Source organism: Aplidium turbinatum, chromosome 18 (genome assembly GCF_918807975.1).
Source record: "Aplidium turbinatum chromosome 18, kaAplTurb1.1, whole genome shotgun sequence".
Taxonomy (NCBI): Eukaryota; Metazoa; Chordata; class Ascidiacea; order Aplousobranchia; family Polyclinidae; genus Aplidium; species Aplidium turbinatum.
This window is the reverse complement of record NC_137489.1, coordinates 6,236,474-6,289,370: the sequence shown is the minus strand read 5'-3', so window position 1 is coordinate 6,289,370 and position 52,897 is coordinate 6,236,474. Positions and strand designations below refer to the sequence as shown.

General features: G+C 38.3%; 2 protein-coding genes across 2 annotated transcripts; both read left to right on the top strand.

Moving 5' to 3' along the window:
- The first annotated feature begins 8,162 nt into the window (after positions 1–8,162).
- Positions 8,163–15,966, top strand: LOC145787420 (uncharacterized). The gene is made up of 5 exons (XM_082599163.1): positions 8,163–8,307; positions 10,918–10,971; positions 14,445–14,510; positions 15,203–15,348; positions 15,772–15,966. The coding sequence occupies exons 2-5, from the start codon at positions 10,933–10,935 to the stop codon at positions 15,884–15,886; spliced, it is 366 nt and encodes a 121-aa protein (XP_082455289.1). The 5' UTR covers positions 8,163–8,307; positions 10,918–10,932; the 3' UTR covers positions 15,887–15,966.
- Positions 15,967–26,086: 10,120 nt separating this feature from the next.
- Positions 26,087–48,283, top strand: LOC145787419 (beta-1,4-galactosyltransferase 2-like). The gene is made up of 9 exons (XM_082599162.1): positions 26,087–26,290; positions 41,482–41,693; positions 42,334–42,509; positions 42,995–43,204; positions 43,540–43,730; positions 44,118–44,240; positions 45,299–45,403; positions 45,663–45,819; positions 46,580–48,283. The coding sequence occupies exons 1-9, from the start codon at positions 26,142–26,144 to the stop codon at positions 46,667–46,669; spliced, it is 1,413 nt and encodes a 470-aa protein (XP_082455288.1). The 5' UTR covers positions 26,087–26,141; the 3' UTR covers positions 46,670–48,283.
- The last annotated feature ends 4,614 nt before the right edge of the window (positions 48,284–52,897 follow it).

Below are 52,897 nucleotides of genomic sequence, written 5' to 3'. Positions count from 1 at the left end.
TATTGCTCTCATTCCTTAACGAGAAGAATCCGTTAAGTTTTGCTGAGCTGACTGCAGGAAATTGTATCTGCCAGCAGAGCCTCTGAGAGAAATTTTCACTAGAGGTACGAAAAGCTATTCCGGGCCCCCCCTCTCACTCTGGGCCCCCTTTTCATGGGAAAAACGAGTGACGATTGCTTAGGCGTATTGCACACCATACAACATTTTACTGTAGAATTGGATATCAGCGCAAAAGCAGCGCAACAATAGTATCAGGCAGCAATAAAACTATTATTTAGTGTTTTGTGTTGTGCATATCATGTGATCTGTCCCTCGCCAATTCTGTATCCTGCATTGAATTCGTGTGTCAGTATTGTTGTTGATGGTGCTGTGGAGAGGTGTCGCTTGTAGCCTACAGCTTTAATGTAAAATTTTCAAATTCATTTATTTATTTTCCTTAGATGTAACCAGGGCTGGATTTCAGCCGGAACGGTCTGGAACGCCGCTCCGGAAGCTGGATCAAAAAGTTGACTTGTCCGGAACGGCGTTCCGGAAGCTCAAATATTTTATGCTCTTATAATGCTTTGCCCTGTTCAGAGTAGCGTTAAGATGGTGTTTGTAATTTGTATCATTCATTTGATCCGTTAGTGTGCAACCTTGAGGCAGCTTGACTGTCCTAGCGTCACACCCTGACGTTTACACTCCGCTGTTTTATTGAGCCACCTTATTATGTCACAATTAGTTTTTGCTGTATTTTTTTACTTTTATTACTGATTGTTTCCCGCTGTTTTGCACCACTCTTAGTATGTCTTGCCCTATTCAGAGTAGCCTTGTATGTCTGAGCAGTCGTGGTACCAACTGGAAAGAGTAGCAATAAGAACAGTCCAATTCCGCGACCTATTGGTCAAGATCCCCACAAAAGTACACTGTGGAAGTTCAGTGCCGTCAAAGTCTTGAACCTCAAAACAAAGTCTTTGAGCTATGCCCAGTGTCGAAAGTTTACGACTTGGCTTCGGCTTCTTATAAAAATTTCAATGCTGGACGGCTAAGTGTTTATAAAAATAGCAGAGAATTGGGTGAATGTGCAGCGGCTGCAGAAGTGCAGTTGTTGAAAATGGAAAGGGTATTGGACACACGTTGAGTAGCCTCGAGTTTCCGCACAGTTAATGCCGTCTGGAATAATTTCCCAGCACTTTTCAAACATTTCATAAAGGGAACGACACAAGATATTCTCGGGAACGTGCGAAATATCAAGGACTCTTGTCGAAAATAACATTCACGGATTTCTTGTTGGACTTAGCTTTGATGTACGATTCCTTGCAAGAGTTATCCGAAGTAGGCCTCGAACTGAAAAACAGAGCATGCACTATATGGGATGCAGATAATAAAATTAACAATCTTGCAAAATTATTTGAAATACGGAAGAACGAACCCGCATAAGGGCATATTTCTGAATCTCTTCTACGGCACCTAGCGCATTTGGAAAGTAAAAAAGTAACGTTCCGGAAGCTAATCTTCTGGAAATCCACCACTGGATGTATCACTAACCCTATAATTATTCCTGATGAGGACACTGTGTGGTGTCGAAAACGTTGGATTTACTAGTTTTTTTTCTTGTTTTTTTTTGTATGTTTAATAAAAAATGTTAAATCCGTTAATGTTAGTGAGTGTTACATGTATCTGGTACAAGCCAAACTCTCTACCAAGGCTCAAACATGACATCTTGTTAAAACATAATCAAATTAATCATCTGACCAATAACCTTTCTTCATTAACTTTTGCATTCACCACATGCCTAGCGGAGGTGAACGAAGTCACTTTTTTTTACTCCTGCTGCGCTCCTGCTCTAAAAGTAATCACTCCGGCCCCTGCTCCGAAATTCATTTTTAAGTGAAATAAGCGTGAAACTACCTTTTTCGTGTAGTTTTTAAAAAGCATAAAAGCCCAAAAATGTCTGGGCTTAAAACATAGCGGGTTGGGCTGTTTCAATAAAATCAGGGTTTTTTCAACCCTACTTTTGTTACACTATGACCCCCTCCCCCCCGGACAGGAGAATAACCAACTTTCATGATTTAGTTTAGGGTGTTTTAAACAAAACAATTTTGCACGGAAAGCATTAAATCACCACTTTGGGCCCCTAATTTGTGCGCAATGCATTCAATTACTTACCTTTCCGAGCTCTTTTTCTACATTACGTGGCCACCGGGACTAAAGAATAACCACCTTTATGCTTGAATTTAGTTGTGTAGGATGATTTTAACCAAACGTTTTTGCGCGTAAACTATAAAATCACAATTTCGAGCCCCCCAACAATCACAGTCCTTGGCCCTCAAGGGTACGCCGTACCCTCCGTACCCCCCTCTCATAGGCCTTGTCTGCCAGTGTTTGTGCTGAATTGTCTTCTGGTACTTTTGCGCGATTGATGTTTATGTTAAACTGTAGCCTATAGGCCCAGTGGCGCCGGCAGGGGGGGGGCAGGCGGGGCAGCTGCCCCCCCAATGTTTTGGGCATCATCTTTTTAATTTTTTTTCTTTTATTAATACATAGTAATATTATTTTTTTAATATTTGGATCCCAACCTCAAGTAAGTCAACTCAAGTTGCAAGGGGGGGGGGGGGGGGGGGGGTAAAAGCTCTCTCTTTAAAAAAAAGTATGGAAAACCTTGATGACTAAATTGTACAGTAGATAGAAAAATTTTCTACAGAAGCAAAGACATAGACTTTTTAAAGTTTTAACTAACGTCACATTGATGTAGAAAAATAACAACCTATTAAATTTTTGATACCTCACACTCCCATGACTTCTTCCGCGCGCATTTTGGCATTGGTTGCTTGCAGTGATTCTTTCACTTAAACAAAACGTTTTGTTTCAGCAGTTTTGAGTTGTTCAATTCTTAAGTTGTAAAGGAGACTCAATTTCTCCAATATTTATCATTTATTTTTCTTCTTTAATCTCAGCAGAGTATAAAACTTGGAAAAGTTTTTCATCCATACGACGTCATAAATGAAATTATATCTCAAATCGGCGTAATGACGTGACATCATCTAAACATTTTACCGAATAATAAATTAACAAATTCGATCGTCAAAAGTGGTTTGGTGGTGGTAAATATTATGTAATGAAAAAAATGTGATACGGTTAGAAAACATTACGTCATGTAGCCTATTTTCAATACAAATTGAAGTTTAAAATTTATTCTTTTGTTCATAGTAGTAACTCGTAATCCACCTTCAAAGCGGTACTACAAAGAACAATTTTCGATAAGGGGGGCATCAAGAATATGTCGACATGACTTTTAACCCTTAGAAAGTTGGGCTCCTGGAGTCTTGCTCAGTTTGGGAGGGGGGCTGTCGTTTCTTCTTATGTTTTAGGAGTGATATCTCTGTTTTTTGGCACGGTTTCAAAATTTGGGATTTACTTTGTAAAATTATTCACGCTGAGCATATCCGAAAATTAAAACTATGTGAATTTTAGAACTGCTCATATACGTTGTAATGTTGAAGTCACTTATGAGTGTAATTTGTCACGTGAGTTTACACATTATTTTTTGGCAGAGTAATGAAGAACGTGCATTGTAATGTTGTGATTATTTTTTTTTTACATTATTTTACATACAGCCAATGCCCTTCACGCTGTGAAACAGTTAGGATTAACGAGACATGGGCCAAATTAATTACTTTCATCCAGCTGGTGGGAAAATGTTTCACAATAAAATATGAAATATTTCAGAGGATGTGCTGAGAAATGCCTTATATCTTTTAATTTATAACCTTTATTCGCTCAAAATTTCAGCTCAATAGAGGTGAATAAAAGTTAGGAAAAGTCAAAAAATCTCGTAGTCGCAGCCTCAGTGGTTTTAGAGATACAACTGTTGATACAAAAAAAGTTGAATTGACAGTCCCCCCCCAACCTTCAAAGGGTTTGCTTTGAGTCAACAAATCTATGCCTTAAGGTTTACGTCAGCTCCGGAGATCAGTAGAATATAAGGTTGTCATCTTCGGTGCAACAAGACCATTGATTGATTGGTTTAGTGAGGATTCGTAGTCCCATTGCTTTCATTTTGAGTGATCATACTGATTTTCAATTTATTCCTACAAGACGTTACGTAATGAAAAAATATATAACTAAGGTTGGAAGACATTACGTCATGTCTTTTCAATTCAAAATGAAGTTTAAAATTTATTCTTTTGTTCATAGTCGTAACTCGTAATCCTCCTTCAAAGCGGTATTACAAAGTACAATTTTCGATAAGGGGGGCATCAAGAATATGTCGACATGACTTTTAAGGTTTACGTCAGCCCCCGAGATCAGTAAAATATAAGGTTCTCATTATCGTGATTGTAAGCCGCGGGAAATTTTTTCTCTAAAAAACAGATTCCCGGGAAGCTAAACATTTTTTCCAGCCCTGGTAGAAAACAAGAGAAATTAAATAATATACCACTGTCTTGCATGTCTTGCACCAGTGGCGTAGCCAAGGGAGAGAGGTTCGGGGGTTTCAACCTTTCAAATTAAATTTACGGATGTTAATACATTGTTTACAAGAAAAGCTTTAGGCTATGATGTAATTTCTCGTCAAACTGTGCAAGGATGCAAGCCATCTGCAACTGCTGAGATCGCTTGTTCGATCTAGATTAACATCTAAACAGCTATTCGTTATACAAAACTTGAATATATCAGAAATAGCATAAAGTAACTTCATTGTCTCAAAGCTTTTTGTTTGACACTCATCAAGATGTATGACCTCTATGACGTTACATTTTCTAAACTTTGGGTTGACTTCAGAACATAAAAGTTAGTGACTTACCGGAATAAGATCGCTTTTTGAATCAACCAAGGAGAAAATTGATAAATAATAAAACTGAAACAATCTCACAAAAAAAAGCAATCAACCTATGTCTCTAAAACAAAGTTTGCCTAATTATAAACGAAACTGCATTAAAAGAGCGAGTTTTGCCAATACCAAACATTTAAGTATCTCAGTCTGGAATTAGCAGCAAGAAAACATAGAGACTTAGCTTTATTTCCGAAAAATGCCGAAGAAAACATGATCTTATCCTTTTGCTATGCCACCGGACAGCACCATTTTACAGAAATATTTATACCCACAATTTTGTTGAAAATGCTCTCAGAATGCACCAAACTGAAAGGAATTTTTCAAAATTTTCTGGGGGAGGCCCCCCAGACCCCCCGCCGTTAAGTGTCGCCTTTGGCGAACACGCCGTCGGGCTGCGCCCGCCGGCTGTCAACACCCCCCCTTTCAAAATTTTTGACTACGCTACTGTCTTGCACTGTCAATATTTTGCCCCCCCATTGTTGAAGGTCTGGCGGCGCCACTGTATAGGCCTACTATTTTTTGTGTATTTATTAGGTTTGTTAGTTTGAATATGGGCATTCTTGTCTGATGCAAATAAATAATAATGTTAATAAGAATTATAAACAGATATATAACCCAGCAACAACTCTACATTTAACATTCTAAAAACAAAAAACAATAAGCTAACGTTTTCGGCTAGTTATAGGCTACAGCCCTTTTCAAGCCCATAAGAAAAATATTTTTAAAAGAAATACTAAAGAATAATATATTATCACAGCAAAAATATGAACAAATCTAAACATTTGAGAAGCTTGCTTAACTAGCTCACACAAAATGATAACTGAAAAATTACGCAGCACAACGGGTCACGTATTTGAGAGGTGAAATTAATTAACTTAATTGTTCAAAAAAGGACTCATCAGGTTACGCAAGAACGACAGAAGCACAGCACGAGATGGTGGCACAAACAGAGTAAAAATACGAAAAGCACAAGACGTGACAATTCAATCAGAAACTGTTAAAAGATAGGAGGCTCCGCCAGCAAATAGGCTAATTGCCTGTAGAGCCCTGGGATAAAAGATTTGATTAATTATATCAGTGCCTTGTGAATCTTGGTGTCGAACTCGGACAAACACTTACGAACAATTTCGAAGGACTCTTATGAGGGTTTATTGTTTGAACACGATTGAAGTTTCTAATATGATCTTTAATTGCACTGTTTTTATTAAAATTAGCTAAATTCAAATGCTCCCCCCAGTGGCGTAGCTAGGGAATGTGCCGCCCGGGGCGGATTCAGATTTTGCCGCCCCTTCAAGAGAAAGCATGTGAAAATGAAATATTTTTAATTGACTTAAAGTGGAATTATTGTATGTTTTGAACCAGTAGCGTAGCCAGTAGTTTTGAAAGTTTTTTTTTCGCCGGCGTCCTCGCCAAAGACGACACCCAGCGGCGGGGGGTCTGGGGGGCCTCCCCCAAAAAATTTTGAAAAATTACTTTGGATTTGGTGCATTCTGAGAGCATTTTCAACAAAAATGTGGGTATAAATTCCCTAGTATAAATATTCCTGTAAAATGGTGCTGTCCGGTGGCATAGCAAAAGGATAAGATCATGTTTTCTTGGGAATTTTTCGGTACCTTAATAAAGCTAAGTCTCTATGTTTTCTTGTTGCTAATTTCTGGCTGAGATATTTGAATGTTTGGTATTGACAAAACTCGCTCTTTTAATGGAGTTTCGTTTAAAATTAGGCAAACTTTGTTTGAGAGACATAGAGACTGAAAGCATCATTCTCAATATCGTGACGTCACATGCGTGCCAAAGAGGGAGGGTTGTAACCCCCAAATCCTTCCTCCCCCTTGGCTACGCCACTGTTTTGAACGTTGCCATTCTGTTTGCTTTTATTTTCCGTGTACTTTTGCATTATCAACAAAAAAAACAAAACGTCCTGTCTGAAAGTGCCGCCTCCCAGACGTGCCGACCGGGCGGTCCGCCCCCCCCCCCCTAGCTACGCCACTGGCTCTCCCGCTCTTGTCACCAAATGTCGTGTGGTCACTCAGTACCGGTCTTAGAGTATTTCGGGCCCTGTGCGAAATATGCTTTGCGGGCCCCAATGACAATGATCCAATTTAGTAGCGTAGCTAGGTACTTTGAAAGGGGAGGGGCGGTGGTAGCGGCGTGATCGCTGAAGGTGACAACCAGCGGCGGGGGGTCTGGGGGGCGTCCCCCAGAAAATTTTGAAAAATTACTTTGAATTTAGGGCATTCTGAGAGCATTTTCAACAAAAATTTAGGTATAAATATTACTGTAAAATGGTGCTGTCTGGTGGCATAGCAAAAGGATAAGATCATGCTTTCTTTATTGGCATTTTTCGGAAACAAAGCTGTGTCTCTATGTTGAGTCTGGATGCAACCTATTTCGTCTCCTGAAAAATTCGTACCCCGATTTCGTACCGTGAAATCGTATAACAAAATCAAATTTCGACCTATTTCGTCCCCTGAAAAAAATCGAGAAACTTTGAAATGTTTGCGGCAACTCCGATCAGCGACTTCGGCTATGTCGTTTTTTTTCTCGATCTTTTCAGGGTACGAAATGTTCAGGGGACGAAATAGGTTGAATTCGTTGAGTCTCTATGTTTTCTTGTTGCTAATTCTTTTGTTGAATTTTTCCATTGAAAATGACAAAATTACTGCATTTTCTGAGTAAATTGCGGGCCCCCTAATTTGCGGGCCCTGTGCGATCGCACGGTTTGCACACCCCAAAGACGGCATTGGGTCACTGCCCACTGGTCATACCAATGTATATCGAACTCGAACTCGCATCATACAAGCAAGTAAACTTATACACAAGATTATTTTGAACATAAGCGGAAAGGAGTTTTAGACTTCAAATGAAAATAGCAACCAGCTTTAAATGTTTTATAGATGGGAAGCCGCAACAAGGAAAGCTTTCCTTTATGCATCATTACTCAAGAGAAGAACTCGAGAATTAAACCAAGGCTGCAGCTATGTATTTTTCCGTTTTTTTGTTGACAAAGTTGAACGATTTACTAACTAAGCTGCTGAGAATTTTGCTGCTGGTTTGCCTCAGGTGTTATTTAAGTTTAGTAAAGTTTGAGCGGTTTGAGAATATTGATAAAAGTTATTTCAACAAGTTGTAGCCTAATGCCTGAGTTCTAGTTTTTTTGATATATTCATAACGCTTGTTGGAAATTTTTGTTTTATTTTTTTGCATAAATTGTTTTTAGATAAAAGTTTCTTGCGTATTCAGCCTCCCTATAAACAACATCACTTTCATTTTAGATAAAATTAACCGCAGTTTCAGCACCAAAAGCTGGCAACTCTGTTAGAGGTCATTCTATGTTTCACGCAAATACGCATGCGCATAAACTGTCTACTGGACTACTGGTGTGGTGTCATTCAGGTTTTGCATCACAGTCAGAGTGTTACATTCCGCACTTTGATCGCATCGATTACTAGTTCACCGAACGCCTGTATTTGTGTTGTGCAAAGATATTATTTGTGAGTATTGCTATATTTTGATCAATACATCTTGCTTATGATTATGTCTTTATGAAAAAGGTCCTTGAACATAATAATGTGTTTTAACCAAGGGTACGATAGGTCATAACATCATGCATTTCTGAAGCCCTTTATTTGGATAGGCTATGTTGCTTTAAGTTTTACCATTATATATAGGTCTAGTCATTTAACTGTAGGTTGATAAGTTTAAGTTTTATTTGTGGTTTAAAAATGTGTAGCCTAGTTGTACATCAATTGTGAGACTTACGGTGGGCCTACCGGTAACTATGTAACAATAGGTCCTGTCAGTTTTTAACTGCCATAATCTGATGGTTAGCTGCAACATGGTGGGAAGCTTAACCTACAAGACCCAGAAATTTTTTTAATTAGTTATTCACAAAATATTGTAGTGAAGTCTGCTAAGTTAGTTGTTGCCAAACCTTAACAATTACAGATAATGATTATGGTGGTTAAACAACAAGACACCTTAAAAAAAATAAGTGGTCCATGTGTGTATTTGCATTTTGCTACTATTTTTTTCAAGGATCTCTGAAAATCGTATTTTTTACCTTATACAAAATTTACTCTTTTTTTATTAGAAAAATGTTTTATTCTTAAGCGTGTAATAATTTGGTGGTATTGTTGTGTGCATTAAAATTACAATAGCGCATTTTGTGAATGCTGTTTCAATTCCAAAATGCATCTCAACACCCCTGTCATTCTGGCAAAATAATTCTGTGCGATCTGCCTAATACAGCAATCTGTAACGAACATGCAGTAAATAATGCGATAACAGCAAAAACATGTGGACCCCAATAAAAGCATTTCTCGTTGACATACCGTATCTTTTTAAACATTAGCTATTTTTTCCATATATTGTGAAGACTAATAACTATATTTGATTTAACTTCTGAGGTTATATGCACCTGTTCAGTGTTCACTCAAGCATGACATATTTTCCTTGCCTTTTCTTCTCTCAACAACAAAAAAGTTGTGTTATAATATCTAAACTCGACAAATTGTATTGTGAATATCCGTGGATCACAGCAACTGCATTGGTCCCAAATTGCAAAGAGCGTTGGTTCGACACCGCCCAGGAGCGTTTTTTTAAACCTTATTGATAATAGTGCTTGGGTGCAACCTAGTTCGTACCCTGAACAGTTCGGACCCTCAGTTCGTACCCTGAAAAGATCGAGAGAAAAAATTAAAAAAAGCCCAAGTCGCTGATCGCAGTTTAATAGCACAAAGCCCAAGTCGCTGATCGGAGTTTCCGCAAACAAACTCGAGGGCTAGGGTTAGCGGAAACCGCGGAACTGCGGAAAAATATTTGCGGAAACTGCGATCAGCGAGGGTTAGAGCAGAGCATAGATTACTCGATGATTAGAGTTAAGGTTAGCCGAAACTGCGGTTAGCAAAACTGCTGAAAAATGTTTGCGGAAACTGCGATCAGCGAGGGTTAGGGTTAGAGCATAGATTGCTCTATAGTTAGGGTAAAGGTTAGCGGAAACTGCGGAAAAATGTTTGCGGAAACTGCAATCAGCGAGGGTTAGGGTTAGAGCATAGATTGCTCTATAGTTAGGGTTAGGGTAAAGGTTAGCGGAAACTGCGGAAAAATGTTTTCGGAAACTGCGATCAGCGAGGGTTAGGGTTAGAGCATAAATTAATCTATGGTTAGAGTTAGGGTAAAGGTTAGCGGAAACTGCGGTTAGCGGAATCTACGGAAAATGTTTGCGGAAACTGCGATCAGCGAGGGTTAGAGCATAGATTAGCCTATGGTTAAGGTTAGCGGAAACTGCTATCAGCGACTTCGGCTTTGTGCTATCTTTCTCTCGATCTTTTCAAGGGGAAAATTTTAAAATGTTTGCGGAAACTGCGATCAGCGACTTCCGCTTTTTTTAATTTTTTCTTTCGATCTTTTTAGGGTACGAACTGAGGGTCCGAACTGTTCAGGGTACGAACTAGGTTGCATCCATAGTGCTTTTTTGCTGCTTCCAGCTGTAACAGTTTGACTAATCAAGTTTAGGAGTTAGAAATTTTCGTTTGCCACAAGGGGTTGACCCACGTTTGCCAAAGAAACTTTAATCAATGGAGTTTTTCTGAAAACATAATTTAAAACCTGAAAAACAAGTCATATATGTAGCATAAAAAGATATAACTTACACAAGTTGTGATAACGTGATTGAGAAAAAACCGTTAAACTTTTAGCTGCATTGCCAGATAAAGAATTCTGCCCTAATTTAAGAAAAGTTTAAAGCTGTTCAAAACAAAAGCTTGTATTTTGGAAATTTTTTTAGTTCTGAGCTAAGATCAAAACCCTAACCTTATTTCTAAATATAACCCTTTCTAACTTTAATCCTAACTCTGGCAACACCTGATTGTAACCAAGGCAACAAGTGGGTAAAAATAGCCACTTTGTTATTTTTTTCTGTCAAATTATTTTCAATTGCAAAATATTTACAAATTTGTGAAGTGGATACTATTATGTCGATGGTCGCAAACATGCACATGGACCCTATGTTTAAATATACAGTACGACCTATGACATGAGCTATCTGCTAAGATTTACTACATACAGTACTCCAAATAAATTAATGACATTTTTTTCTCTAGAAATAAACCTCAACAATGCATTGCACAAGAATTCTATCAGCCTCTCCTACACTGGTATGGAAACTTGCTTTATATTGACATGATATATTATATATTCACTTGAATAACAATATTTAGATTAATTTCAATGGTAGGCTATCAATATCATATTAATAAAACATTCTTCTTGGAAGCATTTTTGTATTTAAAGTCTTGTTTTTGAAAATCTTGGTTTGTGATTGTTGACTTTGGTGGCACAATGATAGTTGATTTTATTTCTTGGCATTTCTAGCATTTCTTATTATTTCATTTGGTTTTAATGTCACATGACATTCAATTTTATTTGTTACAGTGTTTGGATACCACTGTTTTTAATTTACACAGCTACCAAATCTACAGAACAGAATATAAAATGCTTATCAATCAGCTAGTATAGTTCAGGAAATACTTCTGTTGAATGTTGTTTACCAATGGCAATTACACTGTGTTAGTAATATCTAGAGACAGTGTTCCATAAGTTAACAAGTGCTGCCGAGCTCCTTAAAAAATAGATAAATTGAAATAAAAAATTAGCTATATATATAGAGAGATATATTTAGGAAAAAAGTTAAGTCAACTATGGTACTGCATAGCTTCCTAAAGATACGGCCTGATTTGTCACTTTTTGCAGAAATTTTTAGGTTTTGCTAACTTTTTGCAAATGTTTTATTACATTTTTCTTAAAACTATATTTCTACGCTTTCTGTGCTGTTTACCCTAGATCAGGGGTCACCAACTGGCGGCCCGCCACGCTGTATCGCTGCGCAACTAGAAAAAATCAAAGGAGGTCGGCAACGAGAGAGTAAACTAACAATTATTTGTAGAAGTAGATATATCACAGTTAGATCGTTAGAATATTAGCCTAGTGTAAATTGACAGCGCAATGATTCAATTCTGTGACGTGCGAAGCGAGCTTTTTCGCTTTGTCTGCGCTTGCTACTCACTTTCAAAAAAGTTTCTCGCGCTTTCGAAAGTAGGCAGCAAATTGTTTGCTCTCTAGGCCCACATTTTAAAAAGTAGTCCACACAAGCTTTGGGCCTGGATAGTGGATACACATCAAGTTTGACGAGATTGTAAAGAAAATTTCATTGCCGTCTTTTTGATACCAAAATTATAAAATTGGTTTAAGAATGTGTGAAGTTGCGACCATACGAAGATTACAAATCAGACTAGCCTAAAGCCAGCTGCAGTTTCGTTTTGTGGGTTAATAAGGTTGCATCCTAAGTAGGGATGCCCAAAGTAGAATTTCGAATCCTTAAGATTCGAATCCTTCCAGAATCGAATCTAAAAACCACTTTTTATTGGGTAGCCTAATTGGATTCGGAAATAAGACGGAGAAAGGAAAAAAATTACATATTTTTTTTTAAATGCTCCGCTGTCCACAAAAGCCTGCAAGTCACGTGCGTCGTGCATGCCAATTCGTTTCTGCATGTGATTAACAGAGGCCCCTTACGTGTGCGTTGTTTTGAGAGAACAAAGGCAAGAAGAAAATGATTGAACTTGAGAACTTGTTAAAATGATGGCTTTGTAAAGCTTCTTTTTCATGCCATTGTAAGCGAAAAGCTGAGCCGGTTTCCCCCACTTCAAGTTTTACTACCCTGGAAAGTCAGCCATTTTGTTTTTATGACATCATATTGCGTGAATAAATGACGGTCTGTTGATATTTTGTATTGCGGTTTATGCGACTTGAACATGAAACAAGTTTGGTATGCATAGAACATAGCTTGAACTGACACACGTTAAGTAGTACGTAAGTCTCAGTCTAGTTAGTCGTCCCTCTTCTTGAAGTTGCAAATCTTAAAGGGGGTTGTCGTGCTGATTAGACATCCCCCCTAATTGCGCCCCTGTCGCTGCGGCCCGCGGAAGGTATCAGCGTACAAGTATAACCAAAAATACTTTTCTTGAGGAGTTAAAGAGCACGAAGGCAAAAAATACTTTCCGGAAAGCATAATTTCGCTTTGCATGCGATTCCACCGACCGACCAATCAGATTATAGTTCTAGGTGGGGGTTGCTTAAAGCTATTTCAATGCGATGTCCAGCCACACTGTCCCAGTGGTTGATTAAAACATCTGTTTTCGAATTTCGAAAATGTCTGTAAGCATAGGGTAGCTTATTTTAAGTTTGCAAATGTCATGTAAACACTAGTGTGCGTTTCACCGTTATTGTGTTTCACAAGCAGTGTTCTCTTTATGCAAGTTTTTGTTGGCAAAATAGATCGGTGTGCCAACTCAATTAATAATAAATTGGCAAAATATTATATATAAATTTAAAGACTTTTTCTGATTGTATTATGAAAATATTTAGCTTAGTAGTAGTACTGCAAAAAATCTTCTCTGTATCGTTCCAATTTTAGTATATCTCCTGCCGAAGTTCTGCAAATTGTTGTTGATCAACAAATTCTTGCCACGCTGATAAGCATCACAAGTGACAGTTGTCTATAACAAAAGAAAGACGGTTTTATAGACTCTCACAAAAAGGATGAAAAACCAACTCATTGCTTTTTTAAAGGGATGACTGTTCATGAATTACGATAGAACTACGATTTTTGGGTGATTTCCACAAGCATATGTTTCATGGTGCCTGGTTTCTTTTTCCCTGTTATTGGAGCCTATTTTTCGCTGATATGTTTGCAGGTCACGATTGTTGCCTGTATTGCGATGTGTCAAACATTTCCTTGTTTACTGAAATTGTTAATTGCAAGATATCTTCTGTGAAGCGAAGTGACAACACCACTCTTGCTTGGCGATGAATATTCTGATGAAACCGCTCGCCTCGCTATAAGTGCGCAAAACAAGTGGCCTCGTTTATTAGGAATTGTTAAAAAAAAGTCAAAAGTGGTGTAAAAGGAGCTTGGCCTGGCAGTAGCGTTGTTCGATTAATTTTGTTGCTGCGGTATTCTAACATAAATATGAACAACATGTAACGCTGGATACTGGGTACGAAATGCGTTCTTTTCTAGCATAAGAGTCAACCTACCTAACATTTTATTAGTGCGGCCCGCCACAGCTCTCCTTAGTGCCAAAGTGGCCCGCATGCAAAAAAGGTTGGTGACCTCTTCCCTAGACGACACAATAGGTTGTAACATCCTCAGATGTTGAAAAACAAAGAAAATTTGATTTTGAAGATTTTAGTCAGAATGTTAATTTTTCAATAACAGTCTGATGCAGCGTTTTTCAACTTCTTTTTTCTCATTTTCTACTGCTTCCCCAAGGCAACAAAAAGCTTTTGTATCATTAGGAGACAGCAAAAAGTAAAAAAAATCTCAGAATATGTCAGACAAACACTAGCAGTAGCTGTAATCAAAATCTGCAAAACGTGACAAATTAGGCCGCATCTCTAGGTGGGCATGGGTAGTAGGTACTGCTATTTTGCATTTGTCAAATGCTGGCATTTGCACAGCAATCTAACCTCTTAGCGTAATTTATTAAGAATCTATTTTGCTAGATAGTAATAGCACCTTCAGCTTATTCAAATAGAAATATCAAGTCAAGTAAACATATTTTTGTAGATTCGTACTCTCCTTGCTATGAAACCAGCAGCATGTATGGCATTGCAACAAAACAGCAACTCTAATGTAAGTAAACAGTGATCCTTGCTTTTTTGGAACCAACTCTGAAGGTTTTTCAGTGACTGCTGCAAGGTGTGTGTAGTGTGTACTCTTGACCTGTTGCAGTTCTTCCTTCTGCAATGAAAGTAATGTACGTTTGTGCACAGTGTTGAGAAACCGTCGCTCCAATCCTTGTTGTGTCTGCTGAGTGTGACGCTTAATTCACTGCCTGATACAAATAGTGGTATTTTTTGGATTTAACTTTCTGTAGCTACACTTGCATTTGAAAGTTAGAAATTTACGTCGTATATGTTACAGCGATACACGAGTCTTTGTATACTAAGGTGTTGGCAGGTTTTCAAATGCCGACTATTTAAATGTACGGTACCAACCCTATCAGACTAAGCAAGTTGAAATTCTTCATTCGTTTTGTAAATTATTAGATGCTTTAACGTTAATATTCGCGTTCTGGTAGTGTATCAAAATCTGTTATTGGTTTACTTTCATAAAACTAATTTTGTTTAAAGTATATAATATATACTTTTTACTAAGCACCTACTTATGCGTGTTGATTTTGATTGTAAGTAACGTCAGTTCAGGGATATCTGCGTCAGTTTAGTCTTTAAAGTGTACTATTTTTATACATGCATGATGTTACCCGTTCTTTCACGAAACTTTATTTCTGTGGCTGTTAACCTTCCCTTGTAAATTTGCTTCAGGCTCGCAATTTACAAACTACAGCAGTTCAACGAGACATTGACACCGCCGCAAAATTCATTGGTGCTGGAGCTGCCACTGTAGGTGTTGCTGGATCTGGGGCAGGAATTGGAACAGTGTTCGGAAGTTTAATCATCGGTTATGCAAGGTAGCTTACTTTTTGTGTGCGTGTTTAAGCTGCTCTTATCTATTCGCAATTGCTGTTGCATATTATACTGTTGCCCGCCGTGACTGTTGGTACTACATCATGACGAAGCAATCATTGTTATCAGTTAGTTTGTGATGTAGTTAATACTAGGCTACTGTAGTTAAAGTAGTTATAGCATAACGACTAACGGAAAAGACTGAATAAGCCATGTCTTGGTATGGTTGGCAACCTGGTAAGAAACACTTGTAATTGTGAATACTAGCCGTGTTTGAAATGTGATGCTGATGTTTAATTTTTCAATTAACACCTACATAGTTTACTTTTAAAGTTAGTTTTTGTTGTTCATCTTTCGCATTATTTAATGCAAGTACCATGACTATGCGCTTTGATTTTACAACAGAAAGTAATCATCCTTTTTTTTAGGAATCCATCACTGAAACAACAGCTGTTCTCATACGCTATCCTTGGTTTTGCTTTATCTGAAGCCATGGGACTGTTTTGCCTTATGGTGGCTTTCTTGATCTTGTTCGCATTGTGAGAGTGTCTCAAATTATTACATCGCGCAGTGTGATATGCTTCATGCTGTTCGCTTGAATACAAATGTTTGATTGCTGTACAGATGAATTACTGCTATTTTGCATTCATCAAATGCTGGCATTTGCACAACAATCTAACCTCTTAGTGTAATTTATTAAGTTAAGAATCGATTTCGCTATAGTAATAGCATCTTCAGCTTATTCAAATAGATTGAATAGATGAATTACAAAAGAAATGTGAGCTACTGCATGCTCTCAACAAAGAAATCTCAAAAGATCAGTACAAAACTGAGTAGAGTACTCACGAGCATGGCAAGCGTTCAAACTTTGCCAGCCATACATTGGTTTGGTTTTTGAATCCTTGTCCTCGGACTGACAAAGCCTTTGAAAAGTTATTTCTATCAGTTTTGCATGCTTGTAGAGACTTTAAACCACTTACGCTGGGCCGGTTACCGGGATGCAACTTTACAAAAGATACCATTAAAAAATCCCCTTTGAGCAACAAAAGAAAAAAGTATATAATAGCGAAATTAACTCATCGGTTTGCCACTGCCTGATTTGGCGCAGAGGGTTAGGGCGGTGATGCAGATGGTCATTTCATCGATGTGGGTTTGATTCCCACCAGTGCTATTGCTCTTTTTTCTTCTGCAATTACCAAACAAACTTCGAAGGGGATTTTTTAATGGTACCTTTTGTAAAGTTGCTACCGGGATGGCTGACCCCGCACTCAAGCGCACACCCCGAGATCCGAACCAGCGCCGCTTGATCTTGAGTCGGGCGCTTAACCACTGAGATATTGAAAATGAGAAAAAATACCACTTTCTCAAACGTTAGTCTCCCCATTTATGCTATCGTTTTCGTAACCCCATTCCTTAACGCATAGCCGATGCTTTTTTAATCTATGACCATAAAAGTCAGGTACCGTAGCCTCTTCCTTCGTCTTTGACATATCGTGAAACTGTTCATCACCGAAAAGGGCAAGAACTACCCACGACATTCATGGACCCCTCAGTGGATTATGGATCTGGCCGTTTTATTAGACCGAGCACTAGTCTAAGTCGACTTTGATTTTCAGGAGCGCAAATCGTGTTTGCGTTTGTCAATAAACTACAGCTATTCAAGATAGGCTACACATACAAAATGAAGATTTATCACTCTACTAAAAGCCTGCGAGAAAGTCACTAACATCGTCCTGAATTGCCTGAGTAAAATAGGCATAAGGTATGCAACACTGCATGAAACCCCTGAAAACGCTTTGTGGTCTGCATTAACTTTTCAGATTTTGCACAAATTTAATTATTTCAGACATTAGCCTACATCACATGTTTTAATAAACTTCATGGGCGGAGTTTGTTGAAGCACCGCACAGGTTTAGTTCAGGGATGGTTGCAACTAGGCTACATCTATTTTTTAATATCAAAATTAGTGACTAGTTTACTAAAAACCTTGACAGCCTGTTTCACCTCTAGACAGCGCTGTAGCCTATTCGTCGGGTATACGCAGTATACTCTCTGCTTTTTCGAGCAACAATAGTATACCCTCTGGTTTTCCAAATAGAGTAGGCCTATTTATGCTATCCTTAGGCTTCTGATTCTTGACAACTACTAACTAACTATTTAACCCATTGAGGACCAATGGTATACGGGTGTACCATGAGCCCGTTCTGAGAGTTTTATCATTCATTCAGAGCATTGTCAGCAGAATGCAAATGAGACTTTGTGCTAATACCAACCCTAACAATGGTCAGCTACTGGTTGATATTGCTAACTTTGCAACCTGAAAAAAAGATAGAAGGAAATTTGCGTCATGGAGAAGCAGAGGTGAGAAGAATTTGTAGACGCTTTGACATTGATGAAATACGGTCAATCCAAGGGAGACTTTAGTGAAAAAGTTGAAATTGTGCCCAATAATTTGAAGCCTCTCTTGACAGCTGTTTCAACTTTCCTTGTTCTACAGCAGAATGTGAACGTGGTTTCAGTTTATTGAACGATATTATGGGTCAAGAGCATCTTTGCTTATTGATAATGTGGGCTGTTCGATGTTTACTAAACTTAATTCCAATGGACCACCTGTGCCTCAATTTACTGCTAAAAAATGTGTAAGATCCTGGCTGCCAAACCACCCATCAGCTAAGGATAGCCTACTAAATCCCAAGTTTGTAAAGAGGATAAAGATGTAGATTCCTCTCGGCAGGCTGTTTGAAATGTAGGCCTATTCATAACAAAATTTGTACCTCTCGTCCAATTTTGATGTTGATAATTCATGTTATGGTAGAATAAAGATTAGTATTTTGCAAGTTGTGTATTTATCATTTCATCAAATCTGAGACAGTATACCCTGTGCTTTTCTTGCGAATACAGCACTACCTCTATAGCATCATCAGATGGTTTTTCGTGAACTAGTAGGCTAACTGGTTTTGTTGTAATTCGCTCTGCTTATCTTTTGTAGTAGGCCTATCAATAGTAGGCTATTTGTTGTTTGATTTTTTAATATTGCCTACAGCATTCAAATGTGTCTGTCGATCCAAGTGAACTACCAAGGGCGTTCGATGTCGACGAATCTATTGTGGATTGTAGCTTGACAAGTTACCAGAGAAGACATAACCTGTAGAGATCTAATATATGCAGTGTTGAAAAGTGTTTATCAATCCATGTCGAAAGTGTTTATCGACCTATTTTCAACAAAAAAACCTGTTCCAATTAACATCAGCCAAAACGTTTCAAATAACCCCACATGCTCTTGAAAGTGGAAACGTACTGTCATGTAGTCATTGAAGCATACAACTTTTCTAGTACTATGGCTCTTGCAGTCAATGTAGACCAAAGTGTAACAACCGATTTTTGTAGGGTCAATAACGGACCCTGCACCCAACAGCTGTGCCTTATTTTGCGTCCCGATAGCTCAATTGGTTAGCGCGTCACTTCTGGAACGAAGAAACTTCAAGATCAATAGCGGCGCTGGTTCGACTCTCGGGGTGTGCGCTTGAGCAACGCACGTTAAGGACTGCTCTCCATTCAGTGGCATCTAATGAATGGAAAGATTCCCTGGCAACAACACTTCAACAATCGGAACTTCACTCTGTCAATCTCGGTGACCGGGCCTGCGTCAGTGATTCAAAGCCTCTACAACAGTGGTTCCCAACCTGGGGTTCGCGGACCCCTTGGGGGTCCGTGAGAAAGCATTTGGGGGTCCGTGATTACCTTGATGAATTTTGGAAAAATAATTTGTTCTATATGCACGGATAGAGCACCAGCTATGCTCGGAAACAAATCCAGGTTTGCTGCTTTAGTAAAAAATAAACTCCTCGAGTGGTTGTTACCCATTGCTTCTTGCACAGGTATGCCTTAGTAGCACAAACTTTACCAGCACGTCTCAAAAAAATTCTGACGAATTGCGTGAAAGTTGTTAATTTCATCAAAAACAGAGCTGTAAACCACTTTACTTTTAAAGCGATCTGTCAAGAAGTAGGGTCAAATTACGAAGTACCTTTGTATCATTCTGAGATACGTTGGTTATCAAGAGGAGAAGTTTTAAAACGACTCCAGCAGCTAAAAAATGAGGTATTAACTCTTTTGAAAGCAAAAGGAAGTCCCCTCTCAAAATTGTTTGAGAGTAAAAGTTATCTATAGAGCATGGGTCTGCTACTATTCGGTGAGTCCGATTCGGTGAGTTCCTAACCTCTAACTCCTAACCCTAAAACGGCAATGATAATTAGGCTACGGTACGCGATAATTTCAAAAAAATTAAAAAAAAAAAAACGTTAAGAGATCGGACTCACCGAAACGGGCCATTCCGATACAGCATGGCCTACTTAGCCGATATTTTCGGTCATATTAACAATGTTAATCGTGGCATTCAAGGACCAGGTGTGACAATAATTGATGCAGCTGAAAAACTGAAAGCGTTTTTAGCCAAGTTGCCGGTTTGGAAATGCAGATTGGAAGCAGGTAATTACGCTAACTTTCCAATGTTAGAAGATAATATACAGTATAATAAATAATAATAATGTTAGTTTTTATATAGCGCTGAATGCGTTGCTCCACAGCGCTTTACAGAGCAGACATTGTCAATGCAGCCGTATTGAGGCGCAACTGAGTACATTATTACCCGAATCTACGCCATTGCTCAGTGCCAAGCAGAAATTAGATTCAGTAGCCTACCATTTTTAAAAAGTCTTTGGAATGACCCGAAAAGGTATCGAACCCATGCCTACCGCTTCAGAAGCGGGCGCACTAACCACTAAGCCACTGAACCGGTTTTATCTTGATGGATGAAACTCAAAGAAAATGTACTCTTTTGATCTCTATGAGAGAAAAATTTTGCGCACTCTTGGAAACCCTACAAATCTCATTTCAACGTTATTTCAATTTGGAACACCTGCCGCACGAAGTTGAAACATAAATTCGAAATCATTTTCTTTTTGACTTGAGCAACATTATCGATGACGATCTTAGTAAATATGACCTAATTGATTTGAGATCAAAAGAGTTATTACGCATCGAATTTCATTCAAAAACTGTGGAAGAATTTTTGTGCTCACAACTGCAAACCTACCCATTCTCGGCAAAGCAAGCGATTATTGTTTTGTTACCATTCATAACCACTTACCTTTGCGAGGCAGGATTCTCAGCTCTTGTTACAACATCGAAATCGCCTGAACGTTGAAGATGACATGCGTGTTGCATTGTCAAAAACTCAAGCACAGTTCAGTCGTTTAGTTCAGGAAAGGCAACAATAGCCCTCTCCTTAAATTTGCTTACGTTGAAAAAGTTTTGGCATGGCACTTTGGGTCACCTTAATATTCAAATACTGCTGACATTTCTTGAACAATTTCATTCGTTTTCTTATTTGAGCAACTTACTGTTTAACCTGATATTTGCCGCAGGAGTCATAGCGGCAATACAATATGACACAGTACAGTAGTTGAGTAGCATAATTATTACAATAGTCAATAGTACGTTAATTGAGTTTCAGGCAAAATTTAGATAGGGGTCCGCAGAATTTTGTCTAAAGGGGTCCGTGACAACAAAAAGGTTGGGAACCACCGCTCTACAAGTATGCGAAACTGCCAGGATTAAGCTCTGCAAGAAGCTTTTCCAGTCCGAGGATAAAGAGTCAATCAATCGACAGGAACGGCTACCATTTAGGCCTCAATTCATCACATCTAACTCAAGCTGACCAATGTTAATTCAAGTACACAAAAACACTTACTTGTAATCCACGCACACAAGCCAACCATCATCAGAAAAAAAATATTGAAAAATACACCCGTCCACCGCTCTAGTCGAAACGCAAAAGAAAACTTTTCGATAAATGAAACACGAAGATTCAAGACTCATGCGGCTGGATTTCACTGAAGCATGAACGCAAAACAAGAACATTCAAAATAAGAAAGGGATCGCATAAATCGTTTCTACACAAAGGACTTTCACTTATAGCTCTAAATTATCACGTTGAAAAGATACTCTTCAAGCTCAAATTTGGTTAAAAGCGTAAAAATCAGAAAAATATATAGAATTTTCACACATCTGCTCTGAACCCAATGAAGTTTACATGGCTGATAGATTATTATAGATACCATTGTGATATATCGTTAAGAAGCAGTAAAGATTTATAAATGTGTTCGTGAGTAAAAAAAACAGCAATGTTTCAACTTTCAACTAACCTTTTGTTTCCAACAAGCCTCGGTCTCCCTATAAGCCAAATTCCAAGAGGATTGTTTAAGACAAGAATTGCCAAAAGTCCAAGAAAGTGTAGTGTATTGTAAATCTAAATTGCCCATGTTGCACTTGCTAGTGTTAATTGTAGGCGTATTTTTACACCTGACGAAATAAAAGTTTCCTTTTTTTCTAGGTTTGGTGCCTGTGCATTTTTAAGATACTGTCAAACTTCGATACTATGCCACCCTTCGGGACCAAGAGAAAGTGGCATAGTAGCGAGGGTGGCATAGTAGCGAGAGTTTGTAAAAACAGCCTTGTGACGTGACCATGTAATGCCACGTTGTGTTGTACGATTATAATTGTACGAGGAAATCCAATCTGCGCCGGATGATGTTAATCTGCTCGAAATCTAGGAACCGCTGCCTGCCGAGGAAAAGATGCACGAGAACAAAGAGATCGAGTTGTCTGACTTTCTTGAAGCTGATGAGTAATGAGCGCCTCGAGACTGGTGGATCTTTCACACCGGATGTGATTGCGAAGGAGATGTTGTGCAGCTAAGAGCCGGTTGAAAGCGAAGATGATGAGATAACTGTTGAGGACGAAATCGTTTCTTTCGAGGATGCCCAGCGGGCATGAAGCACTGTCTGGAAGTTCATGCAGCAGCAGAGAAGCGGGAAGCCCAGTGTGATGTGATCGGCTAGCCAGACGACGAGGTGTACGAAATTCATCGAAAGAACATGCGCCAGCTGACGATTCCTCATAGTTTTGGGCTGACCTACAGTATAACTTGAGAGAATACATTACATGCACATTGCACATAGCCTACTACATATACTTTTGCCGTTTTACAACCGTTTAATCGTTTTGTTCGTACCGTTAATTGTTTCGTTAATACAGTAATACTGTACTCTCATGTGGCATAGTAGCGAGGGTAAGGGGTGGCATAGTAAATATATTTTCTATTGAATTTAGCGGGTGACGATCAAAAGTGGTGTAGTACCGAGGGTGGCATAATAGCAAAGTGGCATAGTATCGAAGTTTGACTGTAGTAGGCTATTTTCGAAACACTGTTTCATGGATGCTTGTTTTAAACCTTTTGGTTTTGTTTTTTGTTGGTTTCATTTTCTTTTGTTGGTGACAAATCAGTGTGTTTACTTCGTGGTTCTCTACATGTTTGCTCCAGCAATAAAACTAAAATTGATTTAAAGTAGCCTATTGTAGGCTAACATGCATAACAATAAAAGGCTTGTATTATTCCGTCTTTTTCATGTTTGTGTGTAACATTTACCATAAATCCAGCTGAACAAAAGTATAAGTTATATTTCGGTGAAGAAGAAACAGGGTGATATTAATGTTTGCCCGTGTAAGCTTGGGCCGCTAGGCTATATGATGAGAGCAGAGAGTGTGGCTCTTTGCGGTCTACAAAGTAAAAAATAAGGCTCTTTATTGGCCTCTGACTGGTGTGCCAACCTGCTTTACAAGTAGGCTATGCAAAACTGCCCGAAATAATCTATTAGAGTTTTTTTTTAGTCCGACAATAAAGATTCAAAGCCAACCTTAGTCTACGTCATAGGTGAGTAGGCGACAGAAAGTTTAGTTTCTAAAATAAGGAAGTAGTAGGAATTAATCCTTAAAAATATTTTTGTGGCTGCCCTATGAAAAAACAATGCATTTTGGACTTCGGTTCATTCCTACGTTGCCACATATTGGGATTTATCCCTATAGTAGGGATTTTGGGACATTTGTAGGGAAATCCCTAGGCTAGGCTACTGGATTTTTCACGATTGCTACGCTTTTCAACTTGGCACTCACAATTAGAAAAGCAAAAGCTAACATTCAAACAATGATCATAATAGACCTTTTGCACATTCAAAATCACCAGAGCGCGACGTTTGAGTTACGCGGAGTCTGAGGGTTGAGAATCGCTGGTTTACTACGGTTTATGAAGGCGTTTCTTGTTATTGCAAGCAAGCGTGAGGTCGGTGGCAGGTGAAAGTAAATTTTTTGTGTTTATGAATTGTTGTAGATTATCGGCACACTTCAATTCTTGTTCGTTTTAATCATAGTGTTGGCTAACAGACTAGGAAAGGCAATTTAGGATGCCATTGTAAAACGTGTGCATTTTGACCGGGAATTATGGACCACGATAGTGGCACCTTGTCTTGCAACATTTTATTTTCATTCTGCATAACATAATATGCAACGAACCAACCACATTTTATTGATGTTACCAAGCATAGTCACTGGTATTTTCCTGTCGAAGATGTGAAATTGACGAATTTTTTTATGGTCCTCTCTACATGAATGCGATGGCGCGCAATACTTCGTTTATTTAACACTTTGTCCTCACTCATTTGAGGCCTTCTACCTAGGAACGGTGAGATATTCAAATGTAGACCAATAGTCCAATACCATGTAGGCTAAGTCTTTTTCTATAAGAAACCCTTTATCGGCCATAACAGCATCATGAAGTGCAGTTCATTAGCAGCTATTTTCTGCTTCAAAAGGTGAAAAAATCCACTCCTCTGATATATTTCTTTGTCACTCACATTACCAGTGTAGGCTACAACTGAAATACAAACATATTACTCCCATTTGGATCAACTCCCACTAATGACTAATGCCTTTGCAGTGTTTGTACTTTTATAGTTCGAGTACGTTTGCGACTGACGGTGAAGTGAGGACAGTGTTTCGAGACGTAGGCCTACTTCAGTGCAGTCGATGATGATCATGGTGCTTGGGTAGTCCTTTTTGAAGTCTGGCTTCATGGTTGCTATGATAACGTCACGATGAGGGAATATGTTCAAACTAATCAACCTTAAATAGATGCATTCATGAATGAAAAATACGGTGTACAGTACAGTACAAATGCAGAACTAATACCAAACCTTGTGCTTTAAGTCTGTATAAAACAAACCCAGGCGAAGCTTCAACACCAGCAAAAATTCAATCTTCCACCGCTAATCTATGTAGATGCAGCGCTCCTATGGCATTTTGAGGTATTTCAAAAGTAGCCTCGTCATTAAGTTCTGCATCAATATTTTGATTTGCATGCTTGGTTTTTGAAGCTGTATAGGCTAATACAAGAAATTCTTCCTATCTTTGCCTGGCAAGATCGCTTCCAATACAGCAAAGAACTGGTCAAAGGTTTACACTTCTGTAGCGTAAGTTTACAACTTAAAAGAGTTTTATTTTCTGGCAAATTATACTGAAACACTGATACACGCCTGTAAAGACCACAAAACAACAGCTCAAGCAAACGTTAAACAATTTATTCGTCTGCAAACTACGCCACTAACCCTATCGCACAGCATTGTGAACAGCGGCTAGTCGTTCACGACTCCAACGTCACGCTCTGTTGGTTTGTTATGCAAAAGGTCTATTAGTCACCGTATTCCTCTTCAAATCTATACATACAGTAGCCTAGACGCAGGAGCGTTGTCAGGGCAAGGAGCACAGAAAACAATTGCCTCCTCCAGAAATATTTTGATTTAAAATTTCACACTGTGTTACAGCATCATTTAACAAAGTTTTATTATTAATTTAGGTTGAAACTACTCTCAGAATGCGCAATTTTACGGTGTATTTTCAAAAGATTTTCTGGGAGCCCACAGACCCCCTCTGTGGGTACTGCACCTTCGGTGGCTTGTTGTTAGGCTTGCTCACATGTGCAAAAATAATCAATTCACTCCTGTCCGAAATTTTTTACTGGCTACACCCCTAAATAGGTGTGATCAAAAACTAATTTGCACTGAGTTGTAATCTACTGAACTCTTTAGTCTATATTACTTATGCAGTAAATATTGTTTCTCTGTTATTTAAATAGATGATCTAATTAAACGTGGTCGATTAAAGGGGGCATTTTGTTATGTTGACATTGACTAATCAGTGCCAAAGTGTTTTTGAATGTTGCGTGAAGGGGTTGTCCACACCGTTAGTTCAGTAGTACGCACCCGACACAAGATCATGCGGCGCCGGTTCGCCTCTTGCGGTGTGCGTTTGAGCAATGCATTTCAGGACTGCTATTCATTCAGAGGCAACTAGTGGATGGAATAAATTCCTCACAACAACACTTCACTCGGTCAGTCTCGGTAACCGGCCCTGTGTCAAAAGCCTTTGCAAGTATGCGAAACAATCAAGAATAAATGTGATGTTGTTGGGTTCAGTCGTGTTCTCATTTACTTGTTTTAAAGTACGGTAGCCTATCAGGTTTGGTGGCCGTGCTTAACTATTTTATCGATGCATCTACCGAAATATTACATTCTTTCATGCACGTCTTAAACCATTAAGGTTTTGCCACCTTTTCCTTTTGTTGGTTTTGTTACTGTATTTCTTTTTCACAATATCATTTCTTTTGCATTCTGACAAAGAAAAATAAACTGAATTGAATTGAATCAAGGCTTTGTCAGTCGAAGGATAAAGATTCAAAACCAACCAATTAGCGATATTGCATTTGGCAACTCTGGTTCATTTGTTGAAAAATCAGAATGTTTGCAGATTACAGAGCACTGAGATCAGATGCATGGATTGCATGTAGTTTTTGACTTCTAGTGGCCTAGCCAAGGCTTGTATTGAAATTTTGTAGATATTGTGCAATATGAAAAGTCATTCTGTTTATTGCCACATATACCATTCCATTGACCTTAAACGTACGAGATGTAAGCTTGGCTTCTGTGGTGCTAGTGCAATATTATTTTTTGCAGTTTTACGTTTGGGAGACTGGGAATATCATCACTTTTCCACAAGGTTGGTTGAATAGGTAATTGTTTGGATATCATACAGGTGCAAATAGGCCTAGATGGTTAATTGCAACATTTTTGTAATAGTATAAAATAATTGAATTGTTATTGCTGCTTGCGTATTTATTAAGTGAAACTGAATTGAAGTGTTCAGAATAAGATTACAGTTGGGTTGTAGGACAAACTGTATGATAACTTTGTGTGTTAAAAGGATGGACAATCAGTTAAAAACATAAACCCAAGGATTTTAGAAGTAGGCTTAAGCTTCCCTACAACATTTATCAAGCCAGATTTTTAAAGAACACAAATAAAAGTTGTCGTCGTCGTCGTGTGAGCCTCTAGGGCCGAGGGTCTATCCCAACGGTGGGAAAACTGCGGCTCGACAACAAAAATTTTGTGGCTCTTGTATTGAATCATAATATTACAAAAAAATTAAGATCATATTTTATAAATGTTATCTTGCACTGTCAACCAAGCAGTGGCGTACCTAGGGTATGGCAGGCATGGCTCGAGCAATGGGCGCCACATTAATAGGGGCGCAAAAATCGGTTGGTAAAAATTAAAATTTGGGACACTTTATTCATAATCTAATTTGCGCCCTATACAAACTTTTACTGTAGCCATTGTTAAACAATAGAATTGTGACGTTGCAAATTTACAGGAGCTAAAGCCATGCATTGCATTCCTTGTAAATCCATTCATCATCATTCTGTTTTTCGTCATTAATGCGTCCGGGACGAAAAAGATACTAACTACAAAAATCGACATAGACCTACCAGCACGTTAATGAATGGGAAAAGGTGGCAAAACCTTGAAAGGTTTAAACGTGCCTGCATGTAAAATCATGTAGTAGGCTATATGGGGTCCACGTCTTTTAGGCGCTGACAGTTAGGCGCTGACAGTTAGGCGCTGGTCTAATAGGCGCACACACTGTGGCGTCTGGATATTGGTGCAAGTATAGAATCCGCCACCTTGGTCAACATGACGTCACAAAACGGACGCAACTACTACATAAAGGGTGAAAAAAGGATGCTGAAAAGCGGCGGAATGGATATGGATTTTTTGACAATTTTACTGTGTTTTTACAATAAAAACATTAAACAAACGTCGAGTGTTAAATATAACTACATAGAATGACAAAAAAATTACCAAATTGCATCAATTCAACTAAAAATTTACCTATTAAACTTTAAAAATAAAAATATGAAACGTTTGCAACTAAATGTGTTGTAGCTATCTAATTTCTGCTCGCATTTTAATTTTTACAATAAAAGTACCAATGTTACGCAACTGCAAAGAGTATGTCTTGCTTTATGCACGTGGAAAGTTTCAGGTTTATATCTTATCTACAAAACGGGCAATCGTCGTTCAAACGTAGCCGCTGGACTACACTTTTTTCCAATGCGTTGTAAAGGCCAATCGATCCTCATTCAGTATACGCCACCCCCTGTTTGCAGTGATCGGTAAATAGTGCTTCCACTAAACTTGGTGTAGTTTTCTTGTTTCTGCTCGGATTTTAAAAATTTTGCCATCGTTGAAAAGCACGTTCATACATCTACACGAATCAATTAAACAATATCACAAAATAAGTACTAGCTTTATCTTGTGACAACTTAAACTTCACCAACTTTTACATATTCTCAGCAACTTAATTTTTGCAATAAAATCAATAAATCTTTGCAAACAAATAGAGTATGTCTTGCTTTATGCACCTGAAAAGTTTCAGATTTATATCTTATCTACCAAACGAGCAATGGTCGTTCAAACTTAACTGCCCAGCGAAGCTTTTTTTCAATGCATTGTAGCCTAAAGGCGAATCGATCCTTATTCAGTATACGCCACCCCCTGTTTGCTGTGATCAGTAAATAGTCCTTCCACTAAACTTGCTGTAGTTTTCTCGTTTCTGCTCGGATTTTAACAATTTTGCCATCCTTGGAAAGCACGATCATATATCTACACGAATCAATTGGCTACAAATCCAGAACAAGTATTATCTTTATCATGTAATAACTTAAACTTCACCAAGTTTTACCGATTCTCAGCAACTTAATTTTTACAATAAAATCATTAAATCTTTTCAAACTAAAAGAGTATGTCTTGCTTATTCACCTGAAAAGTTTCAGGTTTATATCTCATCTACCAAACAAGCAATCGTTGTTCAAACTTAACCGCCCAGCGAAGCTTTTTTTCAATGCATTGTAAAGGCGAATCGATCCTTATTCAGTAGGCTATACGCCACCCCCTGTATGCTGTGATCAGTAAATAGTTCTTCGCTTCTTCCACTGAAAGTGCTGTAGCTTTCTCATTTCTGCTCGGATTTTGACAATTTTGCCATCGTTGGAAAATACAATTATATATCTAGCCGAATCAATCAAACACAAGCACAAAGTAAGTACCAACTTTATCTTGTGATAACTTAAACTTCACCAAATTGTACCGATGCTCAGCAATTTAATTTTTACAATAAAATCATTAATCAATTGCAAATGGAAAAAAGTATGTCTTGCTTTATGCACCTGAAAAATTTCAGATTTATATCTCATCTACCAAACGAGCAATCGTCGTTCAAACTTAACCGTCCAGCGAAGGTCTTTTTCAATAGGCCTACCGGTACATTGTAAAGGCGAATCGATCCTTATTCAGTATACGCCATCCCCTGTTTGCTGTGATCGGTAAATAGTCCTTCCACTAAACTTGCTGTAGTTTTCTCGTTTCTGCTCGGATTTTAACAATTTTGCTATCGTTGGAAAGCACGATCATACATCTTCACGAATCAATTGGCTACAATTCCAGAACAAGTACTATCTTTATCTTGTAATAACTTAAACTTCATCAAGTTGTACCGATTCTCAGCAATTTAATTTTTACAATAAAATTATTAAACTTTTGCAAGTATAAAAAGTATGTCTTGCTTTATGCACATGAAAAGTTTCAGATTTATATCTCATCTACCAAACAAGCAATCGTCGTTCAAACTTAACCGCCCAGCGAAGCTTGTTTCCAATGCATTGTAAAGGCCAATCGATCCTTATTCAGTATACGCCACCCCCTGTTTGCTGTGATCAGTAAATATTCCTTCCACTAAACTTGCTGTAGTTTTCTCGTTTCTGCTCGGATTTTAACAACTTTGCCATCGTTGGAAAGCACGATTATATATCTACACGAATCAATTAAACAGTAGCACAAAGTAAGTATTAGCTTTATCTTGTGATAACTTAAACTTCACCAAATTGTACCGATTCTCAGCAATTTAATTTATACAATAAAATTATTAAACTTTTGCAAATTGAATGAGTATGTCTTGCTTTATGCATCTAGAAAGTTTCAAGTTTATATCTTATCTACAAAACTGGCAATCGTCGTTCAAACGTAGCCGCTCGGCGACACTTTTTTCCAATGCATTGTAAAGGCGAATCGATCCTTATTCAGTATACGCCACCCCCTGTTTGCAGTGATCGGTAAATAGTGCTTCCACTAAACTTGTTGTAGTTTTCTTGTTTCTGCTCGGATTTTAACAATTTTGCCATCGTTGGAAAGTACGATTATATATCTACCCGAATCATTTAAATGCAAGCACAAAGTAAGTACTAGATTTATCTTGTGATAACTTAAACTTCACCAATTTGTAGCGATTCTCAGCAATTTAATTTTGCAATAAAATTAATAAATCCTTTACAAACTGAACGAGCATGTCTTGTTTTATTCACCTGAAAAGTTTCAGGTTTATATCTCATCTACCAAACGAGCAAACAGGGGGTGGCGTATACTCAATAAGGATCGATTCGCCTTTACAATGCATTGGAAAAAAGTGTCGCCGAGCGGCTACGTTTGAACGACGATTGCCAGTTTTGTAGATAAAATATAAAATTGAAACTTTCTAGATGCATAAAGCAAGACATATTCTTTCCATTTGCAAAAGTTTAATAATTTTATTGTACCGGTATAAAGTAAATTGCTGAGAATCGGTACAATTTGGTGAAGTTTAAGTTATCACAAGATAAAGCTAATATTTACTTTGAGCTACTGTTTAATTGATTCGTGTAGATATATGATCGTGCTTTCCAACAATGGCAAAATTGTTAAAATCCGAGCAGAAACGAGAAAACTACAGCACTTTCAGTGGAAGGACTATTTACCGATCACAGCAAACAGGGGGTGGCGTATACTGAATAAGGATCGATTCGCCTTTACAATGCATTGGAAAAAAGCTTCGCTGGGCGGTTAAGTTTGAACGACGATTGCTTGTTTGGTAGATGAGATATAAATCTGAAACTTTTCAGGTGCATAAAGCAAGACATACTCTTTTAGTTTGCAAAGATTTAATAATTTTATTGTAAAAATTAAGTTGCTGAGAATCGGTAAAAGTTGGTGAAGTTTAAGTTATCACAAGATAAAGCTAGTACTTATTTTGTGCTATTGTTTAATTGATTCGTGTAGATCAGGGGTTCTTAACCTTTTTTGTCTCATTTACCCCTTGCCGAATGAAAAAAGTAAAATTTACCCCCACCGTTTTGGTGGCCCCTTGTGATGTCATCGTGTCCAGTCAACCATGAGAAGAAATGAAAAACATCCTTTTTTGTCTGGATTTCCTTGGCAAATATCAAAAACAAGCTGTTTATATGCCGAAGACACGATTGTTCTTGACGGGGTCATGTGAAAAAAATAATGTCTTGAAACAGTCGTTGAAAGAGCTACTCGCATGTCGTCTTTGGGAACTAAGCGAGATCGACGTTTTGTTTTAATAGTCAACAATGAAGAGAACCCTGCTTCACATAGATAAGTAGTTGGAAAAGGTAGGCCTATAATAACTTCAAATGCACGCTTAGTCAGCGTAGGAAACTCTTCGACTAATCCACACCAAAACTTGGAAAAGTCACCATTGCACGATAAGAGTTTGGAACAAAGCGTTGTTGAACATTGAAGATCAATCAATTCATCTCTGCAAAGATCATCTTCAGCATTACTTTCTAACTTGGCTTCAAAGGGATGAGTTATCAAAAGAGCAGTAGCCTACTGTTAAAACTTTCACCTTCGAAGTAATCGTCAAAGTTCTTTTTAAGGCGGCATTAAGGTGCTGGCATATTTCGACTTCGAGGTCAGAAATCTTGTTACGACTTCTACTGACTTTTCAATCATCAAATGTTGGAAAATCTGCGTAAATTCCTTTTTGAACTCTTCTATTCCACAGATTTAATTTTGTCTGAAAGCCTTAATTTATGATTCTGTAAATTTACCCCCTCGGTAGATGAAATTTACCCCCAGGGGGTAAATTTACCCCCGGTTAAGAACCCCTGGTGTAGATGTATGAACGTGCTTTCCAACGATAGCAAAATTGTTAAAATCCGAGCTGAAACGAGAAAACTACAGCAAGTTTAGTGGAAGGACTATTTATTGATCACTGCAAACAGGGGGTGGCGTATACTGAATAAGGATCGATTCGCCTTTACAATGCATTGGAAAAAAGCTTCGCTGGGCGGTTAAGTTTGAACGACGATTGCTTGTTTGGTAGATGAGATATAAATCTGAAACTTTTCAGGTGCATAAAACAAGACATATGCTTTCCATTTATAAAAGTTTAATGATTTTATTGTAAAAATTAAATTGCTGAGAACTGGTACAAGTTGGTGAAGTTTAAGTTATTACAAGATAAAGATAGTACTTGTTCTGGTATTGTAGCCAATTGATTCGTGTAGATGTATGATCGTGCTTTCCAACGATGGCAAAATTGTTAAAATCCGAGCAGAAACGAGAAAACTGCAGCAAGTTTAGTGGAAGGAATATTTACCGATCACAGCAAACAGGGGGTGGCGTATACTGAATAAGGATCGATTCGCTTTTACAATGCATTGAAAAAAAGCTTCGCTGGGCGGTTAAGTTTGAACGACGATTGCTCGTTTGGTGTATGAGATATAAATCTGAAACTTTTCATGTGCATAAAGCAAGACATACTCATTCAATTTGTAATAATTTTATTGTAAAAATTAAATTGCTGAGAACTGGTACAAGTTGGTGAAGTTTAAGTTATTACAAGATAAAGATAGTACTTGTTCTGGATTTGTAGCCAATTGATTCGTGTAGATATATGATCGTGCTTTCCAACGATGGCAAAATTGTTAAAATCCGAGCGGAAACGAGAAAACTACAACAAGTTTAGTGGAAGCACTATTTACTGATCACAGCAAACAGGGGGTGGCGTATACTGAATAAGGTTCGATTCGCCTTTACAATGCATTGAAAAAGAGCTTCGCTGGGCGGTTAAGTTTGAACGACGATTGCTTGTTTGGTAGATGAGATATAAATCTGAAACTTTTCAGGTGAATAAAGCAAGACATACTCTTTCTATTTGCAATTGATTAATGATTTTATTGTAAAAATTAAATTGCTGAGAATCGGTACAAGTTGGTGAAGTTTAAGTTATCACAAGATAAAGTTGGTACTTACTTTGTGCTTGTGTTTAATTGATTAGGCTAGTAATATAATTGTATTTTCCAACGATAGCAAAATTGTTAAAATCCGAGCAGAAATGAGAAAGCTACAGCACTTTCAGTGGAAGGACTATTTACTGATCACTGCAAACAGGGAGTGGCGTATACTGAATAAGGATCGATTCGCCTTTACAATGCATTGGAAAAAAGCTTCGCTGGGCGGTTAAGTTTGAACGACGATTGCTTGTTTGGTAGATGAGATATAAATCTGAAACTTTTCAGGTGCATAAAGCAAGACATACTGTTTTAGTTTGCAAAGATTTAATAATTTTATTGTAAAAATTAAGTTGCTGAGAATCGGTAAAAGTTGGTGAAGTTTAAGTTATCACAAGATAAAGCTAGTACTTATTTTGTGCTATTGTTTAATTGATTCGTGTAGATGTATGAACGTGCTTTCCAACGATAGCAAAATTGTTAAAATCCGAGCTGAAACGAGAAAACTACAGCAAGTTTAGTGGAAGCCCTATTTACCGATCACAGCAAACAGGGGGTGGCGTATACTGAATAAGGATCGATTCGCCTTTACAACGCATTGGAAAAAAGTGTAGTCCAGCGGCTACGTTTTAACGACGATTGCCCGTTTTGTAGATAAGATATAAACCTGAAACTTTCCACGTGCATAAAGCAAGACATACTCTTTGCAGTTGCGTTACATTGGTACTTTTATTGTAAAAATTAAAATGCGAGTTATATTTAACACTCGACGTTGGTTTAATGTTTTTATTGTAAAAACACAGTAAAATTGTCAAAAAGTCCATATCCATTCCGCCGCTTTTCAGCATCCTTTTTTTTCACCCTTTATGTAGTAGTTGCGTCCGTTTTGTGACGTCATGTTGACCAAGGTGGCGGATTCTATACTTGCACCCTGGATATTTAGGTGCGGAGCACTGTGGCGCCCGTTCATTTAGGTGCTATTCCTAGTAAAGTCTGTAGATTGTATCAGCTTGGCAGGTAGGGGCGTAGGGCAATGCTTTTCACACAAAATATTATATTGAACAGGAAAATATATTGTTTTGTTAATGCGTGTGCGTTGTTGGTCATGGCTTCAGTGAGTGAAGTTGCTTAAACTGGCAATGCTTTTTCACACAAAATGTTATATTACACAGAAAAATATATGGGTGAAGCTGCTTGAACCGGAAATGCTTTTCACACAAAATGTTATATTGAACAGAAAAATATGTTATGGCTTCCTTGAGTGAAGCTGCTTAAACCGGCAATGATTTTCACATAAAATGTTATATTGAACAGAAAAATATGTTGTTTTTTTTAATGCGCGTGTTCAGCATTTATTTGTTGTTAGTCCAGGTTTGCGTCGGCGAAAGCTTTATCAATAAATTATTCAAGTTTCCGAAAATGTATGAGATTGAGTTCACTTTTAGTTAGGTCAAATAATAACTAAACATCAGTAAAAAATGTACCGTAGGCTGTGCTCAAGCGGGCGGTACGCTTGAGTGAAGAGTAACTTAGTTTTCCGTCAAAACCCGGACTAGGTTTAATAACGAGCGAAGTCTCACCATTATGCTTGCAACTTGTAGCCAAGGTGTAGCCTATATGCCATGTAGAAATGTATTCATGTGAACAGTAGTAGAGCGTCTTACGCGTTCTCGTCACATTGCCAATCCATCCCGAACAGAAGTAATTTATATTTAATCTAAATTACCAGACATTTTTCACTTAAATCTGTTGTATTTACGCGGTAAAAACATGTCATGTGAATGATGTGATCGACGTAGATGCACAATCTTGACATCAAATGAAAGCATATAATACATCTTCAGCTATCCGAAGATGCAAAGCTTTGCAATAAAATTTAAAACATTCTATGTACAACTAGCAACTTTCCAAAAGGTATATATTTTTTCTAATTTCTAAAAAAATTAAAAATTGGCAGAAAAGTGTACTTCATTATAATTTTTACTACCCAAGCATGATACAATAATATGAAAATATATGTAGTTTAATCGAATGCCAAAACAATTCTGCACATGAGAAAAAATTTACTTCGTTTCTGCGCGCAATGCTTTAGGAGGTACAGCAGAATGATTATGGAGTAATTTGGAAAATTTTAAGCAAAAAGTTTACGTAATTTAGCCTACAGTCTTTTTGATCGAGAAATTCCAAAGTAAGGAGTTGCCTAGCCAGTTTTGACTGCCAATTCCAATGAAGGAAAGAAAAAAATCCACTGTGTCCCCATCTTTAAGAAGTCCTCATCTGATAACTGCACCGCCAAAATATTTTTTTTTAGTTAGCGAAAAAAGGACAGGCAAAGACCATGGAAGTATGGATCTGCCATCATTTACATTATTTTTTTGCTTGAAATAGGCTACTTTTAACCTTGGACGTAGGGATACTTCCTTGGTCATCATGGCAAAAATCTCAAGACGTGTGTATACGTCCGTGGTCGCGAAAGAGTTAACTAAAAATGAACTCAATAATGTTCGGAAGCTTCAATAATTTATTGATAAAGCTTTCACCAAAGCAAACCTGGACTAACAACAAATAAAACAATAATAAATCAATAAAACAACAATATATTTTTCTGTTCAATGTAACATTTTGTGTGAAAAGCATTGCCGGTTTTAGCAGCTTCACTCACTGAAGCCATGATATAATTTTCTGGCAAGCTGCCAAGCTGATACAATCTACAGACTTTACTAGGAATAGCACCTAAATGACCGGGCGCCACAGTGCTCCGCATCTAAATATCCAGACGCCACAGTGTGCGCGCCTATTAGACCAGCGCCTAACTGTCAGCACCTAAAAGACTTGCTCCCGCTATATGTCAGTAGTTAGCAGAGATGTACGTATACGCCGCATACTTGCGGCGTAGACTTTTTGTTTACGCCAACGCTTGCGGCCACATTTTTTTAGATGGTTTGCTCTTGAGGCTACGCCGTAAAGTTTTCGCGGTTTTTTAGCGCATAGCATCAACGCATACTTTTTAACGTATTTTTTTCGCTACAACACGCCAATACCTTCCAGCGCTGCAGTTGAAAGAATGTTTTCAATGGGCAAAGACATATTGGAACCAAAACACAGCAAAATGTCAGAGGAACACTTTCAGATGCTTGTGTATCTTCGTGGAAATTCAAAATAAAACTTGTTTGTTTCGAGTGGTTTATACCGTGTGAATGTTTGGTACCTAGCAAACAAAATTAGTTTACGCTAGTGTATGCGCTGACGCCGCCAAATTTTTTTACAAGTTGCGTTGACGCATACAGCGTATGGTTTTTCGAACGTTTGCGTTTACGCTGACGGCGTCAATATTTTTTGTATGCGCTTACGTCACTGGTAGTTAGCACAACCACAAAACCAAAAAAAACAAATAGAAAAAAAATTCAATACTTTTCACAAAAACATGTGTTTCTTGGCAGTTGAGTGTAGCAAGAACTCAGCGATAGACACATGTTTTGCCCTTGAGGCTGGGCTCATCTACATGTTATTGGAAAAAGTCTTGATGGCTAGTGTAGGTAGAGGCTACAGTGCTACACCAGTATGGTTAGCGAAACACAATGCTCGCTATTCTATAGTGAGTATAGTCAAGTAGTGCTGATGCTAGGAAGATCGCTCCTTCTCTTCTCAACAATCCATTTACTGTTAATGTAGTCAGGGATGGCTGTCCAATTTGCCAACCTTTCGCCATTAACATGTCCGCTGTAGAAATGAAACTGACTGACGTGCAAGAAGATGTGGTTCTAAAAAATTCCATCAGTGCCACTCTACCATTGAGTTCTACCACAGGTTCCAGAGAATAAATATCCAGAACACTTAAAAGAATTAATTCGCACAGCATTAACAACTTATCGTCCAAATTTTCAGAGATTGGCGAGTCAAGTACAAAACTGATACAGTATGGATAAGCAATCATTGTGTTTTTATTGCTGATAAGTTATTTTGTGTCGATTTTGCGGCTCGTTGGTGTTTATGGTTTATTTGCAAGCGGCTCTTTCTTTGAACAACTGTGCCCACCCCTGGTCTATCCTTTTACCATCCCAGATTCACGATTTTCTCGGACTACACTGGAAGGCTACTAGAGAGCAGCCAGTCTTTGGTTTCATCATCCATGACACGCAGATGTTCCACTCCGTTGGATGGCTTGAAGATGGAGCAGTCATTGATGATGTGGTCTACGGTCTGTTCCTCAGGGGTGCAACCTAATTCGTACCGTACAATGAACAATTCGTACCGTCAGTTTGTACCTTGAAAAGAACGAGAGAAAAAACTAAAAAAGCCTAAGTCGCTGATCACAGTTTCCGCAAGGTTAAGGTATCGGTAGTTAGGGTATCGGAGTATCGGTTAGGTATTCGGTATCCGCAAACAAACAAACTGAAAAGATCTAGAGAAAAAAATAGAACATTGCTGATCGCAGTTTCCGTTTTTTCGCAAACATTTTCAAATTTCCGGTAATGATCCTAAGAGTTTGCTGAAGTCGCTGATCGCAGTTTCCGCAAACATTTTAAAAGGGTTAGGGTGTTTCCGCAAACAAACTGAAAAGATCGAGAGAAAAAAATAGAACAAAGCCGAAGTCGCTGATTGCAGTTTCCGCAAACATTTTTAAATTTCCGGTAATGATCCTAAGAGTTTGCCGAAGTCGCTGATCGCAGTTTCCGAAAACATTTTAAAAGGGTTAGGGTTGATCGGAGTTTCCGCAAACATAAAATTTTTAAAAGGGTTAGGGTTGATCTGAGTTTCCGCAAACATTTTAAAATTTCTGGTATGGTAATGATCCTAAGAGTTTTTGTTTGTTTGAGAAAAATTTTAAAATGTTTGCGGAAACTGCAATCAACAACTTCGGCTTTTTTAAATTTTTTCTCTCGATCTTTTCAAGGTACGAACTGACGGTACGAATGGTTCATAGTACGAATTAGGTTGCATTCGTTTCTCAGCACCACATTCACAGTAAAGCATTGCCCTACCTGCCAAGCTGACACAATCTGCAGACTTTACTAGGAATAGCACCTAAATGAACGAGCGCCACAGTGCTCCGCACCTTAATATCCAGACGCCTCAGTGTGCGTGCCTATTTGACCGGCGCCTAACTGTCTGTGCCTAAAAGACTTGCTCCCTCGTTTTTAATAGTATTGAAAAAAATTAGTTTTGGCTATTTTATTTGACAGTTTAAAAATATGCATCACCAACCATCTCAGTGAAATTGATTTAAATAAATCCATAAAAGATTGCAATAAATTCAACAGTGAAAGTGCGAAAATGTAGATTATTCTCATTATTTTTTCTTCTATTATTTAACTAAGCTAAATAATAGAAGAAAATGGAAATAACAATTGGAGGAAATGTAATAAAAGCCGTGACAACATCTCAAAAAAACGTTTTTCATTTGGGAAATTTACGTTTGAACAGCAAAACTAAACATAACTGGATGTTGGCATGAATCAAATTTGATTAAATTTTGCATTAAATATGCTTTTTTTGAATACTTTTATCGGTGGCGCGAGACTACATTGATTGCTTTGAGGGGGTTTGCGGTGGAAACAAGGTTGAAAACCCATGGTTTAGAGTGTGATTAGGTAAAGTATTACCATAGACCTGTACTTACAATCCCTTTTTTTTATTCCAAAATCTTTTCTATCTGCTTGAAATTTGACAATAAAAATTGTGTTTGTTTCCAAAACCAATCATGCGCGCCATCATTAGCCATTTTTCTGTTATGTTTAATTGTTTATGTTACTTTGCAGTAAATAACTTCAATTTTTCATGTAGACTATGTATTTTTATTACTTTTTATAGCTTGGTTTGCAAAAATAGGCCCTTCTCTAGTAAACAGCCTTAGGTCTACAGTACCCTTAATCCGGCCATGCATGCCTGTCTTGATAGTGTTGGACCGATGGGGCATGTGTCGGCGTCGGGGATAAATGAATAGAGTCTGGTGGCGGTTGACTTCTATTCAGAACTTCATTTATGGTCCGTCCAAGCAGCCGCAGAGATGTCCTGTACATCAGCTTCATTAATAAAAAGTTGAGTGGCTGGCACGAATGGGTGTCTTGATTTCAGTCGACGGGGGTGCTCGTTTAGGAGAGCAGAGATCTTGTGGTGGAGAAGGTGGTTAGGCTCCAGGGCCCATCGACTGAAGGACAGAGTGGCTTCTTTTGCTGCAGAAGGTCTTTGCTTGCTTTAGTTGTTGTCTAGAGGAAGCACTCGTAGTTCTAAATAAAAGTTGTCCTCACCTTATTGATAGAGTCCAATAGTCTGACTAGCTTATGGTCAAGTGGCTCACTGGGAAAGGTGTTCAACTGTTTTATTTGCATCAACAGCGCACGGGTACAAAGGATTGACACGGCCAGAGAGCACAAACAAACATAGCCAGGTCGAAGACTTTCAGAAACCGGTCTGCCACACCCCGCGGCGTTCTAAGACAAAAGTCTACCTCAGTGTGTAAAAAACGTTTAGCAGATATATAAAAATTTTAAAACTTAGCTCGTGGATTGTTTGCAAATATTTTGATTTGTTCAAATTAAATACAAAGTGACTATTTTTACCCTCTTGTTGCCAGAGTCAGGATTAAAGTTAGGAATAAGGTTAGGGTTTTAATCTTTGCTCAGGACTGTAAAAAAATTCCTAATATATATACAAGTTTTTGTTTTCAACAGCTTTAAACTTTGCTCAAATTAGGGCAGAATTCCTTATCTGGCAATGCTATTGAGCCAATTAAATAACTTACATGTTCATTTGTAAGACAGTTGTGCATGTGTTCATGTCAAGCAGAGCTGTTAAAGCTAAAACTACTATTGCTAAATCACTCCAGCAAGATCTAACAAATGGTCTAAACAAATTTTATAGAATGTACGATTGTACGTCTTTTGATAATATGTATGTTGATGTTGATAATATCGGAGTTTGCTTTATTTGTTCGTTTTACGTATTTTCAAATTTTCTTTTTTACATGTGCTAGCTGAAGATACTACAGTCAACCCCGCTTAATCGGACCACATCGGGACCAAGCCAAATTGGTCCGATTAAGCGGGTGGTCCCATTAAACGGGGAGAACGAATTTCGTTATTTGTTTCATCGTTTTTGAAAATAGTTTAAGCATTTTACAATTGCGGCTATAAACACAACCAAAACACCATCAACAATCAAAACAAAGTACAGTCTCAGCTAACTTCCTCTCTGACGTTCCCGAAGGCTGGTTTTTGATTTTGTTAAGAATCTCAATTTTTTCTTTAAGTGTTTGATGTACGCGAGTTATTGCTGCCATTTTTATTCAAGCACTAAAAGCATTCATTCATTCTTCTGTACAGTACAGTATTCGGTGCTGCATCACAATTACTGCAATTCTGATAGATGACAATTAACCTTATGACGTGACAACAAGCGTTTGTTTATCTGTAGCCTACTTCACTTTAAAATGGCTCAGCGAGAACGCAGCACGTTGCCTATCAACAACTCTTGACGCGTCACCTCGCAGAAAAATGTACAAAAAGTAAAAAACGTTAACCATAAAGGCCTATTTTAGGGCGGAGGGTGGTCCGTTTAAGCGGGGTGGTGGTCCGTTTAAGCGGGGAAAATTGTACAGAAAAATGGATTTGGATTCGGGACCAGTGCAAAATGGTCCGAATAAGCGGGGGTCCTATTAAACGTGGGCCGATTAAGCGGGGTTGACTGTATTACTATAGCGAAATCGATTCTTACTTAATAAATAACACTAAGAGGTTAGATTGTTGTGCAAATGCCACCATTTGATGAATGCAAAATAGCAGTTTTTCTTTATTAGTTAGAGTAAAAATATATACAAGAAAATAACTATTGTCCATGTACCAATCTGCAACTATTTTTTCAATGACCTCTGAAAATTGCGTTTGTCAACTTTTACAGCTAAACTTTTTTACTAGAAAGACATTGTTATATTATTAAGCGTGTAATAATTTGGTGGTATTGTTAGTAGTAGTCCAGTTTTAATCCGGTGAAGTCCCCGTTATTAAGGGTGGCCGCCTGGCCGCATTCACCTCCAAGTGCCGCAATCGCCTTCACACCCTACCTCCACATAGATCTGTCTAACGCGTTCTCTCTTGTCAAGGCCACCTTGCTGCTTTCCTCCTGAACTTGCCTCTTCCACGTTTTCTTGGGTCTTCCGTTGTTTTCCACCTTGTTCAAGTTTTGATAGCATTATTGATAAATAAACTATTAAATGTTTTTCTGTGAAAATATTTTCCATTGCAAAATATTTGTGAAGTGGACGCAGTGACTACGATGGTCGCACATTAGTACATGTACTGTATATTTATTTATGGTGAATGGTGATATAGCCATTCTATTCAATTTTGTTATATGAAGAGCCCAGTTCCAAAACCGCTTAGGCGCCACTTTTACCAAAATTGAGTTTAGAGTGTCATTAGGTAGGGCATTACCATAGGTACCTACTATCCATTCCTTTTTTTCCAAAACCTTCTCTTTCTGCTTCAAATTCGACACTAAAATTTGCGTTTTCTTCCAAAACCACTTACACGCATAAACGTTTTTTGTGGTTTTCTCGAAATCACCGAAAGTGGATGTAAGCGGTTTTGGAAACAAGCTCTTCATATGTCGGATTGTAGGTACGTTGCTCTGATTGTGCTTAAGTGTGATCATACGCACAACTGCAATGATCACATTCTCATTTGTTCCTAAAGGCATATACCATGTTACAACTAATTTTTATGCACATTTGCAACTTTGTCATAATTTAAACAAATTATGTTGCAAATTGCTTTTTTTTTAGACTTGCAAGTAACAAAGAATGCAATAAAGCAGAATATCTTGCATCTCAATACAACTCAAGAATAAAAATATTAGAAAAGCAAATTGATTTGCAAAATCGCCTGCTATCTAATGGAATAACCAATTCAGATGACTTAAAACTACTTTATCCCATTTCCTTAAAGATGCTGCAAACAAAACGCCCTATTTGTCTCTTTTATTCAAATAACCTTAGTAAGTATGGTATCATAATGGCTTTTTTAAATGACTTCTTATTGTTAAATAATGCTTAGCCATTCATGCTTTTAAAATCATGCACTTCTGCTATAGTTTGAAATGACTAGACCTTTGTACAGTATGTGTAATGATTTGTTACTATGTTAGAATGACTGAAAACATGATGATGTATTTTAAATAGTGTCCTGCAAAATATTTCAAACGGAAAACAAATTTTCTTGCCCATTACAATGGTATCACCACTTCTGAGTTGCACTTTATCAATTCCAACTGATCTGCATTGCTCTTGGTGTTTACTGTGTTGCAGTACTTGATACGTGTTGTTGTATAATTATGGCAATTAAAAGGAATTGACAAGTTTTATGTACAAATTTTGTCTGTCTCTGTGGAATTAATCCATGAAAACATTTTAGCATCTATTGAGCAAGTGTTGTAATTGCTACACAATTGCTAGATTGTGATATTGTCATAACATAGAACTTGGTGCTGGTGACTTTTTTAAACAGTGGCGTTGTGGTATGCCGTTGATTAGTTGAGAGGGTTTCTAAGATGCACAAAATAACAATCATGACATCTTATGCTTTTCGCTCAAATGTTGATACTGGAAATGGTTACTGATATAAGCTTACTTTTGCAGCTGGAAAGAAAAAGCTTAACTTAGTTCATTCGACACTGAATGAAGATTTAATGTCTCTTGATAAAGAGTTGAAGAGACTTCACAGTTACACAGTAGTTGACGAAGCTGAAAGTCTTCTTTTTTCTGACAGTGCTCTCAGTAATCTCACTGACGACAGCTTCATTCAAGTCAATCATGTAATTCATTGCATGTATTTTGCTATTTTCCAAGTAAAACATAACCAAACAACTTGTGATAAATGTGATAGGCTGCAGTCAGACGGCAGTAAATAATTAAATAATTTTGTGAATGAATTAGCCTACTCATGAAAAGTTGAAATCGATGTCTTCAAACACCAAAAAATGCACCGAGGTTTATTTGTAATCCTTGTGCTGCTGATGTATTTCTGGGGTTACTCATCATACAAAGAAAATAGGTCGACGACGTAGTTGCTGAAGAAAAGGCAAGAGAAAAGAACTGGCCATTCTACTCTAGTGCCAAAAGTTTAGTATATGACAAACAACCATATCTACTCATCCACTGATGCCTGAAATTAAGTATTTGAACCACACATTTACCTTTTACAAAGAAATTATTAAATTAAGTCTCTGTGTACTTAACTAAAACTTAATTAAAGGTAAATTCTTTAATTTTCCCTTCAAAAAGACATGACTTTTATCAGATTTTCAATGGCACTGAAGTTCCATTACCATTAAGCTTGGATAAGATCCCGGTTGGAGTCAATTCCCCAAGCGATTGCTTTCCACACAGACGGACAGCCATTATCGTACCTTATCGTAACCGTTCTATTCACTTGAAATTATTTATACGTCATATGCACAAGTTCATGGCAAAGCAAGATATCGAGTACGGAATTTACGTCATCAACTTGGTGAGTTGCAGCTACAGCATTATTTCATCGCCTTTCAGAATAACACAAACTGAATTCTACTTGCATAATTTTTGTATTGGATTAGTTTCAGGAGTGCTTAAACTAAAGTGACTGAATTTTCCAAAATTGACAATGAGACCTTGGGAATTTCCAAGTTTTAGTGTTTCACGCTAAGATTTCAGCGCCACTACTGTGCTTCGCCCCCTTGGAACAAAAATGCTTGTTAGACTTGCTAACTTACTAATTGGCGACGTCGATTACGCATTGTTACTTTAGTATATACTGCAAAGTGCAAATAGTATCTGTGTCAAGACATGCAAAATCATCCTATCCAGGCCGGGACCGACACCTTCAACCGTGCAAAGCTACTGAACGTCGGTTTCAAGGAAGCGTTACATCACTACGGCAAATACGATTGCTTCATCTTCCATGACGTCGATCTTCTGCCAGAGGACGATAACAACATTTATACTTGCAACAGCAGTCCAAAGCATATGTCGGTGGCTATTGACATTTACGATTACCAGTGAGCATGAATTATGGTGTTAATAAGATTAGCTTAGTACAGTCGAAAGTAAGTGTAGATGTAGCCAACCTATTTTGTTCAAATAATTTGTTTATATTTTTTCAAGGAGTGTTGTTGTGACAACATTTCCCGCGAATTTGACACCAATGACTGAATGTGCGATCAGTCCGAAATGGCAACTTCAAATGACTTGCAACCCCAAACAGCAAAATCACTCATTTTTACCTTGATTTAACGCCTGCAGACGTTAAATCAACGTAAAAATGACAGATTATGCTGTCTGGGATGTTTATTGTTGATTTTGTTATTGGCTAGTTAATATTTCATGACAGTTCTTCCTCTATATTATACGGTCATTCTGACTGTAAAACATGCTACCATTTCTAGGCTTCCTTATAGCAAGCTCTTTGGAGGTGTAACTGCCATGACGACGGCGCAGTTTGTAATGGTCAATGGCTACTCAAACCTCTACTGGGGCTGGGGAGGTGAAGACGATGATATGTACATAAGGTGTGTTGTTGGTTTATTTAAAAACTTTTTGTTTTATTGCAAAAATTTTTGACATTAAAAGCTCTTTAAACATTCTACTATGCCTGAGCTTCTTAGATCATACTAAATACAACTACTTTTTGTTACAACCGAAAAATAACATTAATACAAGCAAGTCGCAGGTTACGATACCAATCTACAAAATGGATATTTTTGTGCAGTCATGTCACTCGGTGCTTTTTTCAAATGCTTGAGGTGCAGTGGCATTTTTCAGTTGTCCGCCCCGTTTAGCTCAGTGGTTACGCGCCCGGCTCAAGATCACGCGGCGCTGGTTCGACTCTCGGGATGTGCGCTTGAGCAACGCATTTCAGGACTGCTCTCCATTCAGCGGCACCTAGTAAATGGAATAATTCCCAGGCAACAAGATTTCAACAATCTGAAACTTCACTCTGTCAATCTCGGTAATCGGCCCTGCGTCAAGAGCCTCTACAAGTATGGGAAACTACCAGGAATGACCTATCAAGGCTTTGTCAGTGCGAGGATGAAGATTCAAACCAGCCAACCAGTTTAGGGTAAATCGTTGAAAGTCAGGTCTGGGGAGCTTTTCCCTGCACTTCCATACGATGGATCACGTTTGATGACTTACACCGATAACTTAGAGACATAGACTGCAATTTGTGCCTTTCCGTTCTATTTTTCTGAAACAAAAGTTCAAGCAACCATGAACACTGAACAGCAAATATTTATTTGCGAAAACTTTACGTATTATTTTACGTAGCGAAGTGCGAATTCTTAGCAAGACATGCACGGTCTCTCAACCGGTAGGTGGGCGCAAGTATATCTCATTACTATACATTATGTAATTGAGGGCGCTGGTAAACTCCTCTAATCAACACTAATCGAAACCACGTATCTTGGCTAAAGAATACCATGCTTACAGATGAATAAGAAAATTGCCTTTGTTGCTTTACCTTTCCCACTGGGCATACGTCTGGACTCGGGCGAAGAACATGTTCTATGCCACAGAATTAGCTCACAACGTTGTTCGTTTGATGACTGTGTTTTATGACGTCATTCAGGGTCCAGCAAAGTTGCATGTCCGTTTTTCGAATCGACGACAACCTGGCGAGGTATCACATGGCTGCGCATGCGCACGACAAAGGAAATGAGATCATCAGTGAGCGGTATGGCATAGCTTCCTTTTCTACCAGCTTGCAGTGCTTTTACAAATAGAACGTGTTCCAACATTATACTGACGTTTCGCATACCATCGCAAGGTGCTTCTTCAGTGTGAAAATGTGCATCAATCATTTAAACTCAAAAGTTATTATTTTTTTGCTTTTTAAGTCAATCTTATCTAAAACTTGTTAGAATCCAAGTGAAGTTGTTTATCACCTTATGTCTACACTGCTGATAGGCTTTTAATGTTTGATATTCTTGTAGGTTTAACTTACTTAAAGGTGCCATCAACCGTAAAGGCATAGATGGCTTGACCACGTTAAAGTACAAAGTGTTGGAGAAGAATTACAATTTCTTGTACAACAATATCACTGTGGATATTGGTGCTCCGTTGTACCAGATAGACAATTTATCGCAAACTGTAAGTCATGTATAAAAGCTACAAAAACGTGTCGTTCTATTCAGTGCTTGTTATATCTTTTCCAACTCATGCTCACAATTATTGAAATGCTTTTTAAGGACACAAAAGGTAATTTCAGAAAATTTGGAATAAAACAATCATATGGTAACTCACAGTAATAACAGTAGGCCCACATGCAAAGTTAATGGAAAACTTCAGTTTATCCGATATGAGAAGATCCAGCTGAAGATTGACAGGATATGAGCTTACACACAAAGTAAATAGCTCTTACAGCGTCACATAAAATTGTTTCAGACGTTCGATTTTGTTACAGTTAGGAGCCTACAAAGCCGAACTCGCACAGGCAGCGGCGTACGCAAAATTTTGTAACGGAAGGGGCATTCGATTCAATTTGATTTTTTTTATAAAAAGTAACACTTTAATATCTCATAGCCTGCTTATTTATTTTTAAAAAGTGGAAGGGGAGGCATGGCCCAATCCCCAATTTTTCCTCACCCGGATGCGTACACCACTGCGGCGTACGAAGAGGTAGTTACAATGTGGCACTCTTTGACAATGAAGTGTAGGAAGTTTAGTTGGAAAATGGTGATTAACTGAAAGCATTTGTGGCTTTCTTGAAAGAGTTCCTCGCGTAATTGGGAAGCGCTGATGTTGTACATAGAAACAAAATTCTTATGAAAACAATTTGACAAAGAATTTCACTAACTTTTAGAAAACTGTTGGAAAATTGAAACTAATCTTCTTTATTATTATTTTTCAGGCTTGCCGACTCGCCATAGCTGGCTCTTGCATTATTATTATTTATATATTTGTATTGCGAGGCTGCAATAAATGGGACAACAATATTTAGCTTGCACTTATAACCGCAGTAGTGTGCTTGAAAAATAGTATATGAAAGTAGGTTATTTTTTTATGTTCTGTAGATATTTTCAAAAAGAAGTGTGAAATTTTGAACGTATTTTCGAATTTGTATATTTGTAACCGTGCAGTTTCCACACTTTGAACAATGTTTTATTACCACCATGTGGGTTTGTCTGCAATAGATAATTTGCAAAGGCCTGTTGCAAGTTATTTTACATTCGCTTTTCTCTTCACCGCACATTCTATATGCAATCTGTACCAATTAATTATTTTGAGAAACTCGATACGTACTTTATATGTATTGTTAAAATGTATATACATTATACAACCTCATATGCGCTTTCTGTAATTAAGCCTTCGCTGTCGTAAAGCTTTTTCATAAATGATATCTGTTATGTTTTCGTCCCAAGGCTTTATATTAAGAATTTTATGCTGCAATATGCTTCTGTGTGGCAGATATTGTAATAGTAATGCTTGCTGTTCATTTATGAACTATGATTTTTGTGCCCGTGTCTTCACATGCTGCATTCACGCACTCAGTGCTTTGATGTCATTGCAAATGAAGGTGGTTCGTTTTATTCAATTTATTGATGACCAGGGCGGTTATTTTTTCACCTAAAAATTAAAACTTTTGACATTAAAAAACTTTTTTTTCACAGATTTTGACGTATGAAGAACTCTAATAGTTAAATTACGCATTATTGTACAAAATGCTGTACAACACAGCTGCCGCAAATCGACTTAGGACCTACCAAAAATTTTACACCGGTTGAGGTGTGTTGAGCACCACCCCATATTAACCTAATTATTTCACCTAATGGCTGATGATTCACAATAAGTAGACAATGGGCCATTTACACCCGTATAAAGTAGACTAAAAAGGTAAAGGTGGTCCCATACTTGATTCAAGTGTTGGGTATGAGAAGATAAGGTTCTAATTGTACTAAGGCTTCGGCACTAACGAAAGTAGGATGGCCGGTGTAGTGTTCTGGTCTCCGAATGGAGGCGTGGGTTCGAATCCCACTTCTGACACCACGTAGTGTTTAGCTCTATTCAATAACTCAGATACTAGTAACTAAAATGGCTGCTGATGGCGACAGCCGTATATATACGCGAACTGTAGGTCACGTGTTTTACGGATGAACACACAGGGAGGTAATACTACAGCCGGTTCCTTTCTCTCCACCGCCTTTTTTGCAGCAATTGTGCCCACCCAATTTATTACACCCTGGGTAGAGGTGAGCGGTGTTTTTCAACAACCAGCTTAAGCCGGGAGTCGGACCAGGTTTGCACAAAACGAAAGCCAACGCCTTATCCGTTGCGCCAAAGTACGCTACAACGTGTAAAATGAAAACTTTACTGACAGTGCAACCTCTACGACACCACGACAATGCAGTTTGTAAACAATTTTGACTTTGTAAACAATTTTTGACCGAACGCTAAAATTTTGACAAATTGTTGACTTTTTTTGACAAGTCAAAAAATAATCGCCCTGTTGATGACATATCTTTTTGTGCGATGCTAAGCGTAACCAGAAGTTCCGTTTTACTAATTATCATTTTGTGAGCTGATATTTCCTGGACGTGAACTGTCGGATGGAATATCATAACATGCAAGTTCATTTGAGATTTTTAACGTACTTGTGCTATGGTTAAGTTATCGCTGCGATGAAAAGTAATTATTGTTGTGCTGTGTTAAATCATCATAATTTATGGTTATTGCCTTCTCATTTTTAATCATAACCGTGTATGCCCGTTTCTCTCATTGTGTTTTCATTTTTTCAACCGAATATTCACTGCGGCTTATGTTTTTGCGAACTCTTTGTCATGAAAATACAGATCTTTAATCTGGATATAACGACTTCTAAAGCTGCACTTTAATCATATTGGATGAAGCTTAAGTCAAGTGCAGTTTTGGAGGCCACGTTACTGGGTAATGATTGAGTTTTTATCCTCGGACTGGAAAACTTCTTGCAGAGCTTAATCCTATCAGTTTCGCATACTTGCAGAGGCTTTGAATCACTGACGCAAGCCCGTTCACCGAGATTGACAGAGTGAAGTTTCCGATTGTTGAAGTGTTGTTGCCGGGGAATTATTCCATCCATAAGATGCCGCTGAATGGAGAGCAGTCCTTAACGTGCGTTGCTCAAGCGCACACCCCGAGAGTCGAACCAGCGCCGCTTGATCTTCATGCTTCCTCGTTCCAGAAGTCACGCGCTAACCAACTGAACTATCGCGGCACAAAGCATGATTCAGCATCCCAAGTACCTTTCATTCGGTGTTGCGACGGTTGGGTGGTTATATCAGTTCAAGTTGAGCTGTCACAGGGTTTTTTACCTTCAGTGGCCGATGAGATTTGAGTTGACATAATGAGTATTGTATGGACAAGGCAGTGGCTTATCCTGGTTGATTTTCGTAGGCATGCAATGGAGGGAGGGTTATAGCCAGTGTAGGGGACATGTCCCCCCCCCCCCAGAAAAGTTTTACAAATTTGCCTTAGGTTTATTGGCTTTTCTTGCAATCTGAGCCTTACTTGGCTGATAAAATTGTTTGAGCTGTTTTGCCAAAAATGAGGTTTGGAGCGCACCATGAATCCAATGTCTTAATTTTATATCTTTATCCTGTATTGCAGAAAAGCGGACTTAAAGCGCTATGCAGCGGTGTATGGCCTTCAGCATACACCCAATCCGCTTTCTTGGTCTTTCAAACTAGGGAACGTTCAAATATTACGTAACGCCTTTTTTCCGAATTTTTGACCCCTCCCTCCCCCATGTAACGCCAACGTAACGCTTTTTTCAATCCCCCCCTCCCCCATGTAGGCCTAACGCTTTTTCACTACGAATTCAGCACAAAAAACTACCATTTTGTACTCGAAAGCGTTACGTAACGTTTTGCTTGAACCCCCTCCCCCCCCCCCGATGTGACGCTAACGTAACGCTTTGCATAAACCCCCCTCCCCCTCGAAGGCGTTACGTAATATTTGAACGTTCCCCTACTGTGCTGAGGTTTCAAAGTGCAATGGCACACCTTGCAGTAGGCTTCATCAAGACCATTGGGTGCTTTTTACAACCATGGAAACTGTTTTTCCCACTCGGTATTGTATTTTCGCTGACTGTCGTAAGCTGGCTTCCATTTCTTTAAAGATGTCATGTTAAACATTCAAAATCAGTTAGGCTAAAGCTTCTCCAATGCCTATAACAGATACCAGTTTAAAATTTAAACCTGACCAGCTAAAATAGGATTAGATTACCGACCACCCAATCGAAAGATTTTTGGTGCTCTGTGACATCGCCAATGCCGAAATCTGACTGAAAACTTTGATACAATATAGAGTTACACTATCTACTGTAGAAAACTGCAAGGACTTAAAACTATGAAGGCCAAACAAAAGTTGTCCGGCCAAACATTTTTTTAAAAAGCCAATCTGGCAACTCTGCCCTCAGATAGTGATTTTTGTTTGCACGCAATTTCAAATCAACATGAATTGATCCCATTTGCGCCACAGTGTGGCAAAAGAGCGGCGAATAGGCAAATTGTATTATTAACGCATGCTGAGCTCTCCTCAACATGCAGGATTGCCAGGGTCACCAAAGTAGGCTATAGCCAAATTTTGAAAACGAATAGTTAGGGAACGTTCAAATATTACGTAACGCCTTCGAGGGGGTGGTTTATGCAAAGCGTTACGTTAGCGTCACATCGGGGGGAGGGGGTTCAAGTAAAACGTTACGTAACGCTGTCGAGTACGGAATGGTAGTTTTTTGTGCTGAATTTTTGGCGTATGGGTTGTAGGTGGTCGAATAGTGTACGCTAAGCACTAACGACATGCGACTCCTAGCTCAGAAGGGGCGATGTTCTAACCTTATCTCTTCTAGAGTGCACTGTCTATTAATACCACACTAAAGTAAGCATTGTAGAAGTAGTATAATAATTCAAAGTAAACACAATAACATTAATTAACAATGGTAGAAGATAATACAAATTAACGTCACCAGGGCAGACCAGGTTACACACACACAGTAATATTACTTAATAGAATCAATGTCCTTAATCAATAGTCCGGGTTCAACCTTGTAGCCATGTTCCGATTTCCGAATGTCATTTCTTTATTGTCTTTTGTGCATCGCTTTCCTTCACTTCATTTCACGTCCGATCGCTGAGTTGTTGTTTTCAAAAGTCTTTGTTTAGTATTCATCCGCGGCCACGTTCCAGCCTTGGCACCTCTAGCGGACAGAACTATTCAGACGCAGGCAGAATTGTAAAGGGGAACGCCACAAATTCGTAGTGAAAATGCGTTACATGGGGGAGGGGAGGATTAAAAAAACGTTAAGTTGGCGTTACATGGGGGAGGGGGGGTCAAAAATTCGAAAAAAAAGCGTTACGTAATATTTGAACGTTCCCTTATTCCGAGTATTGAAATTAAGAGAGCGAGGAGGTTCTGTTATTAACATTTTCAATTTCTACGCATAAAGTCGTTGTTCCTGAAAGATTTCAGATTTCATCAGAATTGCAAAACATGCCTTGCATGCATGGAGAATACGCCATTGGGAGAAGGTGATTTGGATCCTTTGCCCTAGGATCCAAATGTGTATTGGCGAGCTGAATCGAATGAATGCCATCGCCGAGCCGAATTGGTGAAACGTTTGTAGAAGTTGGGCGCGGACAACGTGTGTGATACACTGATACAGTAGTAAATCCTCATTGGATTGGAGTCCTTTGAAGTCGACACAGGTAGGCTAATTTACAAAGCCCTGTTTACCACATTTTGTAATCGAAAGCTCAACACAGGCGCATGCCGAAGGAGCATTCAAAGTTATCTTAAAACGTTTTCAATTATAGCCTACTGTACCTTCCCATGTTGTGCCATTTATAGTTTGTTAGTCCGCCCCGATAACTCAGTTGGTTAGCGCGTCACTTCTGAAACGAAAGAAGCTTCAAGATCAAGCGGAGCTGGTTCGACTCTCGGGGTGTGCGCTTGAGCAACGCACGTTAAGGACTGCTCTCCATTCAGCGGCATCTAATGGATGGAATAATTCCCCGGCAACAAGACTTCAACAATCGGAAACTTCACTCTGTCAATCTCGGTGACCGGGCTTGCGTCAGTGATTCAAAGCCTCTGCAACTAGCCTATACGAAACTGCCAGGATTAAGCTCTGCAAGAAGCTTTCAAAGTCCGAGGATGAAGATTTAATCAATCATTTGTGAAACCTAAGTAATCTATGCAATAACGTTTATTCAATTGAATGTAGGCTAAATCAGTAAATCAAATGCATGATGAGGGCCAGATGTTGAGACAAAAATATTTATAGTCAGCCTATTTTCACTGTGCCAAATGGCGTGTGTACCTATGACTCAACCAACAATGTAAGCTAACCTCCAACAAAATTGTTAAAATATTGATAGCCCACATCTTGTTAAAACGTCAACCCCGGCTAATTTTTTCAAAGAAATATGAAGCAGAAATGTCAAACCGACTATAGTCAGCATAGCGTAGTAGTCTGCCTGGTAAACGCAACTTTCCGTTTACACCCGGTGTGGTGTTCTACCCACCTGTTATTGTTAAACAAGTTGGGCTGAGTCTACGAAACATTGTAAGTTAATCTTCATGCATGAAAAGTTGCATGAATCGTATAATTTGTTTTAGTCTTGTCCGCCCGTTAGCTCAGTGGTTACGCGTCCGGCTCGAGATCATGGTTCGACTCTCGGGGTGTGCGCTTGAGCAACGTACTTTCAGGCACGTTTTAAACCTTTCAAGGTTTTCCACCTTTTCCCGTTCATTAACTTGCTGGTAGGTCTATATCGATTTTTGTAGTTAGTATCTTTTTCGTCCCGGACGCTATAATGACGAAAATTAAAATTATTGATTGATCATAGACAGATGTTTGATCATAACTTGATAGAATTGAGTTGCATAATTCACAAGCAATACATAAAACAAACATATTTAAATACGGTACAAACGTTTCTTGGCAAGACTTCTGTCTTCGTCAGAAAATAACTTAATTCTTCTTCGTGTACCATGCCTGCTCCAGGGTTAAGCGTTCATAAACAGCTCCTTCCGGTTATCCCGGTATTTGACTGTACTAAAAATTGTTGCGGTTGGAACACGAAGATGACCCTTGAAGTTATTGAGGAAAATGAGACGCTGTTTTCCACGAGCTTGTTATCAAAGCAAAAAACAAGTTTAATATTTTGTTTCTTGTATGTATAGTTTTTAAATT

What these genes read in the sequence shown, in the direction of transcription:
- LOC145787420 (XM_082599163.1), top strand. Translation starts at nt 10,933, where the DNA reads ATGCATTGCACAAGAATTCTATCAGCCTCTCCTACACTG. An exon ending in TATCAGCCTCTCCTACACTG is followed by an intron (nt 10,972 to 14,444) that starts GTATGGAAACTT and finishes ATATTTTTGTAG; the next exon opens with ATTCGTACTCTCCTTGCTAT. An exon ending in AACAAAACAGCAACTCTAAT is followed by an intron (nt 14,511 to 15,202) that starts GTAAGTAAACAG and finishes AATTTGCTTCAG; the next exon opens with GCTCGCAATTTACAAACTAC.
- LOC145787419 (XM_082599162.1), top strand. Translation starts at nt 26,142, where the DNA reads ATGAAAAGTCATTCTGTTTATTGCCACATATACCATTCCATTGACCTT. An exon ending in ATTGACATTTACGATTACCA is followed by an intron (nt 43,731 to 44,117) that starts GTGAGCATGAAT and finishes TACCATTTCTAG; the next exon opens with GCTTCCTTATAGCAAGCTCT. An exon ending in TAGACAATTTATCGCAAACT is followed by an intron (nt 45,820 to 46,579) that starts GTAAGTCATGTA and finishes ATTATTTTTCAG; the next exon opens with GCTTGCCGACTCGCCATAGC.